Raw genomic sequence first — 72,089 nt, 5'->3', positions numbered from 1 at the left:
TAAGCTAGTTAAATGACTATTCTAAAACTTAAATGTATGAACATTATTTGTACAACTCCTAATGTAACTCCAAAAGTTTGAATTGTCTTAGCTTTTTGAGCTCATTTTATTATAATAAGTCGATATAGAAATTCTCCTAATTTTTTTATTTTTTAAATTTCGCCATGTAAGTTTTATTTATTTAATGATATGTGTCATGAAATAAACTTAAAAATGAGAGAAAAAAATTCTTGGATTATAATTTTTTTTTAAACAAAGCATTAATTGACCAAAAACAATTAAGAACTTTATATTCTTCAAAAAGTATCTTACGATACATAGGTTAAATATTTTCACTGTTAAGTTATACTAAAATTAATTTTAAACAAATAATATTATTTACATATACATGATATAATACTGAGTTTTTAAATCAAAGATATATTTATATTTACAAAGACGTTACAAAAATATTTATATGAAAACACTATTTAATGTTTAAGTTTTCATAAGAATATAATAATTGTTGTTATAACTATTTCTCTGAGTATGCGAATAGCACATTATCAATTGTTTTTTTTTAGAAATCAATAGTTTTACTCGCTTTATTTTAATAGTTTATGTTTATCAGTTAGCATAAATTTAAATTTATAAATCTTAGAAACCTTACTTACTTACTTTTTCAAGCATAAAGTAGCATCTGAGCGATAATTTTAGATGTAGTTTTATTTAACCATATTTTTACAAGTCTTAAAAAATTCCATCACTAATAATTTAAAAAGTTTTTCTTAATAGCTAATTGAAGTATAATACTATTTATTATTGTTAATTCCTACAGTTTTTGTTTTGAACTGCTTTTGAATGGTTTTCTTGCTTTTTTATTTTACTTATATGGCCAGCATCATCTCTAAACTAAGAAGTATATAAAACATTAACCGTTATAAAATCGTAAGCATAACACTTAGGTTTTTCATAAAAGTATTCCAAAATTAAGTAACCATTAAAGCAAGAAGCCCTAAGTAGATATAACTTTTGTAGTGTTTATTGAAAATCGGCTTTGTAATATTTTTATGTTGCAAGGATCGGTCAATTCTATAACCCTTTATATTAATACTAATAACATTTTCGCTAAGTTCTATATTATATTTTATGTGAATATGTAACAAAGAGATACTGACTTTAAATTTTTATTTTTATATAACTAAAATGTATAAAACAATAGGTTTAATTTCCAAGTTTAGGATAACATTAAAAATTTTTTGTAACAATCGAAAATTGCTACTCTGGTATCGAATAGTTGTCAGCAGACATTAGAATAAATTAATAAAACTAGTATTTTTTTTAAATTAGTGTGTTTTAAAAGCAAAGATTAGTTAAAGGTAGACAATCAGTCTTTTATAGGGAATTTGTCCACCTTACAATATTTAGCTAAACAACTAAGTCAAAGTTTATTAGAAAACTAAGGTTAAAATAGCATAAATATGGTCTAAAGGCCAGCTAAAAATGTGTTTAAATATTTCTTGCTTTTTTTTAGGATGTAAAAGCCGATTTTTTTATAAGTTTATAGTTTTTAGAAATAGGCCGTCTAATCTTTTACTCTAATGAACAAAAAAATTATACAAACAATATTAAATTAGTAATTAATCAAGTAAAATTTAATAAGTTCATATAACAATAATATTGATTTTTTATTGAACTGAAATCAACTCAAATAAAATTACGTTTTACTATTTTTAAAGCTCAGCAAGTTTTCAAGAGGATTAATAATGCGTTTTAGCTTTTTCTTAAAAACCAGCTCGAGTCTCGAATATAAAATGGGGTTAAGCAAACTGTTTATTGGCAAAAGTACTATTGATGAAATTGGATGTGCGATTTCAGGAATATTGTATCCCAGGATGCTAGCAAATGACATTATTATTATCGGTAACCAGCATAATACATCTGTTAACACTATCAAAAAAATTGACATGTATAGTGATTTTTGTTTTTTACCTTCTTGTTTTTTATGGTGTTTTTTACTTACCTCTTTCTTAACTTTTGTGTTGGAAACTTTGTAAAATATAAAAACGTATCCTAAACAAATTAATACAATTGCTAGAAAGTTGGAACTTAGCAAAACGAGTGAAAAGTGTGAGGCTGTGGGTGATTTTGAAAAAAAGTCCGGTAAACACACTGAAGATGAGCTGTAATATCCAAAAGTCATTTTAGTTTCAACACTTCGCCCAGGATAGAGCCCTTCAGAATCTTTAGAGTTAAAAAACCAGTCATTGAAAGTTCGTATGTTAAAAACACTTTTAGAAACGGGAATTCTATTTAAATTGTGGCTTGTAAAAACATTTTCAGTTCTTGTCGCATGAGTTTTCAGATCTTTAGGTTTTATTATTCGATCAAACTTTTTGTTTTTAAGATACTTATTACTTGAGATAACGTAGCTTTGAGCAAACTTTTGCTTCAAAATCACTGGGATGAACGACACAACAGCAGACGTTAACCAGCACAGACTCAGTAGAAAGTACACTTTAGACTGTCTTATGCTTAAGCTTTGGTACGGTTTGTAAACAGTGTACAATCGAAAAGCTGTAAGTAACAACAGCAAACACAAAGATGCCTGTGAGGACAATAAAGTGAAAACTCCAGCTAAATCACATCCGATGCTAGATCTCCATTCGAGGTCAGTTGCGCAATAAAATCCTGAAATGCTTAGTGACTTCAACGCAATGAAAGCCAAAACTAAGCCTAAAATTAAATCTGACAATGACAAGTTTAGTATGAACAACAAATTGTAAAACTTTGTGCACTGCTTGTCAGGTATCTTTTTTATATCTTTCACAGATCTTTTAACTACGATCAGATTAAAAGCGATAATTCCGAGCGAAGTCACCCACACAAAACGTCGAAGGTGCACGCTTTTGATCATTTCTTTAACAGAACTGTACGGGTTCTCCTTGCATTCGTCAGAACGATCAGAGCAGTCGAGCTCGTCGTCGTTCACCTTTCTTTTGTCGATTGAAACCGGGCTTCCCTTTGTGCAGTTGAAATGAGTTTCTTCTGAGCAGTACTTCTCGTCCGACTCGTCTTCGCAATCCAAGTTGAAGTCGCACACTTTTTCGATTTCTATCAGCTTGGAATTTTTACTTTCACACCTAAAAAGCCAAGGACAGCTCAGGTTGAGGCTTTTACAGACTTTGTACAAGTCAAACGCTTCGATGGTAATGTCTCTAGCTTTATCTTTGTACTCCGATTGTTCCCCATCTGCGAGGAACTTGCGAACCAAGATTTGGTTTGTGCTTTTGTTTTCATAGGGACCTTCTATGAAATTCAGTACTGAATTGTTGTAAAAGTATCTTTTTTGCTGCGTATGTTCATCACCAACACTCACTGTAAACGGTACCAAATCTGGAAACAAAAAACTGAAGCACCTGATGAAATAGTTACTATCTAGATGGGCGAGCATGTAGCATTCTTTAGCGCATTCGTCCTCTCTAAATGGACAGTCAAAAACTCGGTTGCATTGTTCAATATTTTTATTTAACTGACTAGATTCAATAAAATAATTACCATCATTAATTGTAGTTTCTAATGGATCTTTGTTTGGCAGCTTTATCTTTGCACTTTGACCTATCGCACATGTGAAGTTTTTGAAACTTTCTCTGCCTAAATCTTCCATGTGTTTAGCTCTTAAATTATGTACTAATAAGTTGCTGTTGCAGTGTATTTCGTCGATGCCTTCTAGCAAATCTTTTTTCAAATCGCAAACCAGTTTATAGCTGTTTTTGTTGATGACAGCTTCACAGAGACGGTCGATTGTTGAGTTTTCACAAGTGCACTCGTCAGACAAATCTTTGCAGTCGACTGTACCGTCACAAACCTGATCGTTTAAAATGATTGTGCCGTCAAAGCATTGCGAGCACGTGAAGCCTCCGCTATCAGTAAAACACTTATCTTGTTCTTGCAGACAATAAGTTTTGTTTGATGACCTACTCGGTTGAGGAACAGTTTCTTTTTTCATAAGAAAGAATTTCCCAATATTGTCCGGATTGATGCACTTTAAACCGAACATGAGCTGAGAGAGCAGCCTTTGTCCCTCGTAAAAAATTTCACTTCTGTTGCGATTAATTCCAAAATCTAGTTTTTTGTTGTCGCTTAAAAGATCTATATAGCTTGCCACATGCATTTTTTCCTTCGCGTAAACCCTGTAAAGGACTGGATGCGGGCAACCTTCTATTTCGTCGCTTCCGTCAACGCAGTTTTGTATACCGTCGCATTTGAATCTGGCCGGCAAGCATCTGCTTTGGTCCATGCAAAGAAACATATTCTCGTCCGAGCAGCTTCTCGCGAAGGTCTGTTCGTCTACGGCACTGCTGCAGTCTTTTTTGCCGTCCCGAAACATGTCAACAGAAATGCATCGGTTGAAAATAGTCGGATCTTCAGAACTGTTGCTGTACCTGCACCTCATTTCACCGTGCGAGCAAATGAAGTTTTTTATTCTTTCGTCAGAATTATCCCCACAGTCGTCTTTGAAATCGTTAACAGAGCTTCTTAGAATGCACTTCTCTGTTTTGCATTTGTAATGAGTCCTCGCATCACATTCTGTTGGGGGCGCTCGCGGTATATCCTGCAATAATTTTGTTTAGTTCTGTTTGTACAAATTAGTGTTTAGTTTTGAAACCTTCAAAAAAATTAGTGTTTAACATGTGTCTGTAAGTAATTAAAAACTAAATATTTTTTTTGCGCTATCAAGCTTAGTTTTATTCAAAATTAAATGTTTGAAGTATGAACTAATTTTTATGTTGACATACTTTACGGTAAATATTTATAAACAACTTCAAAAATAAATATTTCTAACATTTAATTTGAAAGGCTTAAATAAGATTTTCTTAAAAACAGTTGATGAAGTTCGTGTTAGCCAGATTTACAAACTCTACTATATTTTACTATTAGACCGTAAGGATTAAAACATAAAAGTACATTTTTACTAAGTCTGGTAAATTATATCAGATTTTTTACGTACGAGGTTCGTGGTTAATGTTCCAAATATCATTAAGCTTCTTGTAATAATTTTTCAAAGTTAAACTCACAAAGATATCACGACAAGAAACCTGAACTGCACTTCTGTTAGGTCCCCATTGAGTTGGATCGTTTATGAATGTTACTAAATTGCTAACATTAGAATGAAATTCATAAGGATAGTATTTCCTGGCACTATTTTTCTTGGCACACTTGAAGCATCTGAACCAAATTTCAGTTTTATTAGCATATTTGAATTAGTTTATTTAAAAAATCGTTTATTTTAGCTTTTACAAACTAAACTAAGCATTACAATCATCTAGTTTTAAAAATTAAAGTTAATCAATTAAAAAGATAATGATTTTAAAGGAGCTTGTAAATAAAACATTATTTTTTTACATGTTTCAAAATTTAATAAATACTTCACTTTTTGCAAATTTTGATGTTTAAGATGTATCTGAGTTTTAGGTACTACTTTGTTTTGAAAAAAATTGCCAGTGACTAAAAAGTTCTAAATTTAACTTAAAAACTTATTTATTTAGTTAAACTTAATAATCATAAAATTAAAAATAAGTCGGTTACACATCTTCCATTAAAGTATCGGAGTACATATCATTTTTCAATACAGAATAATCATCACACAGTAAAGTTGAATATTTTGCACATGCAAACTGCTTCTTGCTTTCATTTACGCAAATTTCGTATCCATAAGAATTTTTACACTTATAATCACCCTTCTTACAATTGCTTGGTGGTTTGAAGTTTTCGAGCTCTAAAAAGTTTGACGTTTAATCTCACGTTTTGTAAGGTATTGTTTATGAATACTATTTTAATAATAGAAAGAAATCCGTCATATAAACTTGAACTTCTAAAAAAAAAAACTAAACTCGTACAGGACGTTATGTTTTCGTAAAAACAACAAACTTCTGACTATGAAAAAAGATTGTCTAAGACTTTCAAATTTACTTTCAAAACCGTGTAAGACTTTTTTTTAACTAAAACCTAACACAGTAGCATATGTGTAAATTAAAAAAAATAGCAGTTAGAGAATAGTGATTAAAACAAATTACCGAGTAGTTTAAATTTTATTAGTACTAATTGTTTTGTTTGTATTCTTTATAGCTGATCTTATTAAATCTCTAGAAAAAAAATTAAGTAAATATGAGAAAATGCTTAACTTTTAGCATTAGTATTTTGCAATATGTGCTCTAACAAAACTTATTATTAGGAAGTAGTCCAATTGATATGGAACAAACATAAATCAATTATTCAAAAAAAAAACACTCAATATTTATAGCATAACCAAACTATTATTGTTGTTGTTATTATTTCTTATCGAACGACAAAAATAAAAGCGCTCAAAATATAAGTCCTAGGACCTGGTGTACAAAGAACTTTACGGTGATCGAGTCACACACCACTTGGATACCTTTTAACGTCTTGTGCAGGACAAATAACTTTTAAAAATACTGGTATATATTTTTTCTATAGTTTCTATGACAATTTACATAACTGTGAATGTCAGGTATGATAAGACATCAAATAAATATTACAAATAAACAAAACTTTCCTAAATTAGATATATTACAAAATTCTTAGTCAAAAAATTTAACAACACATAAACAATTATTATTTATTTAAATACGTTCGACCAAGACTTATCAAAAACTTTGTCATAGTAAACTAAACTAAATAAAAGTTTACTGAAGTGAAAGCATTTATAATTTTATAAAGTATAAATTGACGTAATAATTGAGTTTAAAGTTAAAACAGGGGTCGGTAAATGCAACCCTCAAGGTACTTTTTAGCTAGAAACATTCTTTTTTAAAAACTATTAAAATAAAAGTATTTGTTATAAAAATATAGAATTAGGATTTTAATTCGATAAATGCTCTGTAACAGTACTTTATTATTACTTATTTTAGAATATTCTTAGTTTATAACAGTAGTTTTGTACTGATTATTACAACTATTTTAAAATAACTGCGCCCCTAAATACTTTTTCTAATTATTGACAATCTCGAGCAATTTTTTCAAGGATAATTAGCCCGCGAGTGACAAAAGGCTGCCGACCCCTGAGTGAGAACTTAAAAATTAACCAAATGTTGAAGCTAAAGAACATAACTGTTTATTATTAAAAATTATTTTATTAAAATCATACTAAAAAGAACCAAAGATAAAACTTACAGAAATGAAATTAAATTTTGGAAATATTTAATAAAACCACTAATAATTTAAAGCTTTAAAAGTTTCATTTATAAACGAACTTTTTCTGCTTACATAAACTGTGCTTTAACAATTAAATACATAACGCTTTCAGAATATGTAGCTAAAAGGAGTTATCATGTCGCATTAACAGTGAAAAGTTTTCCTCTTTGTCATTACTGGCACACCCATGATTGTCAACTAAGTGTTATCCAATCGCAGAAAAATATTTTTTCTTAGGTTTAACCCTTGGTCGAAAGTACTTATAAATAAATTATAATGAAATATGGTTGTTATATTTTTTGAGTAAGTAATGCACTAGAAAAATTTATTCAAAAATCTTAGTAAAAAAACCATAAATATATATTTTTTTTGCCACAAAATTATTAAGTTCAAATTAATAACATTATTTTAATCAAAACATAAGATATTTAAAACTAGTTCTTACTTTATAAACTTATAATTACACAAACTTATTAAGATACAGAAGTACGGTTGAAACTCGATAAAATAAAAGTATTAAAGTTTTATTCTATTAGATTTTAAAAACATAAAATCAAAAAACTTATTAACTTTCCTATAAATTATAAATGAATAAAAATTTTATTTAGTTTGAAATCTAATTTCGTTGCTACTTCTTAAGTTTATATAAAATAACAAAAATAAAGATTTAGTGTTCAGTATCAGGACATATAAAAAATAAAACTAAAAAAACAACTCACTGTGAAACTTTTTCGTTCCATCTAGGTATGCAATACTTGAAGTATTAAAATTAAAGAGAAATTCGTTGCTTATTGAAATTTTGCATTTTGTGAAAGTTAAAAATGTTATTAGAACATGAAAAATTTCCAAAACTTTTAATTTAAACATAATTTTAATTTTTAAGATATTCTATAAATTTTAAAATAAAAAGATAACATATGCTAAAACATGCCAGTTTATTTTTAGTGTTTATATAAAAGATTTAACAAAAACAAATTATACAGTAATCTTCCTTTATTCTACCAACATATGTTTCTGTGTGTCAACGAATCAACACACTTTAACTGGGTTCTGTAAAAAAATAATTACTGTAATGAGAGAATAGAAGCATAGAATAAAGTAGGTGTATACATTTTTTCATTAAAATAAGATATTTTCTACAGATAATAGTTATTAATAGGTGAAATACTTAATATTAAATCCGACTGTTATAAAACTATATAATATTTGTGATTATTAAGTCTAAAATAAGTAAAGATTACTTTTTAATTAATTAATTTAATTAGTAAATATTTTATGACTGTTCAAAATATAGGTTTAATTGTTTGCTAACAAAAGATCCTATATAAAGTAATCTTTACTTATTTTAGACTTAATAATCACAAGTATTATATAGTTTTATAACAGTCGGATTTAATATTTAGTATTTCACCTATTAATAACTATTATCTGTAGAAAATATCTTATTTTAATGAAAACATGTATACACCTACTTTATTTTATGCTTCTATTCTCTCATTACAGTAATTATTTTTTTACAGAACCCAGTTGAAGTGTGTTGATTCGTTGACACACAGAAACATATGTAGGTAGAATAAAGGAAGATTACTGTATAATTTGTTTTTGTTTATATTCCAGTGAAGTTACTTCACTATGATCTTTTGTTAGCAAACAATTAAACCTACATATTTTGAAAAGTAATAAAAGATTTACTAATTAAATTAATTAATTTTTGATATAGACTCTATTGACTTCTAAAAAGTCTTTAAAAAAATAATAAACAAAGTTTTAAAATTTTGTTATAAATTTTAAGTATTTTATATTTTGCTAGAAAAAAAAATTATACTCAAAACAATGAGAAAAGTTTTGCATTTTATGATAAGGTGCATTAAAAAATATAACACTGTTTATATGCAATAGTAAGTTGTTTGTTTAATACTGTAAAGAAATAAACTAAAGCTTGTTTATATGTAATGTTTCTTCTTAAAATGATTAAGAAACTATGAACTGAAAGCTATATAGTAATTTATATAATAGCCCTTAAAGTTACATGATACACTTAAACTGATTTCATTGTTTTAAGAGTCACGGTTAATAATGGCAAATACAATAGACAAAGAAAGCTTACATAACTTTAATTGTTTTTCTTAGCACAAATCTTACTAAAACTTTGATGAACTTTAGGATGTAATTTCTAAAAGTTTTTTCAAATAGGAAAGTATAGTTTTCAATTAGAACCTAAGGTAAGGTGGGCAACGTTTTTAGTCTTTGGCGGGCCGGAGCATTTTAACTTCATTTATTTTACAAAATAAGTCAAGTATTTTATTTATTTCGACGAAATGCTACTTCTATGTAACCTTTTTTTTACTAAATCTCTAGTATAAGTTTCAAATCTTTTGTTAAACGTACCTAATACCTTTTTTGCTCTTATTTTCAAATACAAAAATGTCTAGTGCAAGATTCAAAATTTGGTTTAGCGGGCCAGATTTACATGCTTGGAGGCCGCAGTTTTACTTTTCACCGCCGGATTTAACTTCTTGATTTAGGTGTTATTTTAGATATAAATATAACATAGTTACGGAGTTGGATCAATTACAGACGATGCCAATACGTAAATTAAGGCTTTATAGATTGTTATGTCTAGTAAACAAATTTTAAACCTAATTATACAAATTTTTTATCAGTAAAAGAATTACAGAAAGCATTTTAGAAAATAAAGGAAGTAGACGTACTCCTCTATCTTAAGAAATCTTTTAAAATTTGTGGAATAACTTTCGTAAGATTAAATTTTGAAATCAAAAAAAAAAATCTCTTCGTAATTTTTTTTGGATATATAAATATTCTCTTTTCTAGTCCGCTCGAGCCCTTATATAGACGACACAATTAGGTTTAGTGCCAAGTTTGTCAATTTGATGCTAAACAACCGCGTTAGAACGAACATAAAGATTACTTTTATTAACCAATCTTTTCATCGAAAGTGTTTATATCTTTTAAGCATTCCTTAACTCAAACTTCTTTTATACAACTACTATTTAATAAATGTTATAACAAACATGTTTAATTCTATAACAGTAACACCGGCATACAAATTGAAGTTTAACGAAAAGATGATTTAGATCAGGGTTTCACTATTTTTTTTCATAAGATCCCATTTAAAAAAACTTTAAAAAAACTGTCATCCCTTCCAAATTTATTTTCTCGAAAAAACTTAAATACATTTAAATACTTATTTATTGCTGTTCATCATCACTTCTAAAATATCCAGTGTAAGTTTTAAATTACAGCCTTGTTGCCCCCTCCCCCTTTGCAGCTTATGGTCCCCTAATTTTCTAAAATACCCCGCTTTAGGAAGCCCTGGTCTAGTGCAAGTCTCAAGTTTTCCTGTAATATATAAGGGTGAGCACCGTACAGCCTGCATGTCGGATCCGGCTCCTGAGAAAAAATTACCGGCCCGCCAATGCTTTCAACATTTAAGTATAACCCGACCTGCGAAAGGCAAAACTGTGGCCAGCAATCATGTTAGTCTGACCCGCTAAACTAAACTTTTAGACTTATACCATATTTTCTTTTGTTTGACTTAAAAAGTAAAAAAAGTAGGTCTTAGGTACAACTTACCGAAGATTTAAACCTAATGCAAGAGTCAGTAAATAAGTAAAAAAGGTCATATCGGACTAGTATTTTGTCAAAATTAATTTTATAATTGAGTAATTTTCGTCTTTTAAATTAAATATTTCTTCGGCTTACAAAGGTCTAAATTTTCCTTCTTCTGACCCACCGACTTAAAACGTTGCCCACCTCTAATCTAGTATAAGTTTGGAAACTACCCTTAGTTGCGCCTAAAACCTTTTTTTTGTCTTCCACCATCAACTCCAGACGATCTAGTCTAAGTTTAAAATTATGGCCCCTTTACTAGTCACGCCTCCACCTCCCCCCCTTACCCGTTTGAAGTCTAAAATTGAAAGCCAAAGGGACCAAATGGCCCACTTTAGGAATCCCTTATTTAGATAAATGTATCACAAAGTTATAAAATTTACTGATACAGTGTTGTAAATGCGATCTCTACTTTTTCTCACTTTGGGTTACGCGTGTAGAAAATTGAAATCATTACTACGATAAATGTTTCAGTGTATAACTTTTGAAAAATTTATGCATTATATTAAATGAAAAAACAGACGCTGAATTGGTTAATAAAAGTAATCTTTATGTTCGTTCTAACGCGGTTGTTTAGCATCAAATTGACAAACTTGGCACTAAACCTAATTGTGTCGTCTATATAAGGGCTCGAGCGGACTAGAAAAGAGAATATTTATATATCCAAAAAAAATTACGAAGAGATTTTTTTTTTTGATTTCAAAATTTAATCTTACGAAAGTTATTCCACAAATTTTAAATGATTTCTTCTCTAGTGTGTTTTCACTATTTTTTAAGGCATAAAATGGTTGCATATATTATGGATATGGTTATCAATAAGAAATTTTAAATAGCAAAGTTTTAACAGTTTTTAAAAAAGCTAGTGCCTAGATATTAGCTATAATATTTTCGTTAAAAGTGCAGAAAACTAGAAAAAGAACAAAATAAGTTTCATTTCTCCCTCACAAAACTCTTCAGAAATTAAAAATAAGTTTTTTACTGAAAAAACTTGTTTCTAGATTAATTTTTTTTCACTAGTTTTTGATTTTAGTTTTCAGCTAATGTTTTATCTATAATACAGTTTAACATTTAATTCTTTTTAAATTTTAACGTTTTAAAATATATGTCAAAACAATATTCACACAAATTTAAAAACATATAGCTATATTGTGTTCAAAGTCAAACAAGCTTTATAATTAGTTTAATTTTTTTGTATAAAACTTTACTTTCTTATAAAAACTTACAACTATCATTTTGTTGGTATTGGAATAAAAGTTTTTAAGTTTAAATACTTTATTCAATAGCCTTCGGTAATTGAACGAAAAAAAAAGCGCTCAGGTAATTAGTCATAGGACCCGGTGCACGAAACAACCTTTCGGTTATCGAGTCTCACACCACTTGGACACCCATTAAAGTCTTTAAAAGGAAAAATGTTTATTTAGTAAAAAGAGATCAGCTAGTTTTAGTTTTAAATATTGATTAACAGTAAAGTTGTTGTATAAGTTAAGTTTATTTGACAAGATTCAACAATTATATGCTTTTAAAATTGATATTTATTTGATTAACTTGAACAGGTGTACAGAAGTATATAAATTAACTTTTTACAGCAAAGTAAACTATGTTTAATTTTAAAAATATTCTTTTTAATAAATTCTGTAATTGCATTTAAAAGTTAAATTCACGCTTTAATACTTTGACTAACATTAAAATGAACCATTTTTTGTTTGTTTAAAACTGATCTAAATATTTATTGAAACGAAACTTGGACTAAAGTAGCTGTATTTTTCAGATTAAATTTCATTTGGCCTTACCTTGGTTGTTTGTTTTGACTTTAAAATTAGTTTAATTAAATAACTCTTTAAGTAGTTTAAAAATGTTTACTTTTTTAAGTTTACTTTTAGGCTAGAACAGGGGTCGGCAGGCAGTTGGTGCTCGCAGACCAAGTTTCAAGTTTTCAAAATCTTCGCGAGCCACAGTTTTAGTGATATTTGAATAATCTTTTGGCTTTAGTTTTAGTCACACCAGAGATTTTTTTACTTTTATTCACTTTATTACTTTAAATGACTTTTAGCTACAAAAAGAATGCCTATTTAATATATAAATATTTATTTTTATAGAATTTACATTGCTAAATATACTTAAGTCTTAATAGAATATTTACTTTCTTAAACATTTAATGAGTTAAACTTAATAAATTATTTTTATTATTTTACTTACAACCTAACTCTCTATAAAAACCGAGCTTGAAAAAACATTTATGGGTCACTTTTATACATTTTTATATTATGAACCATTTTTTCATATTTTAATAAATTTTAATTTTAGAAAATAGTTTTTGCGTCTTAATAGTTTGCACTCTTTTGAAAACTTAATAAATACTTAATTAAATAAAATTAATACCTATCTATATGTAGATAAGCTAAATAAAATTTTTAACATAATTAATGCTCAAATACTTTAATAAAATACTTTATTAGTATTTAATTAGTCTTTTACACGGTTGCCACTTCAAAAGCAAAAATTTCTGAGTTGTATTAAAATTTTATTAAAAGTTAAAATAGCTAAAATATTTTTGTTAATCAAGCTTGAATACATAACTAAAATATAATTTATAAAAAAAAACACAGTATGTAAATAGACAAAAAAATTACAATTAGTAAACTACACTACAGTCATAAAAACTATTCTGAGAGTTTGAAGATTTATTCAAAGAGTTTGTAATAAAAGTTTCAGATACACCTGAGTTTAAAAAAAACTTCTTAAACAGCTTTAATTATTCTGAGCTTTTAGAATTTTTAAACTAGCCTGTTTGTTTGGCAACCCTGTTTAAAATAAAATTCACAAAATAAAGAAATATAGACGTGTATAAATAGTGAATTAATTATATAACTAAAAAATTATTGTAATTCACCTTGAATAGACAATTAAGTTTTTAAATATTTTTAAGACATGTATAAAAATTTTATTAAGCTATTAATAAACTAGAAAAACATATTTTTTATTGTGCATTATAGCAATTCTTTATCTGCAATTAAAATATTGCATTTAAAAAGAGCAAATGTGGATTATAAGACGAGCTAAAAAAACTATAATACGTTAGTTTGGAGTTATTGCGAGAAACAAAAAAAAACCGCTCAAGTTATTTTCAACAACGCACATGATTATTTTCAGTAAGTACAGACTGATCAGAAAAAACTTTTAAAGCAAATTATAAAGTAGCAAAAGTAATTACTAAAAAAAGATAGCGTTTAGAGTTAAAAACTCATTTAGATAATTTGTGTTGGGGTTAGTATAATATTTTTGTTTATTTCTTCAGTATCAACAAGAAGTCGTATTTAGGTAATGGCTGAAGATTATAAAGCCGCATAAACCAAATTAGGACTTAAATTTATCTGTTAAGATGAGGAAATAATACAACAGATATTGCTCATTTTAAAATTTTTATTACAGGTGGTTTTACTAATTTTGACATTTTAGAAGAATTTCTAGGTTTTGTTCCAAAACAAAGCACAACAATAGGTAAAACCATTTAAAAGCAAAGGTGCAATGCACCAATATAAAGATTTTAAAAGTACAACTTTTTGTTTCTATTTTTAGTATAAAATTAAATCAAAGGTAAAAAAAGCTGTCTTAAACAATATAGAAAATTTAAAAGATACTGTTAAGCTGCTTTAAACTTTTTTTTCATAAAAAATAATTATATGGTAGATTTTTAGTGTCAAATCGAAATTTCTTTACTTTACATGTAAAAATTGTTTAAAATTGCAGGTTTTTTCGATAATTCTCAAATTTAAGGCTTTTTCAGATTTTTTAAGTATAAATTGTTAGATTCCAAGCTTTTCAAAGATTTTTTGGCAACAATAATTGTTCACAGTTATATGTATACAATTAATATAAATAATAATTCAAATTATATCAGCTGCAAGAATTAAAATTTAAAATATATTTAATTCAAACAAACACTGTGCATTGAACAAAACATACATCATAAGCTTAATTTACCACTCTTTAAAACAAAAAAGTCAGTCCGAGTGATCAAAACTAGCCTGATATTTCAGCATAAAAAAGCAATTCAAGCCAAAAACTGAAAAATTACTAAATTGGACTGAGATTTGAAGTCTTCAAGTAGTCATAGTCTAAGTGTGTGGCAATTTTTATTTGTTTATTTGATCGAATTTGAACTATTTTGATTAAAAATGTTTAAACTTGATAAATCACTATTTCTCAATCTAGTTTGAATTAAATAGGTAGTTTCAAAAAACAGCAACTGTTTGTATTAGTATGCAATGCATAAAAACTAGCTTATTTTGCCAAAAAACATTGTTTGAAAAATCAAAAACTTTACCTAACAAAAAGCTTTTTATTTTATGTCATATATATTGTTTTAAATGTGTAAGTACACACTTAGATATTACATGTAGAAACAATAATGTTCGAAAATTAAGCATAAACTAAAGTTTATCTCGTTAAGTATTAAAATTAAATAAAAACTGGTTTAAAATGTGAGCATCATTGTACATTGGTTTGCATAGCAATTAATTTAAAATGCAAAGAAAACTTCTAAAAAGTTAAAGGTGTTAAAACCGAAATAAAATTGACCTTATTTTTTATTATTATGTTATTTTACATGTTTTTGTGCACACTAAAATATAACATTTAGTAATAAAACATTTGTAATAGAAACTTAAGTATAAAAAATGTTTAAAAAAAACTAAACTGTAAAGAAATGACATTTTAGTTAATTACTAAGCATTACTTTTGTACGACACGGAAAACATTTACATTTAGTTTATTTACAAAATAGGTATCATATAACTATCTTACTAATTTAAAGCACTTTTTATACTATTTTTTTTAGAAAATAATTTACTGAAGAATAAAGTTATTATAAAATTGAGAAAAAAAACTAGTGGAATGCTAACATGTCTTTTTCACATTTTTAAACTAAATAAGTAAAGTCTTTTAATTGTTTTAAAATGTTATACAGGGACTTAAAACTAAATTAATCAAACATATTTAGTTTAAAATATTCTTTTGCTCAGCGGGCCACATTTACATGCTTGCGGGCCGCAAAAATTTTTTCGCGGGCCGCATTCCATTCAAAAAAATAACGTGCTCGCGGGCCGCAGATTTACCCTTCGCGGGCCGCATTTGGCCCGCGGGCCGCAGTTTGCCGACCCCTGGGTTAGAACATAAATGTTTTGTTAAAATTAAATCTATTCAGAATAAATAACAAGATTAACTTCAAATATTAATTAATTTTATTGTTTTTAGTATGATATATAGGAAATATTTGAGTTGAAAAATTGACTAACTTGTTTTTATTAATTTTTTTGTAGCATACATATTCTTTTAAAGTTTGAGACTAGTTTCTAATCAAAACAGTAAAACGGCTGCCTGAAATGTTAAACGACTTTTAAAAATTGCTTAAAGCAATAGGGATGTTTGAAACTAATCAAATTATTGTTAAAACTGATGTTATTCATCAAAGTTGCTGTTATATCCAGCCAAAATATCTAAAGATATTAGATAATTAAAAAGAAATATATTGCTGAAACATTAAAGGAGAACTTTAACACAGAAGTTTTTTTCTACGTCTCTCTGTGATCTCATCCTCCTGTACGTATTTGTTCAGTTTAGTTTTATACCGATGTCATAAATATTTATCAAGTTAATTTTTTTTTTAATCTGCCAACAGTTTACTGATACAAGTATAGTACAAAATATGTTTAAGTATTATATTTAATCCTAATACTGCAAAAATATAGTTACTAATTAGACTTTAATTGTTAACATAGTTAAGTTTTATTTGAATTGTACCATAGTACTATTTGTTGATGTATATTTTTATTTACTTTTAGTTACCGCGTTAACACTTTACTAATACAAAAGTTAAAATGCAAAGGCTTAAATATAGCTTGTTTTTTAAAATTTTACGATCATTTTAGTCAATAAAATTTTGCAATTATAATTTATACCTCAAAAAACATTAAGTTTACTTTTTGGTTTAACAAATAAGAAATACTTACTTAACAGAAAACTGAACAATATAAATCATAACAAAACGTTAAAAAAGTTTAAAGCTGAATCCATTATAAATAGCTTAGTATTTATTAATTTTTTGCTTTAGCACTGTTTTCCATGACTATCATATATCTTTCTAGATTTTTTAAAATAAGCACTGAAGAGGTCTTTGACCGAAACTGAGTCTGTTTTAAAATATCTTGAAAGAATTTTTTAAATAAAAAATTAGTATAGATGTAATGATATTAACATTTCATTTTCTTATTTTAAAGCGGATGTTGTAAACAGTTTTACGCAGTTTTTGTGACGTTCTTCCAGTATTAAAAACAAACATTTTTTTTATTTTAAGAAGTTAATTTCATTTCAATGCGTATATATTTGCGTTTGTCTTTCAAATACGCATTAGTCGCTTTGTAAGCTAATTAGTTATTCCGCGTTACGATCAAGTTACGATTAAAGTCAACGTTTTACTTCTAGTTTCGAGAATCAAGAAAACGTCTACATTGCGGAGTTGATGTTAGTATTAATATTACTTTACGATTGTTGATACTTTTTATAGATTTTATTTGTGTCGTGAGTAATAGTTTCTTTCTTCAGAACTAAGCATTAAAATTTGAAATAAAGTAAATTGCATTTATTCAAAGTGTGTTTTATTCATAACTTAGGAAATAGTTTTGTAACTTATAGTTGTAGCTACTTGTAACTAAAGCTGTCAGTTAGTAAGTTACTGGAGACCAGACATGTTAAAAAGCTCTGCTTTGTTTACTCGAGCGTGAAATTACTAACTTAAAACAAACCAAAGTTTATACGCTTCATTGCTGAATTACCATAGTAACTATTAGCATTTTACCAACTCTGCTGGAGACCACGTAGTTAAGACATAAACATCATTAAAATATATCCTATTTGGTTAAAGTGGAGACCACGCAGTGTCTATCAAGAACCTTGCATCTTCTGATTTAGGAATCTTTGAGCAGTCAACAGAAGAAATGCACACGAACAACAATGACGATCGCAATCTTAATAACCCCCATCAAGCAGAGATGATGGAAGATAGTATTGAATTTTGTCCGTCGAATAGTATTCAACAACATTTTAGAAAATCAAGCGAAATTAAGCAGCTAACAAATGAAGATGAGTTAAGAAAATTACAAAACGAAATTCAAAACTTGAATACTATATTAAAGCAGTCTGGATCACCACATTACGAACGTGCGATGCTAGAAAAATGCGAACCTTTTTACGATAATTACAAAAATAGTAATCAAAATAATTTTAATAACTTTAGCGACACATTAAAGTCGCAAAGACTGAGTAAAAAGTTTAAAAGGTTAGACTTTGTAAGAAACCCTCATGACATTATTAGTTTTTTCGAGGAGGAAATGTTAATTGAAGGTATTTCTAGTAATACAGAAAAGTATAGATTTTTAACTGGGTTTTGGCCGAGAGAAGAGTTGTCAGACTATTAAAAAATGACAGAACGAGGTGAAAGAAAATACAGTTCTTTAAAAAACTTTTTTATTAATAGAGACAATCAGTTAGCTGAAATTTTAGATAAAGTTCCAGTTTGGAATGAGCGTACAACTTTTAATAAAGTGTTTTCAACAGCCGTAAGTTGGGCCAAATGTCCAGACCAGGACAAAATTAAGTTTTTTCTTGCATACTTTATGCCCTTTTCGATTAAAGATAAGATTAGGGAACACTTTGATGAAAACTTAGAAGTTTTTAAAAGAAAGGACAAGCCATAGGGAATGCTTATAATGAAAACGCATAAATACTTAAGCAAGTTAATTACGATAGACTACAGCAGTACGAGCAAAGTCATTATAAGTCTAAAATAAATTACCATAAGCCAGTTCGTCCTAATAATCAACAACATTTTCATTTAAGAGATAATGGTATTAATAATAATTACAATTATCACCAACTTAATCAAGATAGAGATAATTTTAAACCAAGAAAATCATACTATTGGAATAGTAGTAACAAACACTGTGCTATGACAAACACTGTGCTATGTTAATAACAATATCATGTCATCAACACTTACCTACAAAAACATCTAATACAATCAAAGAGTTTCAAACAGTTAAAGAAAAATCTCAGGTAATCAAAAAAACAATAGCGATTGGAGTAACTGGTCAAGTATTTTGGTTTAATGTTCGCACAGGTTACGGTTTTACTCAACGAGATGATCGGAACAGCGATATTTTTGTTCATTACACAGCTATCATCAAAAACAACCCTAACAAATTCTTAAGGTCTCTCGCACAAGGAGAAAAAGTCCAGTTTGATATTATTGTAGGTAAAATAACATGTCAGAAGCCGCAAACGTGACAGGTCCTAATGGTTAAACAGTTCAAGGGTCTAAGTATGCTGTAGATAAGAATTTAAACTACAACCAAAAATTTCAACAAAAAATATTTGACGCAAACCATCATTCTAGTAACCTCCAACAGCAGAAAAGAAAAGCTAATAGAGCTTATAAGCAAGCTTTTGCTTTTACAGCAAGACAAGATAAACATAGCAAAGAAAAACACCAGAAACAACAGAAGAAAAATATCAGTAACAATAAAAAGTATGATAGCGAGCCAAAATATCAGGTGCCAACAGTGCAGCTTAAAAGTTATAAACAATACTCAGGCTATTACAATTCTTCAAAAACAAAATCTGAAACTAGTGTATTAAGCAACATTTTAGCTAAAGAGAAAAAAGAATTTAGCAGTATTTGATTCCTTTAACAAAAAAGAAATTATAACACAGAATAGAAAAGAGTCGGAATTACTATTAGCAGGTCTAAAACTTGTAACATTTATCATAAAGCCCTTTTGACAAAAATATAAATATTTTAACAAAACTAACAAAACAGACTTTAATAAAGGTAAAAAGTTGTAATTTTTATTAACATGAAAATCTATTTTAAAATTTTTTAAACTCAGGTAATGTTTTTAATAAGTTAAACTGAAAGAAACTATTAAGTGTGTTTGTTTTCTTTATTTTATGATAAAATTTCTGAATTGTAAAATTTTATAGCTTTTTTACTTTAAATGATGTGTTATGAAGTTTTTTATATTATAAGTTACAGTTTAGTAAATGAACTATTTATTAAAAGCAATGACATAACAATTATACAATAGAAAAGTTTAATAAGCCTATTTTTATATTAAAATTTTAGTAACTACATTTACTCTAATTTTAAAACAAAACTAAATTATCAGATTTTTTGCTCGTAAAATAATCAAGTTCAAGTTTAAAGCTTTCAAATTCGACTCGTGATAAATTTTTCCTATAAGTTTTGACTTTAAAAGTACTTTCAACTCCCATTTAGTTTTGACTGTTAACAATCGAAAAAAAGCACTCGCTAAACTTTTCTCTTTATAAATTTCTTTAATGCATAAGTTTTGTGTCACTATAAAAAGAATTACTTTATACTTGAATCCTATAAAACTTTGTGCATGAAAATACTACTTATTGTTTTGTAAAATACATTAAAGAAAATGTTATCTATTTTGTTTATTAAATTTTGCGAGTTAAGTATTAAGAAAATATGTTCTTTTTAGTTGAAAACAAAATTAAAATTTTTCATGTGTTTATAACAATCAATTTTCTTTTCAATGCATCTTTAAATGTTTAGAATCTTCTTGTTTTGTATAAAATAATGGGTTTAAACTTAAATACTGACAGTTTTGTTATTGTCTTTTGGCATAGTAACATAGTAGTTTTTACTAAACTTTTTTGAAAGGATATCTCAACTTTTTTTTTGAGCCGCGTATTTTTGTACAATGAATTCTTTCAAATGAATACTACAATGATGGACAATGAAAAGATGAATATTTTCTATGTCAACAAGTGAATTCGATGAATATTTGAATTTGGAATTTAGAGAAGAACAAGCGAATTAAAACAATTCGTTCCTGCTAAATAAACCACCGTAAAAGAAGCAGCCCGATGACAATAAGCCGGAAGAGAAGTAAGCCGGAGAGAATGATTAAAGACAACTAAATGACTATCATTTTTACTTTGTCCTTATGTTGTGTCTTACCTTAATTTTTGTAACTTATGTAATTTTGAGATATTAAATTATACAGTTTTTTTTTTCTTACTTTTTTTTTTACCCACACTTTTAATACTGTTATGAATGTTCAAAGTTAAGTAGGATTTTTAGGATTTAATTTATTTAAAACCAGGTTTTAAACACTAAATTGAAAATTTAAAAAGAAATAATGTAATGATATTAACATTTCATTTTCTTATTTTAAAGCGGATGTTGTAAACTGTTTTACGCAGTTTTCGTGACGTTCTTCCAGTATTAAAAACAAACATTTTTTTTTATTTTAAGGAGTTAATTTCATTTCAATGTGTATATATTTGCGTTTGTCTTTCAAATACGCGTTAGTCGCTTAGTAAGCTAATTAGTTATTCCGCGTTACGATCAAGTTACGATTAAAGTCAACGTTTTACTTCTAGTTTCGAGAATCAAGAAAACGTCTACATTGCGGAGTTGATGTTAGTATTAATATTACTTTACGATTGTTGATACTTTTTATAGATTTTATTTGTGTCGTGAGTAATAGTTTCTTTCTTCAGAACTAAGCACTATTATTGAAAATAAAGTAAATTTCATTTATTCAAAGCGTGTTTTATTCATAACTTAGGAAATAGTTTTGTAACTTATAATTGTAGCTACTTGTAACTAAAGCTGTCAGTTAGTAAGTTACTGGAGACCACGTAGTTAAGACATAAACAAAAACTAACATTAAAATAACCTGGTTAAATAGATATAAATTTTTATAAAGCAAAGAAATATTTAAAGCAAAATTTTCAACCTAATATTTCTACGAAATTAAAAACAAACAAGGTCCTTTAACCAGCACAAATATATTTCAACAAATTTTCATCAGAGTGATACAATTGTAACATAATAAAGAAAATTTTAACTTATATAGTCTTATAATTGCATCAGAAATTAGTTAATCAAGCAAAAAACAAACCAAAAACAAACAAAAATTCTAAATAAACATAATTAAATACAACATGAGAGCACTAACTAACTTAACAATAACTTAAATCGTTCTGCTAATATAACTTTGGTTAATTTAAATCAGGGGTCGGCAAAATTGCGGCCAAATGTGGTCAAGTACAATAGTAGACTAATGTTCAAAATTATACTTAAGTATTAAATTGAATTACAAGCAAAGTTTTTTGAGTTCGAAGTTAAATGACAAGTAATGAGTGTGTAGCAGCCCTATATATTTGATGTTCAAAATATAAATCTCTCAAACTTAAAGTGGTTATTGATAAAAAGCTTTTATGAAAAAAGAACCTTAATAAAGAATATAAACTTTATATATATAAATAACTTTAAAAAATTTCTTATTACAAACACAAAACAATTTTTTTTTTACTTGTTTATTTACATAAAAAATAAACACACAATAATGTTCATGATTTTCATTCATAAACCTGATTATTTTAAATGTTAAATGTACAGCTTTAATAAACTCTATTAATAATTTTCTGATAAAATAAAAAAATAAAGTTTGATAAAGTATAAGTCATCGAGCTCTGATTAAAAAAAACTTAAACTTAGAAAATCAGAAATTTTAAAACCTGATTACAAAACTTCAAGCTAAACAACTCTACAAAGCTGAAAATTCGCCTGTAATGTATGATTTGTCATTGCTTGTATTGAATGAATGGTTCCTGTACATGCCGCACGCTCCTAAGTGATTAGAAAATTGTTGGGACCGGGGCTTGTACCTGGTTGATGACGTGTGAATGCTAGGAGGCTTTCCTCCGTACTCCATGTTGGTTGTCATGTAAACAGGGTGTGCTTTTTGTTGTCTGTAAAATATTGATAAAATATTCAAAAATATTTATATAAACAAATCAGACTACACTTATGCTGAGTAGTAATTTAAGTTTTATGTACCTTATTTGTATAAAAAATTTCGAAACTACAAAAATATTTTTTAATATGTGTTTTTTTGAAGTTATTTTACAAATGTATAAGAAGGTATTACATATTCAATAATTTATTTTTTAATATAAAAATATTGTTTAAAATATAAGTAACAAACTAACTGGTATCCTTTTATCTTATCCGGAAATTGAAAACGATTAGGTAAGTCACAGTCAGTTTTGTAAAAGTCTGAAGTTTTATTGTTTTTAGTTTCTTCCTCTTTTACCATTGTTGTATTACTACTGTTTTCGTTTTCAGACATTTTGAAGTTATCAGCATTTAGTTATAATAACTATAATTTAAATTAATTTATATACAGTCTAAATAAAGTAAAAAATTAATAACAAATATCACAGTAATGTTTTAAATGTAGTATTAACGTATTATTGTTAAAGTATTAACATTATATAAATTTATATATATATGAATTTTAGTAAATATATTTTTCCTGAAACAAAAAATATTGTATTATAATTTAGACATGTTTTATTGTCAGTAGAATTCATTTATATCCATTTTAAGTAATTAATTCATTTGTTGTGTACTGAACAATTGAACAACAAAAAAAGCGCTCAAAATATTTGGTCCTAGGACCTTGTGTACAAAAAAAAAACCTTTAGGATATTGAGTTGCAAACAACTTGGATACCTTTTAACTTTATGTCCAGGACATAAACGTTTTGCATAAAATTACTTTGAAGTTTTTAATAGTAAAGTATCAAAAAAAATATATTTAGTATTGAAACTGTACTGATGACGTTTTGTTGACAATAAAATATTAACAGCTCTAAAGAGTCTGTGAAGATTAATACACATTATAATGAGAAGAGGTATAAACTACGTACATTGTAAATTTTAGTAGTACGTATATTTACTATTAACATATGTTTATAAGTGTAATATTTAAACAAATTAACTTACAAAATAATGTTTTAAACTGTATGGCTTTTCAGTTATAAATACCCTAGTAGTAGCATAAAAAAGATATACAATACCTAGCATTATAAATGTAATTGTATGTGATTGTTTATGAAACTATATAGTAAAAGAGAACAAATGAATGAGGATAGCTAAAAAAATTTATGAAAAAGAGTTTTCTAATGTGTGTGCAAATATTTAATAAACTCTGCTCTTTTCAAGTTGAATGTATCACAGATTAGACTCATACAGCTTTAAATATGTTTTATTTAACAAACTATTTCCCATTCCTTTATAAACAACATTTTTGATTAAACATTTTTATGGATAGTCATCTATATTAGTTTTACAATAATCACACGTCCTTAAAAGTTTTGTACTATATTACTTATATGTTAGATTTCACTTCAATTTTTATAACTTTATTACCTAAGCAATGTTTTACTCGTTTATAACAATTTAAACGAGATCTTAAGATTATAAATAAAATCTTATTTAAAAAGAACTTCATTTGCTTAAATGTTTATAAACGAATGAAACAATATTTGGTAATAAAATTTGAAAACTTGAAGTGATATTATTCTCCTTATTTATAAGTTGAGAATTTTTATTGTAATCTTTAAAGTTTAAAGTACTCAATGTGTTTGATTTCATTAAAAATAAAGACTTATTCTCAATGTTAGTTTTATGTGTGTTAGTGTTACTCATACTTTTAAAATTATCACTGTTAATTATGAATATACTTCTAATTATGTTTATAACCCAAATGTTATCATTAAAATTCTTATTATTGTTGTGCTACATTAATATTAATGATAGTAATGTAATAATAATAGTACAATAATAAAAACAACACAATCATAATATTATTAGCACTACAACTAAACTGAGTACTATTACTTTCTTTAGTAATTTTATTATAATTGTTGTGCTTACTGTTTTAGTACTACAAACGTTGTTTAAAAAGAGTAGCATTAGAAAGTGGATGATTTTACAAAACTTATATTGGCTCAACAAGAGGTAGTTTTCAAAATAGGTACGCAGGTCATAAACATTCTTTTAAGAATTTAAATAAATAAATAAATAAAGATTGAGCAGAACTATTTTTATAGTATAGTTACTAAAAATAAACATACCTTAAACAGTGTAAGTGGAATGTAACAAAAAAAAAAACCTTGAGAGAGAAGTAATTGCAGCAGAAGTTAATGAGTTATATATGTATAAAAGGCAAAAAATTTTTCAAATTTCCGCCAACAGGCTTTTACTAACTTTTCAAATAAAGTAGTTTTGGATTTTAACCATTCCTACTTTGATATCATAATTACTGTAGGGATCAACTTGATTTTTTTCCTGTTTTTAATAAGTTAATCAATATACCTTTTTTATATAAGAAGTAGCTTTGCATACATCAGTGGTATACTTTTCTCTTAGTTTTGTACTTCAATTTAAAGTACATAATTTTTCTTTATACTAGTTCAAAGTTGTGAGCTTTAAAAATAATTTGGATTTATCTATCAAACATCTAAAAAGTATTTAAACTTTTGAGTTTTTTAAATATATTAAACAAAAACAAAATTTAAAGCAGGTTTTCATTCATTTACAAAATATTTCAAAATTACTACTGTGAGTTAGTTTAAGTATTAGTTACAGACTAATTATAAGAACTCTAAGCATATTGGTAATAAAATAAATTAGAAAATAAATTATTTTACATAAAAAGATTTTGATACCTTCTTAATTTGTTTACTTTATATAAGAAAACTGATTAACTCACAAACTTTGATCACTCATATGTTAAAAATTACTATGAATTTTGTTAAACAATAAAAGTATATGATAGCTAAGATAAAACTCCACAAAATAAGACCAATTTGTAAAAAAATAAGCTAAGATGGTTATATTTTAATTATTATTTACATCATTTCATTTTTTTATCGTATTTAGAATAACAAAACTGTTTTGAATTGTTTTTTAAAGAGTTTTTTATTATTTCGATACCTGTAAAACTTTAAATATATTTTTTAATAGACGGCTTACTTTTTAATTCAAAAACTTTAAATAACTAATATATATAATATTTCTTAATCAATTTTAGCCCCTTTTATTTATTATCTATACTATTGGATATTTTATTTTTAATATTTATAGCGTTTTTTTTAAGACTTTTTTTATGGTTGTCATCTACTGCTTTTTTAAACATCTTTTTCTTACCTTTTTTACTATTTCTTCATTCAGTAAACTTTTTTTTTCTCATATTTAAACTTTAAATTAATTTTAAGTTAACAAAATCAGTAACATTAAGCCTCAAGTAAACAATTAAAACCATTCTGTAGAATTACAAATAAATTGACCAAGAATTAATAAAAAAAAGTCTTGTACTTGAACTTTTATGTTTACAAATCACCATAGTTTTTTTCAGCAAGCGGTTGTAATATCATTTGTTTCAAAAAACTACTGACCAGTATTAAATTTTAAAGTATTCAATTTGACAATCTTTAAAAACTACGTATTTTTAGTTCATTCTAACAAAAGAGTTACCTTCTGTAGTGGCAAATAAAACTATTATTTACTAAAAAAACTTATTGTAACAGCTTTTAAATTTATTTTAAAGTATTAAAAAGCAAAAACAAATAGTTTAGAAATTATTTTATAAAAGTTCTTTAAAAGCTTTATATAAAGAGTTTATATTAAAAAAATGAGTTAACTATAATGTATTAACTAAATTCAATTAACAACACTTTTCTCGATGCATTTTATAGAAAAAAAAACATTAATGTATATAGTTTATTGAACGACAAAAAATACGCTTAAAATATTTGGTTCCAAGACTAATGGACATAAAAAAAAAAATTCGGTTATCGAGTCGCACACCACGAATACCTTTTAACCTCTTGCCCAGGACTATATAATAAGTTTCATTAATTTTCTAATGTTCAGTAAAAATAACATTTTGGAATTACATAAGTATGTAAGTAATTTTAATGTAAATTCGTCTTGTCCTAAACAAACTATAAAACAGAAATAAAGTTATTTTTAGCAGTTTTTATTTACTAGGACCAATTCTAACTATTTATTTTATACATTGGGGCATAATTACCTGATTCCTATGAGAAAACTATTAAACGAGCAAATTAATAAAAATTAAAACAAAAAAAACGTTTAGAAACTCTGCTTATTGCTCAAAATTAAGTCTAAAAACTTTATTTTATGAGCCTAAAGTGTACTTAAATAATATTAGAATAACTCACAACAAAACTTTATAGCCTAAACTTTTATTATTTAATTTAGGCCCTGAAGTTAAGTAATAAATTATATAAACTAGTAATAAACGGTCTACAAAAATAACTTGTTTCTAGACTATTATATGACAATGATTTAGTCAATTTTTAACACTGAATGTGACCTACAATTTAGAATTGTACTAATATATAAAATTATTTGAGTTAATAACTTTCTTTGCTAAATAACTTATGATAAAACTTAAAGTTTTTTTTTACATTGAGTTTAAAAAGTTATAATAACAGCCTTTTTATTTTTTTAAATATTTAAACTTTAAAGATCAGCAATTAGTGAGCACTGAGCAGGGTGTATACAGTGTACTTTTTTACTGTGCTCAGAAATGCTAGTATTGAGAAAAAACTGAATGACGTTTATTTTGTTAATTTTTATTAGAAACAGCTATATATAACATATATCAAAAAATATTAAACTGTTGTTTGTATGTTTAGGCAGTCAAAATATACAAAAACTGTTTTTTCTTAGTAATAATTTATAATTGTTTAGTCTTGTTTGCACATTGTTTATTTAATTACTTAATGTTCAAAGATTTTGAAAAGGTCGCGGAACCCTGATTTCATGAGCAGCGCCATATGTGTGATGAAGTACGATTTCTTAAAGCCTACATTTTTCTGCAGTGTGCGAACAAATATGTCTTGATTAAATGGAATTGAAAACAATTTAGTACTAATTGATCAAACTATACACTCTGTAAAATGGAAGTATTTGTTTATGTTGTATCTCGTTGAATTAATATCAATTAAAAGATAAAGTGTTAGTTTTGTTTTGCGTGACTGGTTTTATTTTTTAAATGTAAAATGTTACATATAATTGCTTTAAATTGATTGTGCTTTACTACTGAACTTTTTTTATTCATCTTTTGAATTGTTTAATGTTTATTTAAACATTAACTATTAGTCATTTAATTAATTTTCTGTTAGTAAAATCCTAACAAAAAGCATTGAAATATATTGAATTTAAAAACAAACAAAAAGTTGAAATTGCTTGTGTGGGTTTGTACAAATTTTCATTTAAAAAATAATAATTTATTTTTAAATAACAGTAAGAGTAACAAGTAAATACACTAGATTTGTACAATTCATTGAGACTTTCACGAAGATTTGTATTTTTAATTCAAATGTTTTTTTTAAATACAAAAAGTATCGTCTACAAACCGTTATATTTATTAAAGGGTTGTCTGTCACGGTTATATGAATTACCTCATGGTGACCCCTTTACTTTTTTTAACAGTATTTAGCTGTGTTGGGAAAGGTCTAGCATTTATGACTGTACTAATTATACAATTTCTGGTGTTTCGATAAGCTAAACTAGTTAATAGTTGTTATTACATCATTTTTATAGTTTATCTTAGTTGTACTATGTACATCCGTAAAAGAGAAACAAAATCAAGATTTACACAATATCTACCCCAATCTACAACAATAGTAGTAACTCTTTGTGTTTTCTTTTTGAAATTTATCCAAAAATACTTTTTATTCTTTTTAAAATTTTATCCAAAAATTCTTTTTATTCTTTTTAAAATATCCAATTAGTATAAGTAACCTAATCAAAGCATTCAGAAAATTTGCTAGTTTGTAATTTGATGCGTGTGTTTACCGTCCATATGATAGGTGGCAATGAATTAAACACTAAGTAGTAACAATTAGTTATAGTTGTTGCAACAAAAAAAAATTATTACAAATAAATTTTGTAAAATAACGTCTACAAACATACAAATATATTTTCAACAATCCTATACAAAATTTATTTTAAAGTTTTGTAAACTTCAAAAAACATAACATTTTAAACAAATTAAGCAAAAATTATAGTAAAACTATTTTACATTTTTTAACTGTGCCAACAAACTTTGATTTTATACCTTTAACAGTTTGAACTGAACAGGAAATAAAATCGACGTTAATAAATATGGTCAAAGGAACGGTGTATAAAATGACCTCTCTCGGTAATAGAGCTACACAAAACTTATTTACTTATACTTTTTTGGTCTGAAAATTTTTTTGTACATTAAATGCAAAACTATTATAAAGCCAGTACCGTGGATCAGCCCTACTATTAGTAAAAATGTTATAACAAATGTTTAATTACCAAAATTAAGTGCTATTCTTAATTTTAAAAACAACCATTAAGAATAAAGAAACTTTTATTGAAATTAGAAAGTTAAAAAAAATGTTTTGTAAATTTTACATAAGCTTTTAAAGTTTTAAAATTACGAAGCTTTGTTCTTTTACAAGTTTTTAACTTTGTTTATATGTTTTTTAAAGAAATCTTAAAACTTGGAGTTAGAATAAACTTGTTTATGATTAATGGTCGAGTACATCTACTCTGAAATAAAAACGTGTTCGTATGTCCTATAAAACTTTTCAATAATTACTGTCAGTAAATATTGCAACTATTTTGTTAACAGTTTTTAGATTTTTTATAATATACAGCAACTAAAGTGAACACTTGTAAATTTTTTTTTTAATGTAAAGTACAAAACTTGATTTTAACAACGTAAAATACTTAAAAGAAAAGAAAACAAAAAAAGTAATTATAAATCTATATATTTGTAGTATAAATTTATAAACTGATAAATTATATTTTCTATATTTCATATAAAAATATTTGGTCTGCATGAAAAAAAACAGAGAACTTAATTGTTGTTGTATAATAAAGAAATGCATTTGCTGTTCAGAATTTTTCTATTATTCTTAGCTTTTTATATATCTAATACTTAACTTACTTATTTTTGTATAATTCTTATGTTAGATGTATACTTTATTTGTAAAATACTTTTAAAAAAATTCTGTACTATTTCCTAAAATCTAACAGTTATTTTATTAGATAGCATGCCAAGTAGATTTATTTTATTTGAACTTTTACGTATAAAATTCTTAAAATTATTGTGAGAAGAAATAAATATCTAAGAAGTATCTTTAGAATTTATCCATTTATTAAAAACCTATAGTAAAATTTGCAAAACGTATTTTTTACTCATTTTAAAAAACCTTTTCAATTAGAAAATATATGTGTTAAAAATACTGTTAACCTACAATTTGTAGCCATAGAAAACAACAAAGTTTAAAAAACTTTTGTGATAGTTTTAACATTATTTTGGAATAGTTAAATTTTATCTTTAACTATATAAATAAAGTAACATGTTATACAACATTTAATTATGTTGTTAAGTATTTGAAATAGCATTTAACAATTATGTAGATTTTACATTAAATTAAATTTAGATTAAGTTAAATTAGTAAAGTTTTAAAAACGTTCAAAATACTTCATCGATTTTTAACAATACTATAAATAAAACTCAAAAATAATCAATTTAAAGATATAATTTAGTAAATTAAAAAATTACCTTAGTACTGATAATACTTTTAAAATCAGAAAATATACTTGTTCAAAAAGTTATTTACCAAGTAAAAAAACACAAATAAGCATTACAGAAAAAACTTTGACAACAAAAAATTATTTTAGTTAGTTTCTAACGTTTAGTATAAATTTGAACTAAAATTTTTGATTTTATAGCTTCACATAACTAAAAATTAATAACATACTCAATAAAAACATATAAATTGACAAAATTAAAACTAAAAAAAGTGTAATGGTGGTATTATATTATATTAAATTTAATGTACTTAAACTTTAACCATGGTGTGTTAATTATTCATATACCCAAATGATATGCCTAAAAATATCATAAATATGATGATAGTCTTTAAAAAGAATAAAAAACGAGTATTTTATGTAAAGTTTAGTGATCCACTGGAACTATAAAATTAATATCCTGCCAGATAGTATGATTCTCTAAAGTTTTTAAATTGTTTCCGTATTATCTTTTTAGTTTCAAAACTACGCTTAAATAAGCCTATAACTTTTTTTTTTCACCATGAACTCTAGAATAAATAGTAAAACTTCCAAGCTTTTTCATAGTATCTAGTATAACTTTCAAAAATTTTCTCGTTATATCTAGTGCAAGTTAGAAAACTAAACTTAAAAACGCTTATGACATTTTTCTTTTTGCTCTTTTACATAAGCTCCAGAATATCTAGTATAGTTTTCAAAAATCCTCTCAAACACGTCTATTAACTTTTTTTCAAGCAGGTTCAGAGCACTGGAAAGAGCTAAAGCGAATAAAGTATACTCAGTGATCTACCGGATCAAGATAATGTTTTGATAACAGGATCCGGCCCGGTACGGATTTTTTTTGAATTAATATCCGGTCGGATCCTAATAGTATTTTAAAGTAAGAAGTCGAACACTTGGGTGCACGACCATTCAAATTTGAATAACTCAATTTCCGACAATTCAAACTCATAAAATATTTTTCTAAGGTCAACTGAACAACTCAAAAAGTAATACATATTTGAAAAATAAATATAAATTGTATCCAGGTCAATTTAAGATCTACAAGTTTTTTTTCTATGAAAAATGTTTAATATTTAATAAGATATGGCTAAAATAAGTTTTAAAACAAAGTAAACTATAGTAAATAGTAAACTTTTTTTAGTAGTCATTTTTTTTGCAAAAAATAAAACTGTTTGTAGGTATAAATTAGACATACATATAATTTTTTTTTCAAATATATGTTACAATTTGAGATATAACTTCAAAGTTTTTTTTTAAGAATTACAATTATCGGAATTAGAATTGTCCAAACTTGAATTGCAATGTAACCGGATTCGGTAGACCACTATGTACTTCATACTATGAAATACATAGTATGAATGGACTATGGTGTATCAACGTAACGTTTAAAAATGTATTAGTTGTGTAAAATTCAACCGTTAAAATAAAAACTTTATTTAATCTATAAAACAAAATTTAGTTAAAAAACCATCAGAAAAACAGTCTTAATTTTTAAAACGAAAACATTAAAAAAACGTTTTTCGTTTGTTTAATAAAATTCAAATCTGCTTAAAAGTGCCCATTTGTAAATAAATACAACGAAGTTTTAATTTAGATATGTTTAACAACGAATAAAATTCTAATCCAATAAAAAAATTGTTTATAATGTAAAATAAATTTAACGGACTAAAATTTAAGACTTACTTCTATTAAAAAAATTGTTTAGAATCTAACCAAAAAACAATCATCAAAAGTTTTTTAGTAGTTTACAGTAAAAAAGGGTAACTATAAGTAGCAACTGTAAACAAAAAATAAATAAAAATCCTAAAACTTATCGTGATAAATCCAATATTTGAACCAAATTTACTTTTATTTTTACGTAAACTTATGTTTACACACGTTGTTTGAGTTAGATTTTCTGTAGCTTTTTTAATCTATCATAACCTGTATAATATAAACTATTTCTTACTGGTCTTTCTAAATATAAAATTTGTATTCTTATTGAAATATTTTCTTTATGAAATTTTTGATAAAGAATATTAAATGCAATTTGGTCATTCAATTCAAAGTTTGTTGTAATTATAAAAAAAATTCTAAATATTTCTGTTTGTACTTAATCTTTTTGCAAAACGATTTATTGTTTGATCTATAATTTATCACATATATTACATGTTGCAGCATATATCTCGTAATCTAGAAATCGAAATCTATTTTAGTTTTAAAATTTTATTTACCAGACTGCAACATGTATTGTATTTTTAAAACCGATGTACTTAACTTGTTATTAATATAAATTTTTTCTTAAATAAAGTTAAAATATTTAGATATAAAAGACCAACAAGAATTTAAAAATACGACGATTTTAACTCACTGGTTCTATTAGACCAGTGGCTAGCAGTCTTTTATAAATCTCAGGTCATTTTTTCTGAATAAAATTGCTCGTCGGCCGCAGCTAATTAAAATATTTTTACCAATTAACATAAAAATATTTTTTAAACCATAAAACTAAGCAGTAGAAAAGTACTTATAACAATTTATTTTTTAATTGTGAGATTAATTAGTAATATTTATTACATAGTTTCAAATATTTTAAAGATTGCATTTGGCCCGCAAAGGCAGTTTACTGACCTTGATAATTGTTTTGCTGTATTGCACTGTTAATAAGATACTGGCTTTATAACAGTATATAGAAAACATAGAGTGCAACAAACATCTTTTTTAATAAACAAACATAATACCTTTTATTTCTTTAACTTTTGTAATATTTACTCGATAACTTTTTATTTATTCACTCTTTAACTCTTTATACTCTTTTTTACTCACAAATGTATAAAAGACAATAAGGAAATCTTCAGAAAAATATCGAAACATGCTTTTTTAGTATGTACTGCAAAAACTTTCTAGTATTCATCTGTCACAGTCGTTAATAAGGTTTTTTGTTTTTAAGCTGCTATTATTTACCAGAAACTATTATTCACTATTAGAAAATCCCCGTAAACGAAAACATGAAACTTGTTGTTTTTTACAACTTCAAGCATTAAAAATAAATCTCTTGGGGAAAATTTCATAAAAATTGCTATAATGAAAATTCTAGTATCAATTTACAGCCATAACAGTATACATTTTGCTGATTACATCACTTGTAACTTTTTTTCTTTGTTTTATGTTTTTTAATTAAACTTTCTGAGTTTTTTACAATTAGTATTCAACCAAGGGTTGTTTATTCTTTTTATTTATTTCACTTGTTTTTAAATAGTTAAGCAATAATTAAGAATTTAATTTTTTAAATAGTATCAAACTCAATTAAATTGTTAGTTATTTTCGAATAAGAACAATATAGTTTTAAGTGAATAAAGTTGTTTGTAAAGCAGCTTTCTTTTTGTATAGTTGTTTTCTGGGACACTAGATAAAACTATAGATCAAAATAAGTAAAATTTTTAGACAAAGTCTTGTTTTGAGTTTATCAGTTAAAAAATTAAACTTTTTCAAAAACTTTAGGTTATGTTAATGAACAGAACTAACAAATGTGAATCTATTATAATCAGCATTGAATTGTTTTAAAATTTTATGCATCAACTCACAAACTTGAAATTTAAACACATTGTTTAATTTTTATAGATCAATTTTATTAAACAGAAGGTTTTTTTTGTTTCAAAACAACCATACAACAATCATACATATTGTCCTGGGCAAGACGTTAAACAGTATCCGTGGTGTACGACTCAATGACCGAAAGGTTTTTTTTGCGCACCAGGTTCTAGGACCATATATTTTGAGTGCATACCTAATTATTGTTTTTTGCTAACAAACAATCTATTTAAAGAAGCAGTTAGCACCACCATAAACAGATATTAAGTGTGTGGACAAAAACAAACTACAGTACATCATTTTAAGTGTGTTTGTGTCTAAATAATCCTAAGTTTTGACAAAATAGTTTTTAGACAGCTTTGATTAAAGGAACTTTGAATATGTCAAACAATTTAGATTATCATCATTGTTGTTATTATACTAACTTTTTTGTACAACCATCTTCCTCAGTAATACAACTATTTTACTTTACTAAAGTCATATTTTTTGATTTTTTTAAAAGATAAAACTTTGATTTATAATAGTTTATAAACAGTTTATTACTATACAAATATTTATAAATAAAAACAAATTATACAGTAATCTTCCTTTATTGTACCAACATATGTTTCTGTGTGTTAACAAATCAACACACTTCAACTGGGTTTTTATTGGAAAGAGCTGTAAAAAGCATCTTGTAGCTTAGTAAAAACTACATAAAATAAGATCAAATTTCAAAAAAAGTGTCACCCCCCTATGCCCTTAATCTACTGTACATTTAATTGTATTCAAACACTTTCTGAAGCAACTAAGTTTTATTGAAAATTTCTGATTGTTTTCCTGTAAGGTAAATATACTTCATAGATTCTAAAATAAAAATAAATACTTCTATTAGTTTTTGCAAAAGTGTGAAAGGTAACATAAGTTAGAAGTGTTACTGTATTTTAAAATGGAATGATAAAATAAATTATTTTTAATTGTTTTTTAAAGTAATAAAAATTAAAATATTAAAAAAAGTTCTCTTGTTGCAACAAAATTTTAAGTTTAACAATTTAAGAAAATTAAAATTTAATATGTAATGCATTTTTAAGGTTATAAACAAAATGAATGATATAAAAGTAATTTCTTTTGTTGTTTACAACAACAAATTCAACAAAGAAGGAGAGGAAGAGAAAAAGATTATGTTTTATTATCCAGAAAATGAAAAACTTGTAACCAAAGTAAACAACATAGGTCTTTTTGAAGCTCTAGCTCAGTACACATCTAGTTTTTATGCGAACAAACCTTGTCAACTTATATCTACAGAGAGAAGAAAGTATGTGTTTCATAATCCTGAAGATAATTATTGGATGGTTATTACATTAGCAGCAGTTAATGAAGGTGTTCTTTCTAATGGTAAAATTAAGTATTTAGATGACAGTTTAAAATCAATATACCAAGCAGTTTTGAAATCTTGGTATGGTAGATTTTGTATGCTTTATGAGGGTTTTGAAACTTTAAGTCAGTCAAGAGGAATGATGATTTTGATGGAAAAGCTAAGAAGATTTTTTAAACGACAAATAAAGGAAGTGGAGGAACAAAATTGTGATTTGCTAACTACCTATGGAGGTCTACATTACAAGCAGCTTTCTTGTTCTAACTTTCTTGAATTTCATTCTGTTTTGTGTAGTCTTCAGGATAAAGTTTCAAACATTCAGTATTGTTTAGCGATGTATGACAGGTTTATGATTTTCAGTAACCTAGACAAAAATAACACTACTAATTTAGTCAGCATACTTAAAAGTCATTCAAGTGCTCTACAGCATTCAAGATTTTCAAGACCTGACCAATCTATAGGTGGAATTTCTACATATCAACTTCAACATGGAGGCAGATGTTGTTTGGGAATATTTGAAGGATCTAAAAATTGTAATTTGATTTATTTGAATCAAAATAAAAAACAACAGAAGTTGCAAATAATTATTTATAAAGCTTACAACATAACTATATGCCTGTTAATGGATAAGTTAGAACTTCCTTTTACAGACACTATCAAAAAAGTCGATGCACAACTTGGCCCTCAGCTACTCACCTTTTCTACAAAACTTCAAAATGTATCAGCATTAACAGCTGAACCTGCTTCCTATTCAAATATGCAGTATATACATTTTGAAAAGAACAGCTTGTCAGTAGAATCGACTTGCCACAGTTTTACTAACTCTCATCAAAATAAATGTATTATTCCACGTCAAGCTATGAAAGTTATATGTCATTTAGAGGAAATTTTTACAGAGCATAGTTTGTCTGATGATGTTGAGCTTATTTGCAAGGTGCAAAACGAGTATTGGGTAGGAGCAAAATCTAATTTAGATCAAGAAATATTTGTTGCTGGCACCCCTAAAATTTCAAATCTGATTCAGTTTAATGAAGAAGCCCAAAAACTAGTATCTAAGTTTGATGGTTTATCATTTGCTGACTAAAGGAAAATAATAATTTTATAAAGATATTTTGAATTACAAGTACTTAAAGAATCTTCTGTTTTTTAAGATGTACAGTTAAATTCAATCAATACTTTTACATCTAGGTTTAGTAGGTAAATAATGACAAATATCATAATATATTTAAAGTTTTAACTTTTTATTTTGTTCAAACTATTTTAGCTTAGAAATATAAATTTAAATACAATGTAAGATGATAAAATGATTTTAAAAGTTTTCAATAGGTTTTAAATTTGTACTGTGTAAAGTTTACCTTCAAATGCAATGTGTGCTTTTCTTTTATATTTTTCTTGTTGATTTTTATTGATTGCAAGTAATAATAAAAAATTTAAAATATTAAAGTTTAAAGTTTATATATTGCTTTTGCTGCCTTGATAGTGTTTTTATAGTTTTAGTTTTAGAATAATATTTGCAGTGTATAGTAATTAAATTTTATATTTAAGAAATTTATTAAACTTTATTTTAATATTTACTTCTCAGTATACTGCTCCTTAAGTTTTGATTATGGTTTAAAATCTCACACATTTTTGATAAAATTTGATTTTCTTCAACCTTAAAATCTTGATTTAATTCACATTTTATAGCTGAATTTTCTTTGCTTGTATTTTGTACTTTAGATATCTATTTTTAAAATAAAAGTTTTTAAATACTGCTTTACTTTATTTGTAAATAGCTATATCTAAATAACAGTTGAAATCATAATCATTATGTGTATTTTTATCGACAGTTTATAAAACATGTAGCAAAGTTTGTAATTAATTTGAATGAAGCAATTAAAAATATAATCATTATTCCAACTCAACTTAAAATATGTCAAATCTAGTGGCCATAACCAACAAATGGTTAAGACCTTTGAATGTGTGGCTCAGAAATAACACAAAAGTTCAACCAAATTTATCTCCACGGAAAATAGTTTTAGTGCTATTATTGATCTTTTTAGTTTTTTATTATGCAATACCTTATATATTTAGCTCTTCATATATGCCTAAAATGTATACTTCCTTTCAGCCTTGTGGAGACAGGTTAGTTTTTATTATTATTGTCTAAAAAATAACTTTTGATTATAATATTCTGAGAAAATTAAATTATTATTATGTGGTTTTTGAGATTTTTGTTATAAGTCAATTAGAATATCTTTTATTTTTAAAACTCGGTTAAATTTCAAGCGTTAATTGTTAATTTAAAAAAAACTGTTAAATTAACGAACTGTGTGTTATCTGATTAGTTATTTGAGAACAAGCTAGAACAACAAACAAAATATAATGCCTCAGTTTAAAAATATGAATTATATTTTTTTTATGATTTAGTATTAATGTTTAACTGTAAACTTATGTTTTACTGTATTGTAAGCAAAATAATCTATCGCCTAGTATTATTTAAGAAAATTTAATGTTTTTTTTTATATCGCGAAAATCATTAGAACGTTTTAAAATGACTTGTTTGTACAAGTAAAATAAAAATAACTAAAATAAAGGTTAAACAAAAATCTAACCACAAAAGTTTATTTAACTAAAGCAAATGAATAAGTATTACTTATTCATTAGCTGTAGTTAAATAAAACTTTGAATATAAATATATTATAATATAAAATGGTAAATTAAAAGTTATCTTAATTTAGTTCAATTTGTATTTGAAATTTATACAAGATATCTATTCGAATAAATACTAATTAACTAAATGCATTACAACAGTTATAGGCTCAATTATGAAAAAGAAATATTGGAACATGACGTAGTTGTTAGCGACCTGCCGAAAATTGGCCAAGTCAGATCTGCAGATGAGCATTTTTTTCCTTTTGTTGGAAACGGACTGCTTGGAAGTGCAGTTTTGTATGAAAAAAGCTCCCTTTACATTTACTACAAGCAACAAAAAGATGCTAAAACGAAGCTTATCGAGTAAGATAATGATTTAGAGTTCTTATTTTTCCTTTAATTGTTAGTTTGGTAGTAAATATTTATTATTTTTTCACACAAGTATTGAGTTTTATATATCTTATCTATTTTTTAGATATAGTTTGGTAGAATTTAAAAAAATTGTCAATAAAAATAGCCATAGAAAAATGTTAACTTTCCCAATTTTCAAAATATAAAATTTTTACTTAGAAAGCGTTCCATTTTATGTTGCAAGGTTTACTTTTTATCAGCAACAAATAACTTTAAATATTATATGTTTTATTACGTTGAGCTATATAAATATTTTTTGCTGACTCTAATGTAATGCTGTTGGCATTTTCTCCTTTTTGAGAGGGCTATCTTGTATTTAAACTCAAGCTACGCTTGAAACAGGCAATAGTTGCTTTTAGCTTTGACGCGACTAACAGCCATGAAGTCATTTCAAAAGCTCAGAAAAGTCATTTTAATATTGATTTTCTTTTATATGAGTGATGTATTTCCCATTGTTACGCTAATGACGATGTTTTTCATCTTGACTTTATATTCAAATTAGTTGATTCTGTGTAGTGATGTACCGGACCTGGATCTGGACTTTTTTCAAATTAAGATCCGGCCAGAACCGGACCCGGATATTTTTTTAAATTAAAATCCGGCCGGATCCGGAACCGGAACCGGATTCTTAATACTCTAAGTTATTTGTAATGTAAGTAGTATAAAAACTACTATGTACGATAATGCAATTTTATATAACAACTACTAACTAAGTATAATTGTGTGAAGTTTATCTTTATTGTCTTATATCTAACTATATACTTTTGAATTTTGAAAAATTATAGTTTAAAAAAAATTTAGACTAAAAGTATTAATGTGCTGCTAAAATAATTAAATAATAAGAAAGTTTATTATATGTTATTAAGGTCTAGTTAAGATTAACAGTTAAAAATAGTAGCTGGTATGTTTGCTAATTTTCTAAACAATATTTCATTTAATTTTTATTAAAATTGAAAGAACAAAAGAAAAACTTGAAATTGAATAAACAGTAAAAAAAAACTTCAAGTTGAAGAACAATAAAAAACACTAAAATATCTTTTTTGCTAAACTTATTAACTTTCCATGATTTTTGGCAACCAGAATATCACCTAATTTTAGCTAATATCAGGGTTGCCACTCTTTGATTCAAAAATACTAACCTGAATGATTATAAACTTTCCTGAGTCAGAATGAGGTTTTGGAACACCAAAAAAATAATTACTTTAAGCTAGTAATCAGTAGAACAGCTAGCCACAAGGTTGAACATTTTAAGTAATGTTTACAATTAAGGCTATAGGAGGGTTAAACACTTTTTTTACAAGTTGATCTTATTTAATAGAATACTATCTTAGCTACCAGATGCTTTTTATAGCTTTAAAAAATTCAAAGCAGTTTTTGAGATATAAGCGGTCAAAGTTGGAGAGTTCCATAGGGACCTAATGGAAGGTGCAAGCTAAAAACGCGGAAATATCCATTTCACTAAAAATCTATTTCCTCCTAGGTTTTTTAAGCTAGGTACCTCAAATTTTCAAAAATATATTCCTTACACAGTTTAAAAACTTTTGAGTGTTGGAATTTCAAATAATTGAAATTTACAAATTTAAGGTCTATAATTCAAAAAAAACACCTTTTTTTGAAAAAAGGGGACTTTTTCTCAAAAAAAAAAAATTCCTACACTTAAATGATTCGAAATTAGTAAAGAAAAAACTGAAAATTTGAATAAGATTGCTTAAAAACTGTAGGAGGAGATAGATTTTTAATGAAATGGTTTTTTTTTCGCCTTTTTAGTTTGCACCTTCTATAAGGAAGCTATTGAGCTGGCTGTCGTTGACCCCTTGTATCTCAAAAACTACTTTGAATTTTATTAAGCTGTAAAAAGTATCTGGTAGCTAAGATTAAAATCTATCAAATACGATCAACTTGTAAAAATCAAGGTGGACCCCCCTAAAGCCTTACCAATCTAAAATCAATTAAAATCAAGTTCTTGAACAAAACTAACTAGAAAATCACAAAATATTGAAAACTGGATCATCTCAAACTCATTTATACTCTAAAAGAAAACTAGCCTGAGTTTTTCAAAAAATCTTAAAACTAGCTTGAGTTTGTATAAAAAACTAAACTAGCCTTATATTTTCAAAAATTCCCAAAAATTTTCAAACTAGCAGGGTTGCCACTGTTTAAGTCAAAAAAAAAACTAGCTAGTGTGAGTATAAACTAGCCTGAGTCTAAAGTTACTTTAATCTAAATCAGTAGAACAGCTAGCCGTAAGGTTGACAATTTGGTAGTAAAGTTTTTAATTTTACAACATAGGTAAAGAGTTGCATTTCTGAAATGTTTGTTTCATAGTTTAAATGTAAACAAATGTAAATTAGTAATGTGTACAAAATGAGCAAATTACAGTAGGTGTTTAATTTTCGAACGTATTTTCTGACGGAAATGACTCTTTTTAATTTACACAGGGTTTGTTTTTAAAAAAAATACTTTTCTGTATGCTCTTTTTTCAAAAACTTTAACAAAAACGGACCCGGATCCGGACTTTTTTTCAAATTAGAATCCGGCCGTACCGGATCCGGATTTTTTTTTCATATCAAGATCCGGCCGGATCCGGATATCAGACAAAAAATGGCAATATCCGGCCGGATCCGGACCGGGATAGTGAGTCCGGTACATCACTAATTTTGTGTTATTTTTTAGCAGTTTGTTGTATTTTGTTTCATTGATAATACACCTTTTAGTTTTTAGACTCGATTTCTATTAAACAATTAGTTAAGTTTAAGTATCTAACTGCTTATAACCCTATCTCAATAAACAGCAGCTTAGGTTCAATTAACACTTATAACCCATTAGAATAATAGTATAGGTTTAGTATACATTTGATTAATTGACTTTATTTATTAGAAAATTATTCTAAATACTAGCTTAAGTAACTATCAACGATATTGTTATAGTAGCGTGTTAAGGCCATAGAGGGGGGGTAAGCCATGTTTTTTACAAATTGATCTTTTATTATAGAGTTTAAAAGGCTATTTAACGTTTTAAATAATTCGAATTAGTTTTTGAGATATGACCAGTCAAAGTCGGGCCGCATAATAGGTTCCCTATGGAAAAAGTAAACTAAAACACCGAAAAAAAAAAATTTCATTTAAAATCTATCTCCTCCTACATTTTTCAAGAAATCTTCTTCAAACTTTCACAGTCTAATCTTTATACAATAGCAAAAAAATGTTACTTTAGACTTAAAATTTCTTTTTTTAATATCTGTTATAAAATATATATATTTTTTAATTTTTAAAATTCATAAGTAATGTTTTTTTCTTTTAATATAAGAAACATTTCCTGAAAATTTGAAAAAGATTGCTTGAAAAATGAAGGAGGAGGTAGATTTTTAGTGAATTTTAAATTTTTCAAGAAAATTGACCCAGAAAAATTTGCAGTCCATACGTTTGTATCGGAAACTTTTTACAAAAAAGAAGATATATCAAAATTTAAATGATATTTTTGAATTCTATAAAAACTGGCTTGTAGTTTGTACTTAAAGCTTTGATATAAAAGCCAAAGTTAATTTTTGTTAAACAAAATGTTTTATGCCCTATGACCTTAAGTCAGTAATTGCCAGGCCCGCGTATGAATTAAGTAACAAATATCGTGTGATCAGTTCACTAAAGTTTTCTAAGATAATCGTCAATTGTAAATTTTACCAGTGCTTTTGTTATACACAATGTTTTTTTAACATTACATATTCAATTTTATTTAATATTTAAATAACTATCTATTAGAAATTATATATTTATAAATAGAATTTAATTAAAAACTAATAAAAGTTTTAGCTTGGACAGATTAAGCTTTTTATTCTTATTTTTAGAATTTTTGGTATTCTTTTAAATATTTTTTATAAATTAATTGTGACATAGTTATATTATTTCTTGTGTTTTCTTACTACAATGAACTCTGAAGCATTTAAAAAAAGTTATTTTTTATTTTACACAGTTTGGGTGCAAATGTTCTGATTCAACCAGTCCCATTGTCTGGAGATACCTTGCACAGACAAGACGTTTTCATGATAAATTTTAGACAAGGAATTGTTGAGAGAGCTGTCTGCTTTCCTTACGATCGTTTTGGAAGAAAGAGAATTGTTTCTAAACATATTGTTATTGCTCACAGGTAAAATTTATGTGAATTTAGTAAAAAGTTTTTTTATTTAAACCTTATAAATTTTCTTCGGTTTTAATTTTTAAAGGTACTTTTTTAATAAAAAATATTAAACAATTGAAGTGTTGTCTAAGTTAAATTATTTGTTTGTTTTTGATCATAAGTAAGGGTTTCAACTGCTTTTAGATTCGTTTATAAGCCTTTGTAATAAAAAAAAATACATAATGGTAATTAACATAACTGAGTATGTGCCCTTAAGTAAAACTGTGTGTAGGTCACGACCTAATGTTCTGTTTCAAAAGATGGTTCTAAGGTTGGAATCCACAACAGCAGAATCTAATGAGAAAGTTCCAGTTCAGATAAAGTTCAATAATTTAGGTGAAAATTCCCCATTTCTGAAAACTATTCATCCTGATGGTAACAAAAAGAAAAAAAAGTACAGGTTTTGATACTATTGTTATACTTAAAGTAATTTTAAAGTAAAAACAACAAGTCTACTAAAAAGTAAATTTAGCAGACTAAAAATTTAGTCTTATTAACTGCTGTTACATTGTTTTCTTATTTACTTAGTCAAGTGAAACAATAATAGTTTTTAATATAATGATAAAGAAAAAAATAACACAAAATTACCTAGTTTTTAAAATTCATTGTAGTTCATAGGTACTACAGTTTTATTTATTATTTTTTTCTTTTCTAATATAATATTTGTTATTAGTTTTATACGATTGTGTTAAATACTTATTTATTTTCCTAGTTTTTCAGAATTAATGTAACTAATTATTCGTTTTAAGTTGATTTTTTTTACAATAAAAGTTATCAAACTAGTTAACAAGTTATGGAAGATTCTATACACTTGATAATTTCTTCTATAGTTGTATTGAGACAAGAAATTTTTTAACAAAACAGTATTTTAAGGATAACTTAATATTTAATATATATTATTTTATTTGTGTTGAAACTGTTTATTTCAACAGTCTTTATTCACGTTCGTTATTAGTACACGAAGGTGGTTATGTAGCAGTTGTTATAGCAACGACAAATATTCCCTCAACTATAACAGTTACGAGCGAAAAAGAAGTTGTTGTAGAATCAACTATTGGTAATGATAATTGTATTTGAATTTTTTATAATGTGGTTGAACATAACTACGAAAGTTTAATGCTTTTTACAGTTGTAATGAAGTCTCAAGTCTATCCAACGCTGCAGCAAGCAAAAAGTAAGATAAGAACTGTAGTAAAGCAAGCGTGTGACTACATAGATGAAGTCATAAAGACCTCGTCCGAATCACTTTTGCTTGAACACACGGATGCTTGGAAAGATATTTTACATACAGGTACTCACTTATTTTGAATATAAATTATTATATTTGTTTTGTTTTTTTCTGTTAATAATGCTGAGAAATGAGTTTATCATTAGTATTTTAGCTATTATATAGTAAGAAAAGACTTTTTTAGGTTGTTGTTGTTATATTTTAAAACAGTAGAAAATGTAATTTAAAAACAACAAGGGTATAAAAAGTTTTTGCAAACAGCCCTTAGTTATTAAGAAATACTATTAAAAAGTTAATAATTAGTTGTGTTGAATAACTATTACATACAAAGCTTGAAAATTAATAACAAAATATTGTTATAAGGGGCAAATAAAAATTAAAAAAGTAAATTAATTTTGTTATTTTTTATAAAAATTTTTTCAATTGGTAAAAACTTGTTATGAAATTTGCTTTTACGAAATTTATTACATTATGAATTTTTGGTTTCAAGTTTTATATTACTGATATAAAACAAAGTATTAGTGACTTTAGAAATTAGTTTTTTAAATACGCTGAAATTATAATGACTTATATCGATTGTTCTTTATCTTGAATATTTAGTTTATCCTTTTGTGTTTAGTATATAAGTCAGTTTTGTTTTGAATAAATTTGGTATTTATTTTTTACAGTACATAAAGAAATAGTTAAATTATTTTTACCATTTGTAATTTATGTGGTAAAAATTTAAACAACTGCTTTTTAAATTTAAAAAACGAGTTATACATTTTAAATTTCTTCAAAACAACTATGATAGAACGACTATGAAAAATGTTAAACTTATTTTTAAAACAATATAGACTTAAAATATTATTTCACAACATAGGTCGAATTCTGCTTTTTATTACTTACAGATAAACCGTTATTAAATTGTCTAAATTTCATGTTTTGATTTATACAGGATTGTCAATTAAACAGTCACATCATAATTTCAATGATGACCAGTCATTAATGGAAACTGGCATTCCTGACCCATTGTTAGTATAACTACTATTTCTATGAATTAGTTTTGTTTACCTGTAGTTTTTATATAAAATAAAAAGTTATTTTCGAATTAAACATACTAAATTTATTTTTTACAGACTTGTAAATGCTACAGTTTACTATATTCTTTCGTCTATGGATTCTAAGCTACATGATAAAGACATAAATTTGATGGAACGTCAGAACCTTATGAAAAGGCTCAAGGTTTGTTTACAAGTTGAATTACTTTAAGTATAGGCCTTTATAAGTAGCAATATAAATAATTATTACTGCTTATTGAAGACACCTGACTTTTGTTACACTGGAGCTGCTACCTTCCACTCTACAAGTAAATTATGGAAGCATGTTATATCTGCTGATGAAGTTATAGACCTCGCAAACACTTGGGCAATTACGCTAAAGTGAGCTGTTTGTATTTAATCGTTAATGTAAAACATCGCAATTGACTTCAATTTTATAATTTAGAAATTTTAGTTCAAAAAAATTCAGAACTATACAATAAGCTTCACGAAATATATAGTAAAATAAACCGTAATAATAATAAAAAAAATATATCAAAGATGTTTCGCTCTATTTATCAGTGAAGAATAATTTCTTTATCAACTGTTTATTTAACTGATAATATTATATAACGAACTACAATACTATGAGCTACATAACTTTACAACCAGGACACACGTAAAAGCCAAAACAATAAAGCCTGAAACGTATTTACACACATATATACAGTAAATATACAGATAATCATGAAAAAAGTAAAAATAATAATTAAAACAAAGGTTATCACACCTAGCTAATAGTTTTTTATTGTTAGATTATTAATAATCTTTAGAAAATACCACAGTAACCAGTTGTTATTATATCCTAAAAATAAAAAGTTAATACACATATAAATAAATAACCTATATAATTTTGATTTAATGAAAACTTTCTAATAAAAAAACAATAAGAAAACAATTGCTAATCACAAAAATACACGATAGAAGTCTTCAAATGAAATAAATCACATCAGTTAGAACATTTTTTATTACAATCAAGTAATCGATTTATATGTATTGTTAAATCGTTAAATGGTTTTGAATAAAAAAATGTATTTTTTAACTAATATTTGCTAGCTAAACGAAGACATGTACAACTTTAGCTAATAATTAAAACCTTTTTTTAAGGGCATAGGGGGGGGTAAACACCCTTTTTTGGTTTTTAATCTTATTTTATATAGTTTTAACTAAGCTACAAGATGCTTTTTACAGATTTAAAAAATTCAAAATAATTTTTGAGATATAGCCGGTCAAAGTCGGAGGCAACAATAGGATCCTTATGGGAGGCGCAAACTAAAACGGCAAATAACTAGAAATCACTAAAAAGCTATCTCCTCCTACGTTTTTTGAGATAACTACCTCAAATTTTCAGGAAATGTTCCTTGCAGTATTTAGAAAATTCTGTCGGAACAGAATTTTAAAAAATTAAAAAATAAAAATTTTATAACAAAAAAACAAAAAAAAAACTGTTTTTTTTGTTTATTTTTTATATAAAATTTTTATTTTTTATTTTTTTCAAAATTCCTTCCGACAGAATTTTCTAAATATATCAAGGAACATTTCCTGAAAGTTTGAGGTAGTTATCTCAAAAAACGTAGGAGAAGATAGATTTTTAGTAAAATAGTCTATTTTTGCCGTTTTAGTTTGCGCCTCCCATAAGGAACCTACTGTTGGCTCCGACTTTGACCAGCTATATCTCAAAAAATATTTTGAATTTTTTCAATCTGTAAAAAGCATCTAGTAGCTTAGTAAAAACTATATAAGATAAGATCAAAAACCAAAAAAGGGTGTTTACCCCCCCCTATGCCCTTAATAATTTATGTCTTTTTAATTAAAAAACCTTTTACTCATGTTTTGCTTTACTTTACAACAATTTTTCCTCATAAAACCAATGCTGTAAAAGTTTCAATACTTTTGAAGAAAGCGATTACAAATTCTGCTTACAGACAATATAAATTAGATTTTTGGCTATTCAAAAGTACCGTAAGAACAGTTTAAAGAAGTTGTAATTTTCAATGTTGAGTGCACTTTTATTTCCACTTAATAACAAACAAACAGCCACCGAGGGTGCGCCAACTTGTTGGACGAAGGAGCGGAGGGAATGTTGCAAGCTGTGGTGCTCAGTTTCGGAGGGTTGCAGTTCACCAAGAAGTACCTGCAGCTGCAAACCGACACCGACATCCTCCACAACGAGATCGCTTTCCACAGCGTGTTGTACCAGGACTCCCTGCTGGATGTGGCGATCAACACTGGGGAGGGGGGGAGTGTAACCGTGTCCGTGAAGCTTATAAGTTTGTTAATTTGTTTCAGCTTATGTTTTCAATCTGGGTATTTGGTGTAAAAATGTATTCTGTTAGTTTTTTATAAAATCTGCTTTTACGTTTATGCTTAATTAATAATCCTTGCATCTAGTTACATCAAACTACAATATGTTAATTTACATTATCACTGAAACTCGAGCATTTCAGTTTAAATACACAAAAATATATTTTTGTTTATAAAATCATTATATTTTTTGTTGTTAGTTAAGTTTAAATATGTTTTCTATTTGTGAAGATTTTTTAAATTTTATATCTTAGTTATAAATGTCCTTTTATAAAAATTTTGTTGTAAATTTGACTAGAAATAGCTACTTTACTTTTTGTAATCTTTTTTTTTTTTAGTTTTTTTACAAGTCAACAAATTAAAAACTTTTTACAATTTTACACACGTTTGTAACAATTTAGAAGAATCGAATGAGACTTTGTACGCTTGCGAAGCCGGCTGTCTTCAACACGATGATATAGTTGAGCTGAACAAAGATTCGAAATATTTCCCTGTATACGTCACTAAACCTCAATCACCCATTCTGTACCTATCATATGATAAGTAAGTATTTGAAAATTTTTTATTGCTCTTTTTTTACTAATAGGTTGATTCGTATAAAGTGATAAAGTCTATGTTTTAGTCACTGTACAAATTTATGTTTTCTAAAATTATATTGTTGTTTCCCATAAAAAATAGCTTTCTGTACTTATGCTGTAAAACTTTGACAAAGTTTTATAGTTTTTTGTTAGGCGTTTTAATTGATCTTGAGTTTTACGAATCCATACAAATTTAAAAAAAATTATTACCGGTTTTCATAAAAAGATCGTTCATGATTTGTATAAAGTAGTTTTATAAATGTTTGATATATCTACTTTATTTAGTTCGGAGTTACTACTCTTTTAGACTAGCTAATTTTTTTTTAATTTAAAACTATTTTTTAGTGTTAGTGACATGAAGTTGTATGTATTAAATTAATAAGAAAATTATTTTTGTTTTAATTTTAAAAACATTTTGTATTTAGTTTTTGTTTTTTCTATAGTAAAAACTTATATTATAAATAATTATTAATTTTGCTGCTGCTTATAGTTCGAAAATTTTTATTACTTTTCAAGTTTTAACGTCTATTGACTCAAGTTTCTGTTAGCACAGCGCTATTAACTGTTAGCTCTATATTTAAAATACTTTAAACTAGGCCAGGGGTCGGCAGGCATATGGTGATTGTGGGCTAAGTTTCAAAAATAAAGATATTCACGGGCCGTAGTTGTGGTTTTCGTTTTTACTCTTTATAACAGCCCTAAAATAATTAATATTCTACGTTTAGAATTTCCCGTGAAATGCACCTGAGACCTTTTTTGCTTTCAATTTAAATACCAGAATATCTATTGAAAGTTTAAAAACTTTCTTTAGCGGGTCAAGTTTGCATATTCACGGGCCGCAGGTTTTACCTTTCATAGACCTTATCCCATATAAGATAAAAACATGCTCGCGCGCCACAATTTACCGACCCTTGATCTAGGCAAGCATAGCATTTGTGTTAGAACATAGTTTTAGAAAGAAGACAAATAAAGTTGTTTAGTTATAATCCTGCATTTGATGGTTTTTAAAACCTCCGCAATTAAATTTTAAAAAATGTTTTATAAAATTAAGTTTTCTTGCTTATTTGTACATGTAGACTCCGAGCCGATCATTTCTAACCCGCGATCATTTTTAACCCCATCATTTCTACCGCGATCATTTCTAACCCGCAATCATTTCTAACCCGAACATTTCTACCGCAATCATTTCTAACTTGATCATTTCTAACCCGATCATTTCTAACATGACTAATTCTAATCCGATCATTTCAACCCCGATCATTTCTAACCCGATCACTTCTAACATGATGATTTCTAACCCCGATGATTTCTAACACGATCGTTTCGAACTCAATCAGTAAATTTATTTTTGTTTTTATATTTCATTAATTATAATTTATTTTTAATACAAACTAAATTTAACAAAAATTTTCTTTTATTGAAATTTAAGTTTTCTGTCTTAAACAAACTTAGTGTTTATATAGTTCTACTTTGAATACACTTTTAATAATTTTCTTTCAGTTTGTTGTACTTACTTTTTTTTTCTTAATTTTGAATTTTTTCTTATTATCAATTTGCTTATAACGAACTTTTGTTTTTGAATATATAACATTTACTACACGACAATCATTCTAAAATAAGGAGAAATCAGGGTCTTCTTGCTTTACAATTTTTTCTGAATCTAAATTCACTGACGAATATAAATATATGTGTCAAAGTTTAAGAAAATGTAGAACTTTTTTTTTAATACGCTACGCAAACTATGATTCACAAAAGTGTCTATAAATGTTATTTTAGTTTCCGTAACATTAATTTTTTTTGTTGCATGTTTTTTTTTTTTTCTTAGTCAGTGAAATTAGATTTTCTTTGTTTTTTTTGACTGAGTAAGAAGATTCTCAATAAAAACAAAAGCTGAAAAAAACAAAACTTGCCAACATCCCAATAAATATTAAGTTTATACAAAATCACTGACTGTTGCAATTAGTTCACTGAAATATTTTGCAAAGAAATTTAGTAGAAATTTATAAGATGTAACGTTATAAGGCGTTAAATCCTGGACATCCTGATAAGCTAAGCTTATCGGAATGTATATCACAGATGTTCTTGTGCTAAAACTTTATTTCAACTAACGGCGTTTCACTGCTCTCAAATAAATTTAAGAACAGATCTACGGAGTCTATAAAATGTTAACACACATTAGAAAAAAAGCAGAAAAAAGCATGTATAATTATGTATAGTATTTATCTAGGTAGTAACTATAAATGTACTTTATGGTTTAAAAACAAAGTTTAATTTTATGCTTTTATCCCAAACTTTGTTTTTAAACCATAAAGTACATTTATAGTTACTACCTAGATAAATACTATACATAATTATACATGCTTTTTTCTGCTTTTTTTCTAATGTGTGTTAACATTTTATAGACTCCGTAGATCTGTTCTTAAATTTATTTGAGAGCAGTGAAACGCCGTTAGTAGAAATTTATATGTATTTTTTAGAGACTAGAAAATGCCAAAATGTCCCACTTTTTCTATGGGCTCATTACCGATCCAATAAACCCCAAATCGAAAAAAATAACGTAATTTGTTTTAGCTGTATCATTTTGCAATTATGTAAAAAATAACTTTAAGAACAAAGAAACTGTTGTGTGTTGAAATTTTATGTCAAGAAAAATTATTTTTTGTAGGGTTCTTAAAGTAAGCTGTTATAACTCTATTAAAGTTAAATCTTCTTCTTAATTACGTAGATAGAATATTTTTACTGTTAAAATTAGACTTTTTTCTTAAGTTTAACATTAACAAATGTAATAAAATAATCAGATACAAAGGTCTTCATTTTAAGTCTATAAGCTATGCTGTAAGTCTAGCGCAAACGTTCTACAGTTATTGACTAATTTGTTACTACATTATAGCTACTTAGTTTTCATTTCCAGCTTAAAAACTTGCACAAGTTGTTCTACAATTTGCGCAGACCAATTTAGATAATGGAATTAAAACAAACATTAGGCGAATCTTAACGTTTTTGTTTTGTTTATAAAAAAATCTTATTTCTTAGATATAACCTTTTTAAATAAAACAGTTATGTAATTTAACAAACCAAAAAAGCATGTGATGTCGACTGACCGTCTATCTTTTATTTCAAATATCTACCTAGACCTAGAGGAAAAAAAAAAGACACTTAAACAGCCTTGTTTTTTAATACAACAAGTACGAGGATGATCAAATCTCGTCTAATTAATATTCATTAAAGTTTTTAATTAAATTTATATAGTATATGAAAAGTATTATTGTTTGATTCACTTTGATTATTTATAGTAAAACTAAATTAATACCTATGGTGATATATTTATTATTTTTTATTTACTTTATTTAAAAGAGTTAAAGAAACGTAAGCTCAAACAAAATAAAAACGAAAAAAAAAAGCTTTTTATATAAATGAAAAAAATAAAATACTTATAGTTAAAATAGTTATAATTAGGAGCAAAAGGTCATAAAAACTTTTTTATAAAGTAAATTTAATTGTAAAAAATAAAGTATATCAAATTGAGTACTAATTCAAGTCGTAGTTAAAGTATTTTGGATATTATATAAACTTAAGTAAAAGTTTTTAAGAAGATTAGCTAGACGAAATTTGATAACCCTCGGACTTGTTACATTAACAAACAAATCTGTTTAAATAGTTATATATAAAATCAATGATTTCCACTATATAAAACAGAAGTGTTCTAAATCGTTTACTGTTTGTTATAAATACATTATTTAAACAGGTCTTTGCAGTTTGTAGAACAATTTGTGCAAGTTTTCAAGCTTAAAGTTGAAATTTACAAACTATAAAATGGTAATAGATTAGTCAACTACTATACAACGCTTGCGCTAAAATTACAATAAAGCTTAAAGACTGTAAAATGAAAATCTTTGTATTACATTTGTAACAGTTTAATTTTTCTTATTTACTTGTGTTAAAATAAAGTTATACTTACCTAAATGACAAAAATATATAACTTTAGTGTAATAAAAACAGCTTACTTTTAGAATTAAACAAAGAAAAATTAAGAAAAACAAACTATCTAGTAAACCATATTTAATCTGAAAAAAGAGTTCGACTTAAGCAGGTTGATATAAAAAAAAAACGCAAAATAATGAAAGCAATTTGAAATTATAATAAGTTAAAATACAATGATTATTAGAAATTTACTTTAGTTAAAGCTATATAAACATTAAGTTTTTGTTAAGACAAAGTAAACTGTACTTTAATATAAGAACATTTTTGTTAACATTAATTTAGTTTGAAAATAAACACTGACCAAAATAAATCTAAAAAACAAAAACAAATTACTGATTGGGTTAGAAATAATCAGGTTAGACCGGGTTAGATATGATCAGGTTAGAAGTGATCGAGTTAGAAGTGATTGGGTTAGAAATGATCGGGTTAGAAATGATTGGGTTATATATAACCTGGTTAAAACTGAGCGGGTTAGAAGTGAACGGGTTAGAAATGATAGTAAACCACGTAGACCAGGGGTCGGCAGCTTTTTGTTACTCGCTGTCAAATTTTCTCAGAAAACATTGCTCGCGGGCCGCACTTTTTAGAAAAAAGTTGTCGAGGGCCGCAGTTATTTAAAAACAAATATAGTAATTAGTAGAAATATGCTATTTTTAACCAAAAACATAACAAAATAAGCAGTAGAATAGAACCTTTAAATAATATTTATTAACTTAAGAGCCTAATTGTAAGTTTTATTGCAAAACCGTGAATTTTTATATTTAAAAAAAAATTTTTTTTTTGGCTATAAGGTAGCTTGCGGGCCGCAGATTTAGGCTTTTAGGGCCGCATTTGGCCCGCGGGCCGCAGCTTGCTGACCCCTGACGTAGACTATTATTTTCAGTTTTGGTTTCAGTAAAATGAAATTAATTTTATTTTAAAGTTAAAGAAACCTAAAAGCTTATAATACTAATACTAATAAAAGCTTTACTCATAAGCTAACTAATGGCGATTAAAGCTAGTATCTTTGTTGAAAAGAGTTGCAAACCCGATTATAATTAAAGCTTACTTTTATTTTTAGCTTGATAATAAAAAAGTCAGGTTTACTGAATTATTCTGTTTTTACTATTTTATTTTGTTAAGATTAACTAACTTTGAGGTAGTACAAAGATAAAATACAAAGTATTATAAAATATTTTAACACAGAAACGCATTAAGAGAAATACATGAAAGTTTACATCTTAGAAGTATATTAAAGTATGAAGACCACTTAGATTCTATTCAAAACAGAGGTTAGCTGAATATTTTCCTTGCTTTATTAGTTAAATAAAGTTTAATCAAATGATTATGACTAAAAATAAACTTTGATATTTTAATTAAGCCTAGCACAAAACGTTTGAAACAAACTAGTATATTGTATCCATCACTACTGGATGTTGGACCATCATCAAATTAATTTTATCCTAAAAGTTTTTTTTAATTCTTTAAATATAAATGATTCTAGTGGTGACACACTTTTTATGAGAATGAGCAAAACTTTAATAGATTTATTTACATCAAAATAATTTTCTTGATAGCTGTCCTTAAATTTAAAAATTCTTTTCAGTAAAAATCTTAATTTATAATTAAACTTTAAAAGTTTAAAGTATGAATGGAGTTTAAAACTATTTGTTTTTGTTAACTAACGTATTGTGTCTATGTGATTATTTTATAACGTTTAACTTTAATTTTCCAGTCAACTCATCTTTTTAAGTTTTAATTTTTCTAACTCCCATTCAAAATAAATCAGGGGGGCTTCCATGGAAGTTTTGGGTGGGAATAGGTTCGGTGGTGATCGTCTTCCACCTGCTCTTGATCAGGTTCATGGTGAAGGAGTACTACTCCCCATCCCCTCTTCTTCCCACTTCCAAGTCTCAAGCGGGAAAAACTTACTTCGCCACCAGAAGCCGGCTGATGTCGTGAGTGAAAAGTTGCAATAAAAGATGTTTATGAACTTGATTGCTGTTATTAAAGTATAAACATTAAAAAAAAAAACTTTTTGAACTTAAATTTTGTTCGAAGAAAGATGATAAATTTTTATTCTGTCTTTTTATAAATTGTGAAAGTGATTTTAGTATCTCACTAAATAATTTTAGGTTTAGAATCAGTTTAACTTTTGTTTTATTAACAACAGTGACTATAAAATCTCTTTTGTGTTTATCCAATATTTAGATATTTTACAACACACTTTAAAGCTTTTCATACAAACAACAAATATATAACGTATTAGTAACTTATTAAACTTTTTCTTGATATTATTTAAAAATTAACAAAAAAAAAAGCTGTAGGTTTATTAATATTTCAAATATTAACCTAGTTAGTTTTGGAATTCATTACAAATTTCATTTAATATATATAACTTGTATAAATAAATTAAACAGCTCTAATTATTATTTACTTGCCTTTTATAGTTTTATTTCCTCAAAACTATTTTTTATATTTATGTTATATATAGTTTGTTTATGACTAAAAGTAAATATATAAATGAGATAGTTTCAAATTTTAAGCATTTAAATTTTAGCACAGTTTTTAGATATTAACAATAAAAAAAATATTTTATTGTTTTTTATATAACACATCAAATTCCTCAATATAATAATTTCTTTTAAATGTATACTATTTTGCACTTATTCTTAACCTTAAATTTAATATTTTGCTTGAGTTTTTTCTTGTACTAGGAATTTATGCGAACTATTTATGCATCTTTGTTAAAATATATTTTAACATTGAATATTTTAAAAATAATAATATGTTAAAGAATAAAGTTTGTAAGCAATTTTATTTCTATTGAAGCTTTTACTTACATATTTTAATGATGCAATTTGTTTCACTGTGTCATTGTATTGTTCAGAGAGTTATTTTTAAAAGTGTATACTAAATATGGTGTTAGAAGGTATTTAAAAGTGGTGGCGATATTATACATTTAAAAAAATAAAATAAAACACCAGGCTGTTTCAATTTTTTGTTATTTATATATAAGTTTTCAATTATTATATCAAATAATTTTAATATATAAAACAAGTTTCTAAAATCTATCCAGGACATAATAAGATTGTTTTTTGATTTTTTTAACTATCATCAAATAAACAATCAAATAATTCAGAGATTAAAAAATCTACAACATTGATTTTGCACATTAAACATTTAAAGAACTTTCGAGTTTTTCTTTTCCCTAGTAAACTTCAAATACTCAAAAGTACTAAAAGGTATTGTTGCAACTGAAATAAAATTAGGAAATCACTGTTATGTTGTAGTAACTAAATAACATATTGTAGTATTACTTTAAGACCATTAGTATAAAAAGTATTTTTTTATGAAAATTACTTGTATTTAAATTGATTTGAAGTTTAGTTATAGAATAACAATTAATTATCAAAAACTAAACATTAAATTTTTTACAAGCTAATTGCAAATTAATTATACAAATTTTGTTATACTGCAACAATTTTTTTTAAATTTTATTCCAGGTGCAATTTGAAGTTTACTGAGAAAGATTTTAGAAAAAGAATGAATCTAAAATAATTTAAACTTTTAATGCGCAAAACCAAACTTATATGTTCTTTAATAATACAGTCTTTTGATTAGTTATTTATGCATTAATATTTTGAACACTAATAATTAATTTATATATGATATTTATTTTAGGTTTAGAAAAAAGCTAATTTGAAAGTACAAAACAGATAACTAAAAAAAATTTTTTTTGAATATGTTTAATACAAAAATGAAAAACAAAAAATATAAAAATGGCTTACTTTCAAATATTTTTAGTAATACAATTTCACCATGCTTTGATTAATCGAACGTCTAAAAAAAACAAGAATTAAAACCTAAATCATGGAAAACTTAGGTATAGTAATTGTGCTACATAGAGTAAAAGTTTCTATATCATTTAAAAGGTTTATGCGTTTGCTATTCATAGTTTTACAGCTCTAAATAATCTTAATTTTATTTAAATTGTCAATAATTATGAAACTAACAGCCAAAGTTAATGAAAATTAAAAAAAAACAAGTGTTTACATTGGTTTTTAAAATGGTAGTCTAGTAAAATATGGACAACCAAAAATTAATTATTGATCTACAGTAACCTCTCGGATCTTTACGCACTCATGACGTTACGCACTCTCGTTTAGTTACGCATTTCAGAATTCTATAAAATTCGGTAAATATAAATTTTAATTTTTTTCATATTGCACAAACTAGGTTTAATGTATATTTCTAAATTAAAATATGTTTTTGGATTCTAACACACATCTCTATATTTTTAGACTTTGTAAATTTATGTTCCTTGACTAATTGATAAACATTTAGTTATACCTCAGTATATCAGAAATTTTGTTAACAATAAGAGATTAAATCAAAATTCTGAAATAAACATGACTGTGTTCAATAATGAAAGTATAATGAGAGTTTAAAACACAAAGAAATAATATAGCAGTCTTGCCCTATATATTAATAAACACCATTTTATAATTGTAAAGAAATGCTTAATTATAAATTGAATTTGCTAAGTAGAATAGAATATAAATGACACTTATAAATAAAGATAAAAATAATTTCTACTTATTATTAAAATAGTAAAATTATTTCTACTCGTATTATTATTATTTTATAAAAATCCAAATCCTTTTTTTTTAATATATGTATAGTTTTATCTGTTGTTTTCATATTTATAATTGAAGTAAACAAATAGTTTAAAGTGGGAAAGTGCCCAGTCTGCTTTTAACTAGAAGCAATATTAAAAATACCTTACAGTGAGTATATTTGGTACCTCTCGTTTCTTTACGATCTCTCATATCTTTACGCACTTTTTCTGTGGACACAATGTGCGTAAATAAGCGAGAGGTTACTGTAATGAACAATTTTTGTTGATCACTGAAAAGTTGACAAAAAATCGAAGGAATTTTTTTCATAAGAATTGTGATAACTTTTTTTCTTAATCAAAAAAATAGCTTTATTTTTAAGAATTTATACAGAATTAAGTTATATAACAAACATTGGAACCGCTTAGTTCCTACCTGTGCATAACTCCCATCCGATCAAATCTTAGAACCGCTTACCGACCAAGGGCTAGGGGTAACAGTGATAGTATAAAATAAAAAACAAAAAGTTAGTAAACAAAAAAATCGGTCGGGAATTGTGAGTGTACCAAAGAACATAGACCAAATAAAGTTTTGTGTCCTTATGCTTCTAGTACGCGCTTTCTAAAACTCTGTACAAAACTTTTTGCTTGATATTTATTATAAAATCATATTATAAGACGTGTGTATAAAAGTGAGTGGGTACATAAGTATTTTAATGTGATTCCGTTTTAAAAATTATGATAATAACTTTAAGCCTTTCTAATCTAAAGCTTACTAGTTTTTAGTGTTATTAAGGTTGAAAGACATATTTCAACACTAATGTACCTTATGTGTACAATAAGCAATACAGTTTAAAATCAAGTTAGTTTAAAATCAGGTTTTTTAACAGTTTTAATGGCTGGTGCAGAGAAATTATTTATTGTTTTTTGTGTTTAATCAAAACATAGGGTACGAAAATAAAAAACTTAGTAATAAATTTACAAACAAGTCTTTGAAAAATAAAGTCTATTTGCTCTAATAAAGAGTTCTATTTAATAAAGTAGATCTATAGTTGTGGTATAAAATTAGTTTAAGGTTGTTGTTTAAATTAGTGGTTTTATTATGTTATATTAGGTCTATGTTAATGACATGTTTTTTTTTTTTGCAACAATCATACTATCAAATCTACATTGCTGGCGAGGAGTGCTTAAATCTTTACCATCGATATTTAGATTAAAAATCTTTAAATATAGTTTGAAATTTTTACTGATGTTTGCCTACTAATACATTGCTTATAAGTTATTAAATGTTATAATTTGTGATTAAAGAAAAAAAGTCTTCTATAAAATAAAATTCTACTACTGATGATTTAGAAAACAAAATCAATATTTTTACACTTAGGTACACATTTAGATACAGAACTAATTATAAAGAGACATTTAGGGTCTCTTAAACAAAAGCTTCAATAAGTTTTTTTCGCTAGAATTTTATTCTGTATTTGTGTTCATAAGTATACAACTCAAGTTTTTCCAATGTATTACCTTATATATATAAACTTACAACTTTACGTTTAATAATTACTAGTTACTATCTTATTTTATTATTATTTTAGTTAAAAATAGTATTTTTGTAATTTTTATTAAAACTATCAAATAACTACAGTTGTGGAAGGCTTTTTTTTTCATACAAAGCTGCCCGCAAAAAAAGCTAGAGAAAAATCGGCGTATTATTTTTAAAAGGCTGCTAACAAATGTGCTAAAGTAAATAAGTAAACAGCAACTATTGCAATACATTTAAAAAAATTTAAAATTTTAATAATTATCAATTTTAATAAACTTTAAGTTGTACAAAAGTAAAAAAATATAATAATGTCAATAAACACCAAGAAACAAACACAAAAATAAATATTAAAACAAAACTTAATAAGTATATATACAGCAATAAAAATACTAAACTTTATTTATATAGATTATAAATAGTTTCCAACTCACTTTGACTGTTTAGACTTTAGAGTAAAGGCGTTTGATACATGACAGTTAAAATTATAGTAATAAATTCTAAGAAACTAATTCAAAAAAGTGTACAATAAGGTCTAACTAATAAGATCATTGTATCAAAAGTCGCTAAAAAATATATATAAAATGATAAAACTTAAACTTTTAGAAAATAGCAATACTTTAGTAAATTGAAAAAAAAAAAATATTTTTTTTTTAAATAATTGGAATTTCAAAAAAAAAAGTTACACTCCGAATGCAGTCATTTTTAGTTTATTGCATTTTTTAGGTTTTTTTTTTGTTTCTCTACTAATATTTATTAATTTCATTGTTTTTTTTTTGTACAGCGTAAACTTCATTGATTTTTTTAAACGTTTTTAATGTATAAGTTAATAATTCAACTTGTGCGAACAGTTATAATTCAAGTAGATTTAAAATTACTAAACCTTGTAGTAATGTTTTCGAGTTTATTAAATTAAAAGCCATTTGTAATTTCTTAAGGAAACCTTTTTTATGTAAAGAAAACGATTTTGACATAGTTTTATTTTTGTTTTCGTAATATTTTATAAGTGTTGTTTTCATTTTATTTATGTTTAGTTTTACTGTAGATCAAGTATAAAGTAAGTAAATTTATATGATTTCATTTGTTACTAATTGCTTTTGTCTTTTATTAATCTCTTAATTACTTTATGATTACTTAATTACTTGGTTACTATATAAGTTTGTACAATCTAATCTCTTGTTAGCTTTGTACTCTACTGATGAGAATTGCTCGAAATATACCTAATCTTATTGAAATTTTGTGTCTCGTATATCTTATTGTGTATTTACTAGTCGTTTGTGTTCCAGTAAAAGTTTTAATCATAGATCGCTATTTGCTGATTACTTATATCTTTATTTATTTTAATTAATAATATGTGGTGTTACTTTTGTTTTGTTACATTTTTGTATATGCGTTTAATGCTTTAACTTCATTTTAAAATATCTTAAAGACATATTTTTATAGATATACTTTAGATTTTTAGAATAACAACCAATGTTTTCTTTGAGTTTTAGGATGTCTACTACGAATGTAAACTTATTTAAACCGTTACAGCCATTAAGTTACTTTAATTTTAACTCTTATATTTTCTTAAAAGAAGTCAACTAAATGGTTTGAGTACATTTTGTTACAATGTCATATTTGTAAAGCAGCTGACTAAAAATTGAGTCTTGTTGTAATCTAAAAGGGTTTTCCCTAATATTTGCTGAATCAGCAAAATATAAGCAAAATTTTTCATAACTTTTTATTTTTAGTTATTAAGAATTTATTTTTTAATAAATTTTTGATATGTTTGGGTAAGGTGGGCTAGGAATAAAGGTATAAATTAAAAAAAAAATCAATTAATTTGCTGACTCAGCAAATATTAGGGAAAACACCTTTAAATTACAATTGGACCCCTAAAAATTAAGTTCAAAACGGGATTTGGTATAAATTAATTAGATTCCTTTAAAATTTATTATTTACCCAGAAGTACTTAATTTTTCGTACTTATTTTTACTAGAACGACCTCAAAATCTATTAGTTTTTTACAAAAGATCAAATGAAGTAAGTTGATTTGTTGAAGTTTAAATTGCAGCAATGAGACTTTCAAAAGTTAAATCAATATTGTTAAATCAATCATTTGTAACGTCAACTAAATTTAATCTATAGAATTGTAAACATTCTGAAGTTTTAAAAAAGCTTACTATTAAAATTATTTATTGAACGACAAAAAAGCACTCAAAATATTTGGTCATGGGATATGGTGCACAAAAAAAACTTTCGCTTATCGAGTCGCACACCATGGATACAGTTTGACGTCTTGTCCAGTAAAAGTTAAGTTGTCTAAAAAATAAAATCTTTAAAAACAATTTTAAGAAATTTTCAATTTCGAAGCTTTTACTTGCTCGTTAAACTGACAAACAGAAAAACAAAACTGAATGTGTTTTATTTTGTTTAGTACTTTAATTTTTTTGTATAAACCAATTTTTTCAATATGTTAAATTCATTGTTTGAACTCAAAATTTAATTTAAATTAACTAAAGTTTGTAAATAAATAACTTTTTTAATATTTTGATCTAATTATATAGTTAGAAAAATATTAAAATTAACAAGTTAGTTAGAGTACACAACTTATATTGATTATATATAAGATGTAACGTTAAAGGCGTTAAATTAATTATATATATGTATATATATATATAAATTTTTAAAAAATTGTTGTTAGATAGGCTTATTACTAAATTCAAATATTTTCCTAATAGGTTGTTTAGGTTTTTGATATAAACTTTTAAGTGCAGCTTAAACTATTTCTAGATCACGTTTTTTAATTTTCTTTGAATATTTCTTTTTTAACAAAGTCGTGAAGTGTTGTTTTGTAAACTGACAATAACATAGTATTAAAATAGCTCATAAACACAAGTTTTAAATAAAACTAATTCCAATTAAACTAATAGAAATATTTACACAACATAGAGTTTATAATATAATACAATTCAAAATAGCAACTATAAATAACGTAGAAGTATAACGCAGTATAAACAAAATTGCTTAACAACAATACAAGTCATGAACATAGAACAAATCATTATTTATATACTGGTGAGTTAGCATTTCCTAAATTTAATTGAAAAAAATTGCGAAGCTTTGCAGTTTTAAACTTTTTTTGACATGAATAACAAGTTATGTTAAAACAAAGTCGTTAACTAACTAAAATTTTGGTCAAATGATGCTTACTACTTAATGGAATAAAGTATATTATTCAACAGCTTGTTAAATACTCTCATCTATAAATGAAATGAACATTATTAAACAACTGCAATCAAAAGAAAGTATGGAAGTTTTGAAAGTAGATTCTAAGCAAGAGTCGTTTTCACATAAGTGTTCCTACGGCCAGTTCGGTGGCTTCAAAGGGAAGAAAAAAATCAACACGACATTGTTTATAAACGAAACAAACTTGGACGTTCTGCCTGGTTTCACGTTTCACGCTTACATAAACGGCGGAAAGTCCATGAAGTTAGCAAAGAAAATTAAAGAGCGTATCATTAAGTCGGTTTTTGAAAACAACTATTTCGTTGAAATAAGCCCGAAGCTGATTGTTGAAGGACTAACCTTTGAAGAGGACGCTGAAAGGGTACATGACGTAGTAGAAGAAACAGTGAGTCTCATAAGCAACGTGTTTAAGAACAAAAACCAATCGAACAACTTTTCAATTGCTATACTGATATCATCACCAACAGCATTTTACGTAACTAAAATAGGCAATGCAGCTGTTTATTTTTGGAGATTGTTCGAGAACAAGGTAGAATGTTGTAACACAATAGAAACAAACGAGAGCTCTTTGATTGGATCGCGAATTGGTTACACGAATAAATCTAAATTATTTAGATTAACAAAAAAAAAATCGACGAAGAATAATATTGAAATAATTACGGTTACTAAATGTAAAACTGCTAGTATAAAAACGTTTATCTACATGACAAACAAAAGTAAAAAAAGGTCCATGTTGAAATCTAGCTTTGTATTGAACTTTTTGCAAGAGTCTCAAACAAAAAACCTGGGTGTTGCTTCTGCTTGTAGAAAGCTTGAAAATTTGTATATTCATTCAAACAAAGCGGAGTTTTTAAAAGTAAGTTTAGCTTAAAACTAAACGATTAAGATAAAAATCCAAACAAAAAGGGTTTCTAAATCAAAATAAATTTAATGATCTAATGGTTTCAACTAAAACTAAAAGCTTTTCTGCTAAAAAAGCTAAATTGTTTTCAAACTTTAAATGTACCTATATATTTTTTTTCAGTTTTAAACAACTGTTTAAATAATTAAAAAAGTTTTTTAAAATAGTTTTCATTTCAAAAACTGTTTTATACAACAGCTTTTAACTTGAGTTATTTTTTTGTAAGTTTGAGGTAGCTTCTAAGTGTTGTTGACTAGTTCTTTATTTAAAGCACATGAAAATAGATTAATAAGTGTTTGAAATAGCATAAACTACAAGTTTACCAAATAAAAGTATATTTAACAAAGTTTACTCTTTAGTCTTGATTGGTAGTTATATATCGAGAATATTGGAGCAAAATTTAATATTTATGAGTGTTGTAATTGAATTAATTTATTTTAAAATTAACCTTATGAAAATCATTAATGACAACAAGTAATAGAAGTGATCCAAAAAATCAATGCAAACATAAAAAAGCATAAAAAACACAAAAAATTAAAAACATATAACCTAATTGCTTTTACCTACATGTTTGAAGTGTTCTTTGTGGTACACATTCAGCTTTAAAAATACTTAAGTCAAAAAACTAAATAATAATACTTTAGTAAATTTAATTTATGTATAATAGCTACTGCTTATAATAAGTAATTCTATAATAGAACATCTTTTTTGTGCGTCATTAATTTAAATAGATAAACTGTATACAAAAACTTATATAGTTTCTAAAACTTTTTTGTTTTAATTTTTTAGCTACTAAGATTTATGCTTAGTTTAGCATCGTAATTAAGTTAGTTAGCTAAATGCTTAATATCAACCCATTAAGTTATAATATCGTAAGGTGAAAAATTTTATTTTTGTAAAAAAAAGGTATTGTGATTTTACTTGGCTTTTTAGTTATGTACGTTAAACTTAATTTGTTTAAAAACATTTGTAATTTTTTTAAAAACGTATTTTTTATTGCTTTCTTGATGTCTTTTATTTCTTATTTTAATAAAGCTAAAAAAAAAATTCTACCACTTTTCTATTACTTACGTAGGAACGGGTCATTAAATGCTTAGAAACTATTTTACACGAAGCGTCACTTTTGCACGAGCTTTAATTGTTCTAATGAATAACTTTTAAAACTTAAAAAAAAAAATAATAACGTTATTTTCCAAAAAAAAAAAAATTATTTGCTAATTTATTTTTAAATTTAAAATTTTTGGTTAAACTAAAATGCAAAAGTGTCGGTCCGTGCAAAAGTGACGCTCGTGCTTTTCTGACACCTAATCTGTTTTACGTATACTTTTGTTCGGTGTTATTGTTGTATCAGTAAAAAAAACATTTCATGCTATGCAAGAACTAAATAGTATAGGACTGAATGTATTAACTGTAGCTGTACTAAATAATCGTGTTTTGTCTTATTTATTTCCATAAAAAAAATTAAGAATTTTTATAAAACAGGTAAAGTAATATTAGTCATAAGTAGTTTTGAAACAATTACAGCTCAGATACTTTATAAAATAGCTGTTTTATTTTATATTGAAAATCTTGAAAAAAGTAACTAAAGTAAAGATTTTGAATTTTTTTTCCCAAGTTAGTTTTTTTATTATGGTTTATTAAATTGTCTATCGTTCAATGTCGAACTCAGGCATCAAAGCCTGAGCCACTTAAATAGGACACGCAAAAAAAAAAAATATTTTTTTTATTCAACAACTTAAGATAAACAAAATAAACATAGGCGAAAAATTTAACAAATTTAAATTTATAAAAAATAATTAATAAGTTTAAACTTAACTGTTTAATTTAAAAGGCGATATATTGGTACAAATTAAAAAAAATAAATGCACATTTATATTAAAGTTCAACCAAACAGACAATTTTCTCGAACATTGTTTATATGACATAATGTTTTAAAATTAATATAAGTAAATTAAAAGTATGTTAGAGGGAGGCTAGGGAAATAAAACTAAGTACTATTCATTTATTTCATTTCAAAAAAATTTTTGTTTTCAAAATTTTTACTTACTACAGCATTAGTTTAAGTAGTTTACTTGTTGAAAAAAGCAAAACCTAACAGGTTGGAAAAACTAAAAGCTCATCCCTTGCTTGCTGTTTTTACAATGATGCTGATAAAAGAAAGAAATGCGACAGTCCAGAAAGAGTTAATGTTGGAATCTACAAATATGTACAAATCTTTATACATCTGGATGAAAAGGAAGCGTTTTATTCAAAATATTTCAAACTAGTTCCTAATTCTAGTATAGTTTTGCGCCCTTTTTATTACTAGTTTGGCTTTTTGATCAGAGACTTTTTAATTATTATTTTTAATCTAAGTCCTATCACTTTGAACGTTTTGAATTTTTAAACAAAAAAATATTTCAATAAATTAAGAACCTTAACTATAAACCACTTAAGTTAAATAGACTTTAAGTATTAGTTAAAGACATTTAATTTAAATATAAATGATAAATAAATAGTAACGTAAAGCTTTTTTATTAAAATTTTATCTGCAAAACTAATTACAAAAAAGTCTTTATTTAACTTAATTCTTAAATCTAAATAGCAAAATGCAGAGAAACGAAAATCACAAAATTTGTAGATGCAAGAACCTTATCTTGTTTATTATATTAAAAAGGACAACAAGTAACTCATGTTACTTACATATAATCTAGATCAGCAAATGTGAAATTGTTGTTATTTAGCGTTCGTATAATTTGATGCTTATTTGAAAGCTTATGACATTATTATTTGACTCGTAGAAAGTTCAAACATATTTAATTCTAAGTTACTTGTTTAACAATTGTAATAAAACTAGAGTTAATTAGAGGTGAATAAAATAAGGCGCAACATGGCTTCTTTAATTTTTTTTATCGTAAATGTATCATAAACTTTGCCCTTATACTTGTGTTGGTATGAAGAGACTTCACAACGTTAAAAGCAAAAAAAAAAACAGCTAATCTTCAACTATATTGCAAACAATCGAAAACTATCAAAGCACAGACACTTTAACTTCCGAATTCAAAATGAGTCTTATTTTAAGTTCTTGTTTGTCAGGTGATTCACTTCAAAAATGCTCTACAGCTTAAAAACAAACTGTCTATTAAATTATACCAAACTATTTTTCAAAGCTTTCGTCATTTATTAACATTTTCAATGAACACAACGGCTTTATCAATTGGATCTAGCTTATCTTTTTTATTATTTCAATTTTATCCTTCCATCATAATCTGATAACGACTTTAATTATTATTTTTTGAAATTCTAAGCTTTTTTGGCTAAACAAAACTTTGAAAAGAAAAGCTTTTTCCAGTAAATTTTGGCCGATACTTAAAATAAATGTTACTTCTTAATTTAGTAGTGATAGCTGCACGATGGAAAATTTATTAAATCTATCAAAGTAAATTGAAATACTAGAAATGAAATAACTGAAAATTTATTAAACTTTCCAGAATAATTAGAAGCTAGCTAAAGTTCGTCTGACTTATACTGATAAATTTTGTTCAAATTTTTAAAAGTTCCACAATGAAAAAAATCAAACATATTTAATACAAAAAAGTGATACACTAAATTAAGTACAAATTAAAATATTAGTATGTTAAAAATCAACTGCAAAGTCAATTAAAATCAGTTTAAGAGTTTTTTGGTATATTTATTAAGTGAGAAATAAATGCCTTGATTAAAACAAGCTAACTCTTTCTTCATTTTGTAGAAATAAACTACTTTTATCCTTTTTTTTTTTTTTTGAAGTAAAATACATTTTATGTAATGAGTAAGTCCATTTATACTTTAATTAAGCATTAATACAATCTTAAACATTTGCTAATAAGAATACCGCAATAGTTATCTACAAGAATTTTAATCAAGCTATAAAAACTTTATTTATGACTATTCCTAAGCTGAAATATTTTCCTAAAAACTCTATTAAAAATATTTTACATGGTTAATTTTTTAAATACCGCCTTGAATTTTATTTAATTATGACTGTAAAAATGTTTATTTTAAAAACTTAATAAATCTATTTTAAAAACATTTATGCTAAATTTTTTCAAAGAGTATAAATTAGTTTAAAAACCTACTCTCGTTTTACATTTTAGCTTAGGATAGACAACGTATTCTTAGCTTCAAAATATCTTGTATAATTAAAATAAATTTTAGCTTTTTAACAGTATTTTCGTATATTTACCCTCAATTTGATTTTTAGTAAACAATAGTGATTAGTTTTTTTTATAATTTTTGCTTTATACTTTTTATCTTAAACTGGCCCACCGAATAAATAAATTTATCCCACAACTAATAGTTTTTAAATTTTAGTATGTATTTTTTGACCGTTAACAAACTGTTAAATTGGTTCTATTGTGTTGTTAAGCATCCTAATTACGTAAAAAGTGCAAATATTTAATATGTTGTAATGAATTTTAATCTAAATACTTAATAAAAAATAATCAAATTTAAGTAAATAAAAAAGTTTTCAAGTTTGTCAAGCTAATGAAAACTATGTTTTCTAAAGTTTAAAATAGGTAACTATTAGTGATCTACCGAATCCAAGATTCGGACGAATCCGGCCGAATCCTAATTTCAAAATAAGATTCGGATTCGGCCGAATCCGAAATTTTGGACTCGGTAGACCACTTTAAACTTTTTGAATTCTACTTAATTTTTTGACAAAAGCTAAATGAAGTGAAAAACTAGTTGATGATTTTACGCTTGAGTGGATAAAAAAATGGGCTTTCTCACCTATAAAAGCATTATTAATTTTGATTTAGTTTTGCACACAGTATAAAAACTATGATTTATTATTTTTGTTAGAAACTCAAATAAAATTAAGTAAATATTTAAGGCGTTTAATCTCAGTTTTTTGGATAACCGCTCTTATTTATACATCATATGTTTAGTTTTTTTATGTTTGCTCGTTGTTATGAACTACACATGACTTGAACAAAGAAAAAAAAATGCAACTTAAATATGTAGCATTAAAGCAGATGCTTGAATACATTTGTCTATATACTTTTTGTTAATATTTTATTATTTATTTAACTGATAACTTTAATTCATGATATATATGTTATAACTTCAAACATTTTAATATTTATTTTAAAAACATTGTTCTAAAAGTAAAAGTATCTGTTAACAACAAAATCCTATTTAATTTGCAATGTGCTGCTGCAACTAATTTCATTATTCATTGTTGAACTCTAAATATTAAGAGAATGTTTAGAAACAGTTATGAGAAATAAGGCTTAAAATCAATGATGCAACACTTAATTATAAAACATTTGCCTAGTGATTTATAAAAGTTTTAAAAGCAGCTAATACTTTTTGAGTAAAAAGTTTTATAAAATATTTTCGTGGTTGTTTTGTATAATAGATACTTGACCTATACTATATTGCCTAATTTATAATAAGTAGTCTAGAATAATCTTTAGTATTGATAAATAAAATTCACTGATACATTATCATAAGTTAGTATAAAAGTATTTTATTTTTATTATGTCTAATTTAAATAATACAAATACCAAACTGCCCGCAGAGGGTCCTAAGCATAAACGTGTTAGGAAGTCACCCTGTCTGCAGGAAAAATATGGGCCTAAAGGTCAAGTTGACAATTTTCCCATAGACAGTCAACCAGACCCAACTGAGACTTTAGATGTTGGACCACCAACATCTATAGCTCACAAGTTTTTAATATTTATTTATTTTATGTTCCATTTTTTGGAGTAAAAGATTGTTATGAAAACAAAATCTTAAAATAATTTAAGTTATATCATTCTCTTTGCAGGGTTGTTAAAAAATCACTAAAAAACCTGGAATTTTGACAACTTTTAGATGTTAAGTAGTAAAATTTTGATTTGTCACACTGAAATCTATCATATATATATATTTATTTATTTAGCATCATCACAATTTTTTTTATAAAAAAACAGTTTTAAGGGAGCTTTACAGTATCTTTTGAATGTTTGCATACAATTTAACACAGTTTATAACCTCAAAATAAACTTTAAATTTAAAATAAACCCAAAAATGTGTTTTTTTCAAAACCTAGAAGAATTTTTGAAGTCCTAGAGAAAATTTACCAAAAATATATAGCAACCCTGTCTTTTAAAATAAGTGGAGAACTTTATTTGTTATATATCTTTAAAGACAATAGCTTTAAATAAATAATTCGGCTAAATTTATACTGTTTTTAGTGCAGAAGTATAGTTTACAAAAACCATATATTTTTAAATAATTTGTTTCTTGTATTTTATCAATTATAGAAATCAAGGGTTGCTAAACACTCAGGATACTCAGGGAAACATAGGGTATTCTAAAAGTGTAAAAAATCTCTTAGAGGTTCTGGGAAACTCAGGGTAGTTTTAATTTTTAATAAATACATCAGAGTAGTTTTAAGACTTTCAAAATTTTAGGCTAGTATTCATATATATTGAATGAGTTTTAGTTGAATTAGTTTTAATACTTTGTTTTATAACCAATTTTGCTAAAAACTTGACTTTTATTGATGTCGAAAATATGTTAATTTTTTTTACAAGGATTTTTAAAATCTCGAGGTGACTCAGTACAGTTTAAGGTCACTTAGGCAGATTTTTTGACTTAAAGAGTGACAACCCTGAAAAATGTAAATGTTGTTGGTACTTTATTTACGATAAATATATTTTTATATATTCTCATAATTTTATAAAGCTTATTTTGTTAAATTTTCCATTTTGGAGATTCTTTTAGTAGATTTCAGATATGTTTTTTTATATTTAAAGTATTTTACTTAATGTCAAACATTTATGCCAAGAAAAATATTTAAGTTAAATCGTTGAAATAAGAAAGAAATAAATTATAGTGAAGCAGATTTCCGCAAATTTTTATCTCTTTATTATTATGCTTTTATTTAATTGTTTTTACTTTTATTCTGTTACGAACGTAAATGCATACAAATGCTAAAATAAAATGTAATTAAATTGTTAATTTCATAAAAGAAGTTTGACTCACTAGGTCAGTATAATTAAAGCTTGAGCTTTTTAATAGCATTAGCTTAATAATTATTTGAGTATATTTTGGTTTGTATTTTGTAGTATAATATTTTGCATAGTAGTTTAAAAAACAATATTTTTGTATCAATAAAATGTTTTATTTAAATGAAAACATAATTTAAGAACAAAACTACTACGACCTATATTAACAGCTTTATCAAAGTATAGTTTACATAATATAGATATTAAATTACTATTTAAAAAAAGAATTAGTGCATTTCAATTTTATAGTACTATCAACTTAATTATTTAAAAAGTTTAATTCAAATTTTTTGTACTTATTTTAAACATCTAAAGGTAAAAAAATCAGAAATTTACGTAACAGTCTTTACGTGAACTAAAAACTTGAGAAGCTTATTAAATAATTTTTATATATAATGTATTCTAAATTAATTAAGTCAAATTATTTTCTTAAAGCGAATTAAAAACAAATTAAAAACAAATTTTGCTCAAGTTATTCCATTTTATTTTTATCCCTTATACTTACAGTTTAAAATGTATTTTAAATGACTTGGTTATAATCTATTTATATAAAACTTTGAAAACTAAATTACTTTTTATTAATCAGTTTAATATATTTTATTCATACTATTGCTTAACATTTAAATTCAAAAAATTAAATTTTTTGACCAGTACTTGGTTAGGAGATTTTTTTTTTGTACACAAAGTGATTAGCTATACACAACACAATAAAGCTTATTTTTTATTATTTCTTATAAATTAAAAAATAATAATAATTGTTCTATAGTTTAAAAACAATTTTTCGATTTTTTTTTTCAAAGAAAAAAATCATTTAAATATACTATAAAGGCTTTATTTTTGTAATCAAAAAACTTTAAGAACTAAAGCTCATGATCTGTAGCTAAATAATAAATTTACACTCAACTCATTTAAAAAATTGTCTATACTCGTTATTGTCATATACTTCGTCGTCGTCTTCGTGTTGTTCTTGTGATGCGGTGCCCTTCTTCCTTTCCAACCACAAATCTCTTCTTTGCTTCTCTCCCATTTCAGAAATTTCAACTGGGTACTGTTAAAACTAATGGTTTTTAAAAAATTATAAAAAGTAATTATTAATCTATTTTTGCTTTTATTGTCCAAGGCTGGGCCTAGGTATAAAAGCCAAGACCACTTAAAATAAATAAACATTGGAAAAGAGACTAAAATAAAGTAATGGAAAAAAGGACAATTCTATAAAACATAAATTCAATTTCATAACTAAACATAAATAAACGGATTTGGTAAATAAGATACGTTAAACGGGTAGCTAGTAACTAATGTAATAAACAACTTATCTTCCATTAGTTTTTTATCTTTTTTCACAACAATTTATTTATGACCTTTTAAGCTCTTTGAGCAAAACTTAGTTTGCTGAGATACTTTTCGAAAAAGTAAAAAAAAAAATTTCCTTTCACAGAGTAGATACTTTTTTATTGTACTTTTATTGTATTAAAAAGCAAAATTGTATTACATTCATATTTAAACTATTTAAAAATATTTTTAACATGTTATAATTAACTGATCAATGAGAATAATATTACTACAGTGACAACTTTGAAATAGTTAATTACAATTAAACCTTAATATAGTCCATAGGCTTCTCTTGCCTAACTGTGATTGTGCTACCGTCTTCAAGGACGCACATAGTTTTATACAATCTTGGGTAATACAGTCTTTTTTGTCCAGAATAAGAACACCTGTTATAAATTTTGTTTTGTTTATCAAAAAATCTTTAGCTTATTTGAAAAAAAAACCGGAATAATGATAGAACACTTTATAACATTGAAAAAGAACTTGTAATTTATACAGTTTGTTCTCTAGTTTTCAAAAAATATATTTACGTTTTTAAAGTGAAAGTAATTGCAAACATAACTATTTTTTTTAGACTTGGATCTATTATTGTCTAAAACTCTAAAGTTTAACCTGATTTAAGTTTTTAGATATATCTACTAAATGTTTTTTTTTTCATGGATCTTTAACCATACTTAAGAGCATTAAAACCAGCGATCTACCAGATCCACAAACAGGGTTGCCATCCTTTAATTATAAAAAAATATCCTGGGTGACCAAAAAATATCCTAAGTGAACTTAAATTGTCTTGAGTTATCCTGAGCTTTTTGATATCGATAAACAGATTTTTTTTTCAATTATTAATTTTCAAATCAATAAAATAAAGTTTTTGAACAAAATTGGTTATAGAACATCAAAGTATTAAAAATCAAGCAACTAAATTTCATTTCAGTTCTAAAAAAAGGAACTTGGTTAAAAAAAAAAAAAAAAAATATGTTAATTTTTCTATAAAAACCTAATACCTATTGTTAGAAATATATTTTTAAACTTTGTGTAAGAGTAAAATATGTTGCTAAAAACAGTTTTAAATGATTTTTAAAGAATACTGTTTTTTAGAGTTTTATATTATGTTAAGACATAACAGCTATAGCTATCTACAGCATGTAAAATAACTATTATTTATACATGAATTATGTAAAAACTTCAAATAAAAAATAATTCGTTTGAAAAATAACTTAAAAAAACAATAAAAGTAGTATTTATTTTGTCCTTTCAGATATGTAATACAGTATTTCATTGTCAAATAAAACTTTAACTGTAGAACATTTTATCAAACTTTTTTTGTTTATATTTACAGTAACGTTTTAAATAAAAATATAATTCAAATTATAAACTTAGTCTTAAAAATACTTGTAAAGTTAAATAAGTTCTTACATAAAATGTATACTTTATAAATTTATATCATAAATTATGTTGACATAATAAAAACTAAAAAAATTATTTAAAAAAAATTCTTTACAAAACAATTCTATTTCTAATAATTTTAGATAAAACTTAGAAATATGTTTGTACAATGGTTATAAGTCTATGTACAACTATCTAATCTTTTTTCCATAATGAGTTATTTAAAAAAAAAACATAAAACTTTTGTAACTCATAATTGAACTATTCAAACAATCCTCTAAACCAGGGGTCAGCAGGCATTTGATAGTCAGGGGCTAATTTCAAAAATATAAATGTTTTTAGGCCATAGTTATAGTTTTAGTTTTTGCTTTCCATAACATTCACGAAATATATAGTGTAAGTTTTAAATTTCCAGTAAATTTTACC

The 72,089-nt window shown here is 25.7% G+C and overlaps 3 protein-coding genes across 3 annotated transcripts in view; 1 reads left to right on the top strand and 2 right to left on the bottom strand.

Moving 5' to 3' along the window:
* Positions 1-22,231: 22,231 nt before the first annotated feature.
* LOC145831769 (piercer of microtubule wall 1 protein-like) lies at positions 22,232-23,105 on the bottom strand. The gene is made up of 2 exons (XM_082939098.1): positions 22,912-23,105; positions 22,232-22,671 (listed from the first exon to the last, which is right to left on the bottom strand). The coding sequence occupies exons 1-2, from the start codon at positions 23,049-23,051 to the stop codon at positions 22,467-22,469; spliced, it is 345 nt and encodes a 114-aa protein (XP_082795224.1). The 5' UTR covers positions 23,052-23,105; the 3' UTR covers positions 22,232-22,466.
* A 14,006-nt stretch (positions 23,106-37,111) lies between these two features.
* Positions 37,112-54,242, top strand: LOC145831553 (uncharacterized protein KIAA2013 homolog). The gene is made up of 13 exons (XM_082938844.1): positions 37,112-37,402; positions 38,072-38,275; positions 42,290-42,463; positions 42,726-42,893; positions 43,426-43,550; positions 43,623-43,784; positions 44,659-44,734; positions 44,840-44,945; positions 45,024-45,142; positions 46,838-47,070; positions 47,506-47,647; positions 52,849-52,934; positions 53,432-54,242. Exons 1-13 carry the CDS (start codon positions 37,191-37,193, stop codon positions 53,602-53,604), a joined length of 1,980 nt encoding a protein of 659 aa, XP_082794970.1. The 5' UTR covers positions 37,112-37,190; the 3' UTR covers positions 53,605-54,242.
* Positions 54,243-69,535: 15,293 nt separating this feature from the next.
* The window catches only part of LOC145831867 (large ribosomal subunit protein mL55-like), a 3,049-nt gene continuing 495 nt past the window's right edge, over positions 69,536-72,089 (bottom strand). Inside the window, exons 2-3 of the mRNA XM_082939215.1 lie at positions 70,549-70,666; positions 69,536-69,999 (exon numbers count right to left, since the gene is read on the bottom strand). Of these exons, the coding sequence (XP_082795341.1) occupies positions 69,856-69,999; positions 70,549-70,666 (262 nt within the window). The 3' untranslated portion in view covers positions 69,536-69,855. The remainder of the gene's footprint in view (positions 70,000-70,548; positions 70,667-72,089) is intronic.

Source organism: Thalia democratica, chromosome 3 (assembly GCF_965202585.1).
Source record: "Thalia democratica chromosome 3, ktThaDemo2.hap1.1, whole genome shotgun sequence".
NCBI classification, from domain to species: domain Eukaryota; kingdom Metazoa; phylum Chordata; class Thaliacea; order Salpida; family Salpidae; genus Thalia; species Thalia democratica.
Note: the sequence above shows the minus strand (reverse complement) of the source record. Positions and strands in the feature narration are given on the sequence as shown.

Bases quoted from the DNA above. Each gene is read 5' to 3' on its own strand.
- LOC145831553 (XM_082938844.1), top strand. From the start codon at position 37,191: ATGTCAAATCTAGTGGCCATAACCAACAAATGGTTAAGACCTTTGAAT. The intron at 42,464-42,725 runs GTAAAATTTATG...AACTGTGTGTAG, and splicing joins CATATTGTTATTGCTCACAG to GTCACGACCTAATGTTCTGT. The intron at 43,785-44,658 runs GTACTCACTTAT...TGATTTATACAG, and splicing joins GAAAGATATTTTACATACAG to GATTGTCAATTAAACAGTCA.
- LOC145831769 (XM_082939098.1), bottom strand. From the start codon at position 23,051: ATGTCTGAAAACGAAAACAGTAGTAATACAACAATGGTAAAAGAGGAA. The intron at 22,672-22,911 runs GTTAGTTTGTTA...AATATTTTACAG, and splicing joins GATAAGATAAAAGGATACCA to ACAACAAAAAGCACACCCTG.